The 72,089-nt window shown below is 33.9% G+C and overlaps 5 protein-coding genes and 1 long non-coding RNA gene across 7 annotated transcripts; 2 read left to right on the top strand and 4 right to left on the bottom strand.

Moving 5' to 3' along the window:
* Window positions 1–3,655: 3,655 nt before the first annotated feature.
* Window positions 3,656–6,232, bottom strand: LOC128041956 (uncharacterized). The gene is made up of 3 exons (XR_008197139.1): window positions 6,153–6,232; window positions 5,611–5,702; window positions 3,656–3,971 (listed from the first exon to the last, which is right to left on the bottom strand). It is a non-coding gene; the product is annotated as an uncharacterized LOC128041956 (long non-coding RNA).
* Window positions 6,233–9,845: 3,613 nt separating this feature from the next.
* On the bottom strand, window positions 9,846–12,395 carry LOC105774331 (uncharacterized). The gene is made up of 4 exons (XM_012596791.2): window positions 12,120–12,395; window positions 11,954–12,041; window positions 10,349–10,501; window positions 9,846–10,126 (listed from the first exon to the last, which is right to left on the bottom strand). The coding sequence occupies exons 1-4, from the start codon at window positions 12,250–12,252 to the stop codon at window positions 10,093–10,095; spliced, it is 408 nt and encodes a 135-aa protein (XP_012452245.1). The 5' UTR covers window positions 12,253–12,395; the 3' UTR covers window positions 9,846–10,092.
* An 18,150-nt stretch (window positions 12,396–30,545) lies between these two features.
* Window positions 30,546–43,212, top strand: LOC105772767 (uncharacterized). Its single transcript, XM_052632661.1, has 20 exons — window positions 30,546–30,575; window positions 31,273–32,611; window positions 35,112–35,197; window positions 35,323–35,712; window positions 35,808–35,891; window positions 36,022–36,405; window positions 37,694–37,754; window positions 39,078–39,207; window positions 39,354–39,487; window positions 39,585–39,827; window positions 39,931–40,175; window positions 40,261–40,479; window positions 40,570–40,791; window positions 40,879–40,932; window positions 41,020–41,085; window positions 41,211–41,351; window positions 41,433–41,486; window positions 41,586–41,645; window positions 41,760–42,155; window positions 42,276–43,212. Exons 1-20 carry the CDS (start codon window positions 30,546–30,548, stop codon window positions 42,441–42,443), a joined length of 4,506 nt encoding a protein of 1,501 aa, XP_052488621.1. The 3' UTR covers window positions 42,444–43,212.
* A 2,265-nt stretch (window positions 43,213–45,477) lies between these two features.
* Window positions 45,478–50,216, top strand: LOC105773875 (putative MYST-like histone acetyltransferase 1). The gene is made up of 9 exons (XM_012596051.2): window positions 45,478–45,825; window positions 45,984–46,072; window positions 46,173–46,235; window positions 46,358–46,567; window positions 47,070–47,138; window positions 47,903–48,064; window positions 48,414–48,507; window positions 48,957–49,099; window positions 49,730–50,216. Exons 1-9 carry the CDS (start codon window positions 45,528–45,530, stop codon window positions 49,931–49,933), a joined length of 1,332 nt encoding a protein of 443 aa, XP_012451505.1. The 5' UTR covers window positions 45,478–45,527; the 3' UTR covers window positions 49,934–50,216.
* Window positions 50,217–52,473: 2,257 nt separating this feature from the next.
* LOC105774798 (uncharacterized) lies at window positions 52,474–53,088 on the bottom strand. Its single transcript, XM_012597372.2, has one exon. It carries the CDS (start codon window positions 53,086–53,088, stop codon window positions 52,474–52,476), a length of 615 nt encoding a protein of 204 aa, XP_012452826.1.
* An 8,766-nt stretch (window positions 53,089–61,854) lies between these two features.
* Window positions 61,855–66,376, bottom strand: LOC105773760 (vacuolar protein sorting-associated protein 9A). Of its 2 annotated transcripts, XR_008196934.1 has the most exons (6): window positions 66,109–66,376; window positions 65,658–65,805; window positions 65,364–65,534; window positions 63,309–63,488; window positions 62,119–63,210; window positions 61,855–62,022 (listed from the first exon to the last, which is right to left on the bottom strand). XR_008196934.1 is itself a non-coding variant. In XM_012595860.2 (5 exons), exons 1-5 carry the CDS (start codon window positions 66,198–66,200, stop codon window positions 62,401–62,403), a joined length of 1,401 nt encoding a protein of 466 aa, XP_012451314.1. In that variant the 5' UTR covers window positions 66,201–66,376; the 3' UTR covers window positions 61,855–62,400. The 2 variants fall into 2 exon arrangements, 1 of the variants encoding a protein (XP_012451314.1); XM_012595860.2 differs by having other exon boundaries at window positions 61,855–63,210.
* Between the last annotated feature and the right edge of the window lie 5,713 nt (window positions 66,377–72,089).

Below are 72,089 nucleotides of genomic sequence, written 5' to 3'. Positions count from 1 at the left end.
CAAGGAATAATATCTTGATAAGCCCTTTGAAACAGTCGATAAGTCTTCTGAAGCAATCCTCCAAATTAACTAATAATCAATGGGGGTTGAGGAACAATCCATATCCGATTAGACTAGCTCATGGTCAACCATCATCCATTCGATCAATAAGATAGAAAAAAAAACAAAGCTTCACATATCCAAATAACCGACTGATGTCGCTCATGATCACGTTTTGTAAAAGATGCCGAAACGACTGTTTGACTGGACCACGACCTTAACCAATAACCCATTCAAACAGCTCATAGAACAGAGGCAGGTAATAGCAGGTTCCAAAGTTTGTTCGAACAAGATATGGAGCAATCAAATGTTCCAATAAATGTAAAAAAAAACTCCAAGAATTTAATATATAATGTGACGATGAACGTTACATTTATATGCTTTTTGTCACAGAATAAATGTTCCAACAAATGTAAAAAAAAACTCCAAGAATTAAAGATAATGTGACGATGAACATTATATTTATATGCTTTTTGTCACAGAATGTATATGGATGAATTTCTTGTTACTGAATGGCATTTTTCTAGTTGAGAAAATCCCACTTTTGAAAGAAGAATATTGTTGGATTGGATGGAAAAGATAATCCAAGATGAAGTTTCATATATAATTGATACACCGTAGTTTGATATGCACATTTGTTGTTCTTTCACACACATTTTAGCATGTTTTAAATGGAATTGAGTCATTTTAATGTCAACTTATGTTTTGAGGTGTTTAATTAGTTTAAGTGTGTTTTTGAGTTGATTTAAATGTTTTTCATTTTATTTTGTGTCTTTGATAGTTTTTGACGTTTAAACAAAATTATGTAAGTTGTATAGTACAATCACTTCGGTATGATCCTCGAAATATTTCCGTATTTTATTGTAAAAAAACTATATTACAATTTGACTACAATTTGACTTGTACACTTGCAGTAAAACCTCGCTTTATTTTCATATCTATTATTTTGCTTATTTTGGCATTCGCACACCAGTGGTCAGGTTGTTGACACCATTGTTGGGGATTGTAATAGTGTAAATGTCTTGTTAAGTTAATTGTTTTAAAAAACAATTTAGTTGAAAGACAAGTGAATTAGATAATGTTTTTATTTCATTGTATCAGTATTTCCTTTTTATGTTTTTGCTTTTATTTACCTTGTTGAGGATTTAACTTAATCATTTATAATAATGGATATAGGTGGTCAAGTGAGCAATACGATTATGACGTGTAGTCGAGTTCGACAAATGGAACTTCGACAATCAATTGGAGCTACGATGATTATTATGGGGAACATGAATATTCACACGAATATTCTTGTGATCAATATGGTTGCCAAAAATATGGATCTAAAATTTTGTCCAAGCCCGACCATATTTGTAAATTGCTAACACAAGCTTATTTTAAGCTCGCTCATATTATTTTTTCAAATTTTAAAAATATATTTACATTTTTTTAATTTAATACTTGATAATTTTATATATTTTTATTTATTAAAATTTCATATCTAGTCAACTTAGCACTTTTTTATGTTTAAATTATAGTAGTATTCTATATTACTATAAATTTGGTTTTTATATGTTATAAATTATATAATATATAAAAATAACATTATACAAACTTAAATAACGGGTTGGGTTGAGCCCAAAATAGACCTAATATTTTTGCACAAACCCTCTCAAATTTCAGACGGGCCTTCAAGTTTGGGTGAATAGCCCAACTCATGAACAAGTCTAACTTGGAGCTCCTTAATTACACGATTCAATTCTTAGGGGAGGGTGAGAGTTGGACTAATTACATTGACAATTACACTCAAATCCAATTACCCCATAGATTTTCAAACACACATTCATGAATTAAGTTTAATATGTTGTTTTTATACAATAATAATATTTTAATTTTTGGGTATATATATTTTATTTTTAAAATATTATTGAAGGGGTCAATTCTTTCAAGAGAAGTTTTTGAAGTGACATCCGTTGGGCAACTAATTGATACCAACCAATCAAAGGTATGTGCCATGAACGGTTGCTCGATAGGCCTAGTTCACAGATCCAGGAGTGCATTGGTCGGTGGACCTACAAAGCTTAAGAGAGAGGTAACAATATAGGGAATATATATAATAGAGCTCACCTGCACAAGGGATGACTTGAACAACCAACCTGAGGCTTATAAGGCACTTACTTGCACAGCCATGATACCAATTGAGCTATGAGTTGAGGTGGGGTTGATTCCTGTAGGAGAATTCTTCAAAGTTTTGTCTGTTGAGCAATCGATTGATCCCCCAACAACCAAATGTACTATCCTCTGGTGAGGATTTTGTCTCCCATACTCTACTGAGAGTCAGCGTACCATAAACAGTTACTTGATGGGCTTGGTTCATAGAGCCAGGAGCCCCTCGTTTGCTGGACCTGTAAAGCTCAAAAGAAAGGTGTAAGTATAAGGCATGTAATAATTATGGAGCTTGCATGGGACTAATGTGGTACCATGGTTGCAGCTAAGCCCCTTATAAGCCTTAGGTTGGTGATTCAAGTTCCTATACACCCAGGTGAGATCCATAATTATTACACACCCTATACTGACACATTTCCCTTAAGCTTTGCAATTCCACTAATCGAGACTTGGGATGGCAAAAAAAAAACTTAAAATCAATGGGTTTTGAGTTGATCTGACCCAACCCAATAGGGTCAAGGTTTTTTAAATCAAGTTTCGAGTTGGGGTCAAGCTCGGGTTTAGCGTGAAATCGCCCTGCCCAGAGATATTGACAGAATTACCCTCATTTGTATTTAATATTAATTAGGTTAAAAAATCCTTAAAAGTTAGGTTAAATTCTTCTATTAGTCCTTGCACTTTGCAAAAGTTATGGATTTAGTCCTTGTACTTTAATTTGGTCACTTTTAGTCTCTATACTTTTCAAATTTTAAAATTCCAATCCTCACCAAATAGTAATGTTAAATTCATTAAGTTAAGTTTTGTTATTTCCAAAATCTAATCGCCAAACATATTCATATGTGTAATGCTATGCTAGCTTATTATTTCCACTTATTACTCACTAAAAGTTCAATTAATGGATTAATGACTATTATTTGCGTCAAGATTGAAATTTCAAAATTTGTTTGCTTAGAATGATCAAATTGAAAATATGGACTAATCTACATTTGTATGTATGGTACAAGACTAGCAATTGAATTTAAACAAACAAATTTAACAAGTATTGATTGGGTCAGACTAAAATTTTAAATTTTGAAATGTACAGGACTAAAATTGACCAATCTTAAAAGTACAAATATTGAAATTGATCAAATTAAAGTATAATGACTAAATCCATAACTTTTACAAAGTACAGGATTTACAACATAATTTAACCTAAAATTTATCACTACCAACATCATTTTATCATCTTTACTCCTATTTCGCACTAGTTTCTTTTCCTTTCTTTTAATTTATTTTCCAAGTCTTCCTTTCTTTTTTGTTCTTTATTTTTTTCTTTTGTGATGTAATATATATTTTTTACCTAGTCATCTTTGGCATGGTCTTTGATGTAAATCATAATAGCTCAAAAAAGTAAACCATGAACACATCAAATTCAATGTTGAACAAAAAAGAAGAAGAAAAAAAACACATCAAATTCAATGGAATGTGATGCCAAAAACAAGTCTTTAATTTAATAATCATTGTAACACCCCTAACCCATATCCGTCGTCGAATTAGGGTTACGAGGCATTACCGAACTGACACAACCATTTTTTTTTTAAAAACCAAACCGATCACAAACATAGAAATTAAACCATATTCACATGGCTAATTATTTTATACAATCCAAATTTAACCAAAATCATACTCAAACCTATACATGCCATAAGATCAAGTTCAAACTGTTAACAAAATACCAAAAGAAGTCGATAGTGTGATAGGCTATGCTGACGATCCCCGAGCTCGTAACGTGTCTCCAAAATCTATAAACAAATAAACAAAAAAACAATCAAAGTAAGCTTCTATAGCTCAGTAAGTTTATAGCATATCCAAAATACATATAAACGATCATTTGTATTATCATTATATACCTAAAAATCAAGTTATATACATCATCATTAATCGCATATATAAATTCCAAATATACTTATCATTGCATTTCATTGAATGCATGTTTATGATCTTTCATATACATATGTCAATAGCAAATAATTATACTTATCAACCACATGTGCGAATGCACATATATATATATATATATATACTTTAGTTCACATATGCCGAACGCATAGATATATATACTCACCAGACACAAAGATTCGAGCTTTTATATGCTCATAAAAAATATAGCAACAGATGTTCATATATTAATCCGATATAAATAACCAAATCATATACATATATATATTCAATGTATACAATCACTTAATTAAAACAAATTCAATGGCACATAGCCCGCTAGACTTATAGCCTGATTCAGATCACCAACACGTAGCCTGCTAGGTTTATAACCTGATTCAGATCACCGGCACATAGCCTGCTAGACTTAAAGTCTGAAAAATTCACTGGCATTAAGCCTGCTAGGCGCTTAGCCTGAAAATCTCAATTTCACAGATACAAGGATGATTTCTCGTATATTTCTTAATAGCAACACACATTCATAACATTTATATATAATTCACAATCTCAACTCTATCCCAAGAAAATTTGTAGTCCATGTTCGAATCATACAAGCATTTAAAATTTATACTTTTAATTCAATGCAAATCTTAAACATATATATACATATACATTCAACCATGTATATCAATATATAATTCCATACCTAATTTCAATACAAGACATTATACTGTACATATATATATATACATAACTATATATTCAACCTCACACATATGCATATATATAACATTCATACTCAACTAATTTTCAATACATATACTTTTAATTTTAGCTCATCAAATATACAATAGATGTACATTTATATATATATGTACATATTCGAACTTCATTTATGCATATATATATAACACTCATACTTAAAATTCATTACAAGAACATATACATATATGTAAGCATGCTTATTCAAATATAACATATACATATAAATTACAATTCACATATACATATCTATTCAAACTTCTCATACAATCATGAGTTACATAACTTTAAATAAATCCAAGAGTTTATACATATATATATACCTACATATATATATTCACACCATATATATATATATATATATATATATATTATACATTCCTTTGATTAAAATCAAGAATTTAAACCTATGCAACATTCATATTTTAACTAATTTCAATAACTTTTATATATATATATATATGTATATATATTCTAGCATTTTATATATATATATATATATATATATATATATATGCTTATTCAATATCAATTATACTCTTATACATTTCAACCTTTATTTCAACCCATAAATCTATACAAGATTATACTTGTATATTCGAACATGCTATATATGTAAATATCATCCATACTTCAAAATTTATTCAATCAATATACTTTTAATTATAGCTCAACACAAAATACAATTAGTATACATGTATAAATATTAACTTAATAAATTTTAATTGCTAATAGACTTACCTCGGATATCAACGGACACGATCGACTATTCGATTACTTTCGTTTTTCCCCGATCCAAATCCGCTCTCTTTGTTTCTTGATCTATATTTAACCTTTTTATTCATCAAAATATTCAATTAAGTCCAAAAATACATAAATGGGAAAATTACTATTTTGCCCCTAACATTTTACACTTTTTGCAATTTAGTCCTTTTTGCACAAAACACAAAATATACAAAATTTGCCCACACTAAGCTAGGGCCGAATGTTCCTTGTCTTCATACAAGTCCACTCATTTCATTTATTTCACATTTTAGTCTCTAAAAATATTATTTTTACAATTTCACCCTATTTACTCAATTTCACCAAAAATTCCAATACAAAACATATTAATCTAAAACATATCTTTCATTATTCATTATCAAACATCACAAAACACAATTATTCATCAATGGCATAGCTCAAAATATTCATCAAAATCAAAAATTCAAGCATGGGTCGGATAGTACTCGAAGCAACGATCTCAAAAACATAAAAATTATCAAAAACCAACCAAAACATACCTTGAATTTGAGCTTCCAAGTGACCGAATGTTCCTAAATTTTTTTCCTATTTCTTTTCTTTGAGTTTCGGCAATCACAAAGATGAACATGGCTTTCTTTTAGTTAAATTTTAGCATATAATAATTTATTAACCTTTTACTAAAATAACCCTAAAAATAAACAAACAAAACAATATAATTTAAGGTCAGTTTTGACCATTACCTTCCACTATCCTTTAAAATAGACTAATTGCCCTTTAAGGACCTCATATTAAAAAGCCATTATCAAATAAACACTTTACACATTAATATGCAAATTTCACATTTTATGCAGTTAGATACTTTTGTTAAATTAAACACACAAACAATAAAATTAATTCACGAAATTTTCACAACATCAAATTTATATATAATAAACACGAAAAATAATATTAAAATATTTTTTGACTCGGATTTGTGGTCCCGAAACCACTATTCCGATTAGAGTCAAACCGGGTTGTTACAATCATAATTTCGAAAAAAAAAGTTTGAACTAGGATTGGGTTGGACTAAGGTCAAATGTAAAATTAATTTTTGAGTTTGGGGTAGATTTTTTTTTAAATCGAGTTCGGGGTGGACAAAAATTCGATCCATCCCGCCTTGTTGCCATCAATAATCAAGACGCTCCCAACTTTATGAACTAGGCCTACCGAGCAACCATACACGACATGCTAACTCTTTGTAGAGTATAGGAGCAACATGTTGGTTCTTAATAGAGTACGAGAGAAAACCCCTAAACCAATGAACAATACCTTCAATTGTTGGGGGGAGTCTACTACTTAGCAAATAACACTTCGAGGACTTCTCCAGGAGGAGTCAACTCTCCTCGGTAGACATTCATACTCACATTTTATTATTTGATACATTTTTTATTAATGTGTTTTAGATATTTTATAATTTTTTATGAAATTTTAATTTTTTTTGTATTTTTTTTTGAAATTTTATCTTTTTTTATAGTTTTAGTTTTTTATAATTATATGTTTGATTTTTTCAGAATAAGAACCACATTAATAGAATGTGTAAACGTTAAGGACAAAATTTTATTGATTTTTATATTTATGACCAAGTTGATGAATGTGTAAATATCGATATCTAAATTTATTATTATGTAAATTAAAAAGAACATATCTACATTTTGTTGAGAGTAACTAAAATATTTAATGCCATTAGCATTATTGACGAAATTGAAACTTTTTTTAGTTAGATGGCTAAAACAAAAGTATGCTAATAATTGGATAAGGAAGAGTATAATTTACGCAATAAATATCTAAAAATTTATGATTTTTATTAGATAATAATGAATTTCATATTTATAAATATTTAATCTTTTATAACACATTATTTTTAAAATCTAATTTTTCTAAAATCCAAACGCATGCTTAAAAATTATGCATTGATTGTTGCGTCTGCATTTATTAAGGGTCAGGATATTCGTATAAGTTCGAAAAATAAGTTTAAGCAAAAAAATTAGGTCCATTTTAAATATGAGCTAAACTTAGGCTCAAACATTCAAGGCGCAAGCTCAATCCGAGAGTACCATATTTTAAGTTTGTATCATATTATATTAAATAAAAATAAAGTGATAATAATTTATACTACTATAAAATAAACTTTAAAATGGTTTAAGTTCGTATATATAAAAATTTAATAAATAAAAATATATAAAATATTAAATTAAAATTAATATAAATATAAATATTTTTTTAAAAATTATGTTATTGAAGGACCTAAAATGAGCTTGGATCAATTAGTTAAAAATATGAGCAGGTTTTGATAAAATTGAACCTATATTTCGAATTGAATCAAAGTTTAAAATGTGTTAATATTAAATTTTAACCTGATCCAATCCAACCACAAAAAAATCTTTCTATTGAAGGAAGAAAATTGTTGGATTTGATGGAAATGATAATCCATGAACGAAGTTTCCATGAATAATTCTTTTATGGTGATCCATTTGAATAAAACATCGTTCTTGTAAGGGATGATGTTAGTGTTAACCCATGCATTGGCTGCATCTTGGCTCACCGCCAAGCTCTCTATGTCCTCGGTTCTCGGGCCAATCGCCACAGATATTCCTGATTCCCTTGATGCTTCAAGCACTTGAGGGAAAGGCTCATATATCCTGATATTATCAATTTGGCATGTTTTGTAAAGATTAATTACATCATTTGGAGATGGAAGATTAGTTCCATTTAAACCATAACAAACACCAATATCTCGACCATCTGCAACATTAACATATCAGTTAACATCAGTAATAATTTAAAATTTTTATATAAAATATTTTTCAAAAACACAATTCAAGAGTTATTAGTTGTTTTCTTATTTACTTGAAATTTTAATTTATTTTAAAAATATTTATATTAAAATTTAAAACTTTATTGAATAATATCTGAATTCCATAAAAATTTGATTTTATCAAAATAAATTTAAAAACTCAAAATCAAAATTAGTATTAAAAACTAACAACCAATCCATTAAATATTAATGTGCCTAAACCTAGATGCTGTTGGTCGTTAGTGATTTGGTAACTTCGTATTAACCTATTTGAATTATGCTTTTCTCATTAATTTTAATATATCCTTCTATATTATCACCTTTCACTCAATTTTTAATATATCTTTCTATATTTCAAGACTCTAATTAGAGTCTACCCTTATTCCATATTGTTGAATATTATTCTTCAATAAAACTCAAACACACTATGGTAATTTTGCAAGATAGCACTTCACGTTCAAATCTCCAATTAACATCTTCGCTATGCAATCCAAAGTGACCCGACGTCAAAACTAACCTAACCCAAAATAATCCAAAATTTTAGAACTCAAATAGACCCGACCCGAAATCAACTCGACTTGTCCAACCGACAAGTCTAGTAAGCATTGTTTGATAAGACTGATGAAAATAGTATAAAGGAATCTGCAATAACAATGATGGCAACTGAACAACTGAGCTAAAACTCAATTTGTAATTTAAAAGAAATTGGTACTCCAATACTTAACTGTTGATAAAACTTAAACCATTATTGAGAGAAAAGAGATTGACGTGATGAACACAAGAAAATTGGTATTGTTGAATGAGAGGGGTGCTGATGTGTTATACCTGCACTTACTAGAGTCTATACCCGTAGAAGCAGGGGTCGAAAAAAGGCCTAGTATGTTTGGTAGGAGTTTTTTTTTTTCACATGTTTTAACACATAAATTAGCAACAAATTAACTGCAATTACTAAATTTTAACCAAAGATCTTATTTTTACAAGAGTTTTACTCCTAATTTCAAGTTCAAATTTATACTAATTATTCTTTATTTCATATGTACTACATAAGTTTTTCTAGTAACCAAACGTGTCATATGTTAATTATTTATTATGTATTGAATATCTCTAGCAGTTTACTAACAGTTATTATGTGTCATTTGGTATTAGAAAGAAGGGGAAAAGGGAGTGTACCTTGGGTATCATGTATTCCAGTACCATTGGTGTGTTGTAAGACTTATGTAATGTGTTGTTGGCAGTAAAGATTATTGGATTGGGTTCTATGTTTCATTTGGTGCTTGTGTTTTAAGGATTTACAGGTTAAGGCTGGGAAAGAGTTTTAGGTTTCCTACCAAGGGGCAATGGACATAGATGAATAGGCCCTGCATATAATTACTGAAAAAAGAAAACATAAGAAAGTAGGTGCTGTCAATGGGCAGGTAACTGAAATTAGACTAAATCGCCATCACAAATTTCAAAAGAGCAGTATGAATCGTACCTTCATACTCACCACAACACAGTGACACACTACAATACAAGATTTACAAACGTGAATAACTTTCTTTCCAATTTAAGTACCAGTTGAGTTGATACATGCACGGGGTGTTGCCTTACTCGTGGTTCCAACTTCCAGGTTCCCAAGTTTAGGCGCCAGATTTGAGGGATTAATATTACTCAGAATGAGAAGTCCAATATATCAACCCACTGCAGTGGAAAATTTGAATTAACGAATTTACTGAGTTGATGGCACAACATTTAACACATAAAGAATGTGTTAAGATGACGTTGGCAGTTTATGTATGCATCGCTATTTGTTTGTATCATTCTCATATGGGGCACATTCCTCGTCAAGTTGGAAAAATTATACAAAGTAGCCTAACATGACATGGATGATTGTTGCAATTCAAGACCTGGAAAAAGATTTACCTTATTAAGACAAACACGCACTGTAAGACACCTGCAGTACCGGTCCACACTGAAGGACCAGATTTCACCAGAGAATCTTGTATCAATAAGCCTACTGAAGCAGCCAATGAAACAAAGGATACCACATAAGCAACGAAAAGCCAGAGCTTCAACCTGTTGCAATGAAGGATTAGTATCCATCAACCAGAATTAGCAATGACAGGAGTAGTGTAACTCCCATAAAAAGAGTCCAGCATTATAACACAGAACAACAGATACTGATTATCTCATTCCATCTCAAGCAATTAGAAATTTGCCACATAAACAATCTCAATATCAGCAATTGACACAATTATCTCAAACCAAGCATGTAGAAGTCAACCATGGAAATCAAAAGCTTAAATACAATTAGTAATTCCCCGCAGCTTTAATTCATACAAAGCCAAATCCTTGTGCTGAATTTCAAATTCCAGTCACATACTATGAAACTGTCGCACACAGGTAGCAAAGGCAGATCAAGGTAATTAAATTCCACTAAACACAAGGGTGAACTTCGCAAATCATGTTCAATGCATATGAATATCCCATATCTATGATATACGGACTCGGGTACGAGTGTTGAATACGGGCATGTGTCCTACATAGATGTGATAAATTCTTTTTGAGTTTTTCTAAGTGTTCAGAAGTCCTAGGAAGGTCACCCCATAATCATATCCAGATATGCATTGGACAGGGCGTTAAACCCAGATCCTTGAAAAAAAATGAAGAGTAGAAGTAACATAGGCCCATATACCATCCCACTTTTGGACAATAGCAACAATACAAGGAACAGAATATGCTTACATTTTACAGCCCACCATTTTAAATGGTTAAGCAAAATGATTGTCAAGCTTTCTTTTAACAAAGCATATCGCAACTTTGCTCACAACAATGGAACAGGAATGAAAAGAAAGGAGACTTCAAAAAGCTTAAGGGCATTTACTGTGTCTCAAGAAAATTCAGTAGTGACTTGTACTGAATAAACTAGTTCAGGTAACTGGGTAGTTTCTATGGTTGATAGAACTAAAAGGAAAGAAGAATGGTTTTCCCAAAGCCCATCCTAAGACTGAAATGAAAACATAAAGCACAAAATATATCAAGACATGTTTCATGAGAACAAAAAGACTATTTAAATTTTATATCATCCTTGTTAAGCAAATGGATCATAAACTGCAGAGAACACCTCTCACATTATCTTTATCCCATCTGTTTTCTTGTATTTTGATCCTGATAAAGTAAAATAAAACTTCCAACTCTTCAAATTACAACGAAAACTTGTAACTTAGAGTATATTTCAGTTTTAGGATTTTCAATAACAAAAATTTGTTCAATCAGCTAACATGTATAAAAAATTCAATTTAACCTGAAAAGATCAAACTCAAATTAACATCAGTTAGGAATAGTAAAACCCTAAGTAATTACTTAAATTTCCAAACAACGGCAAAATGACTACGATTTTAGCAAAATTAAATATAGCAAGAAGCATAACCAAACTATAAAAAGCAGATCAACCACAAATTCGATCAGAAAAAGAAAATCAACAAAAAAAATCAACTAACTGAAAGAAATTGAGAAAAATTAGCTAACCTCCATTCCCCATCGTCATAAGGAGAGTAATCAATGTCGTCTTTTTTAACACAATTGAACATCACAGCCGCTAAAGATGCAAATATTCCTAAAAATAAAAAGAAATAACCAGCCACAAAACATGGATAAAAAATATATGGAAAAAAAAAAAGAAATTATGGTATACCAGGTAGATAGTGGACGAAAGAGACATTGACGGAGCTACAAACGACGGCGTCAACCCAAAACCACCAGCCGGTACCGAACACGGCGCCCGCGACGCCAGGACCAAAGATCGCCCACAGCTCCCCTAAATCCATTTGATTATAGTTAAACTAACAAATTAGTAAGGATGAAATAACGACTCAATTTCCTCTCACTTATTTTAATTTAAACCCTCTCTCTTGTCAACGAAGCATTCGCAGCAAGCCAAAGGCTGAAGCTTTCGATTTTTTCATATACTGTTCAATTTTTATATGAGTTTTACTGTTTTTTTTAGTTTGGATTATTTTATTTTAGTTTTTTCTTTATATTTGATTGATTTTATTTTTAGTTATTGGAAAATATTTATCTAATTTTACTATAATTATATTATATTTATATTTGTAAACTTTAAAAAAATCTTCTTTAAATACAACCGATTTTAAGTTATTATTTTCCTTTTTTTTCACTCCTCCATTAGTTTTGATTTTTAGAGTATTTTTAATATAACAAATTATTAATAATTAAATTATATTTTTAATACCCTGATCAAATTTGCAATAATCAATTTGATTATCTTTAAACTATTTTTTAGTGTTATAAAAAGGGCAATTTACCAAAAAAAGTCGTTTTTTTTCAAAATTTACCAAAATGGGCCGATTTTTTTATTATTTACCGGAATGGTCCATTTTTCGGGAAATAGCGTCCACGTCAGCGCGATGTCAGGGTACGTGTCAGGACATCGCGTCCTTAAAGGCGCGATTTCCTTTCACGTCAGCAGGTCGCGCTGACGTGGACGCGATGTCCTGACACGTAGCGCGTTCCGGGGGACGCGATTTTGACGTTTTTTCACGTTTGGTTTTTTTGGCTTTTAGGGTTTAGGGTTCAAGCTTTTTAGGGTTTTAGGTCCCGGAATAAATTATTTCGAGTTGACGTTTCTGAGCAAATAGTATAAAATCGCTTCTATCAGGATGCTATTTGAGAAGAATTTGTGAAATCGCGCCCTCGTGGACGCGATTTTGCTACAGTAGGTCATGTAAGAAATATTTTTTTTGACGTTTCTAAGCAAATAGTATAAAATCGCTTCTACCAGGATGCTATTTGAGAAGAAATTGTGAAATCGTGCCCCCGTGGACGCGATTTTGCTACAGTTGGTCATGTAAGAAATAATTTTTTTTTGATGTTTCTGAGCAAATAGTATAAAATCGCTTCTACCAGGATGCTATTTGAGAAGAAATTGTAAAATCGCACCCTCGTGGACGCGATTTTGCTACAGTAGCAAGTTTGGGTTGAGGCTATAAATTAGGCAGAAAATGTTCTTAGAATGCATAAGTCACAGCAGAAACAATTTAGAGAGGCTAAGAAAGTTAGAGTTTCAAAATGAGTGAACGTATTAGTGTTGTTATTTACTACGATGGTGAGGTTTGCCACACCGAGAATGGTGTTGTTTTTTGCCGAGAATACGGTGCATGCATCGTCATTTAACCGTAACATAGATTTGACAGAACTTCGTAAAAGAATTAGGCGTAAAATCTTCGGAACGACGCCAATGAAAGTTCTGTCAATCACGTATCGATTTTGTTCTTGTGTTGATCCGGTGACATATGACTCGTTCGACATAAAAGGTGCTCGTAGCTCAGAGGTAATGGTGCAGACTCATCTTGCTAGTGGAGCATCTTATATTGAGTTATATGTACAATTTATGTCTCCAACTGATGTACCTCCGACCGGTGTTCGAGATGTATACACGACCCCTAGCCGACACTCGGTTAGCGGGTTACAAAATACGGAACAGCCCATGTTCGGTAGCGGTGTCGAATGCACATCCCCCGCAAGACACTCTGTCGGTGGATGGGACATGTACGTCGGTGGCTCGACGTTTGATGCTGGAAATACGTACTGGGGAACTGCATCAAGTTCTAGTGGATGTCAATCTACATCTAATTGAGGACGTTATCAAATGCCCAGAAAAAGGGATGACGTACTACCTACGACGTCAACCGGTGAGGGGACGTCGTACACTGCAGATGATTGTGGGTTAGAAGATGACTCCGATGTGGATCCACCTCGAGAGCCCGGCGAATGGTGCGAAGTGGGATTATTTTACAACCGAGCCTATTCCAACGAAGGTGAAGATCTTTGAAAGGAGTTCAGATGATGAAAAAAATCCACGATTCAGAGCATAATCACCTCCAGCCCACATACATAATGTCGATCTGTTAGCAGATGATGCGTTAGAGTTTCTAGATCTACCACACCGGTTGCGCGATCGTACAAGTTCGGGGGTAGATTTCGGTGAACTTGAAGTTGGTAATCAGTTTACCAACAAGGATAGTTTTATTGGTGCTTTGAAACAGCATAGCATCAAAAACGGCGTTAATTACCACGTTGTTAAATCAAAATCTGATAAGTTTGAGGCGAAGTGTGTGGTGCAAGATGGCACATGTTCATGGAAAATCGTCGCCTCGTTAAGGAATAGGATAGGGTTGTGGGAGATAAAAAAGTACAAAGGTCCACATACATGTGCTGTAGGTACAGTATTTAATGTATCTGAATAATAATTTTATTTTGCAATGTTGTATTATTTAATGTACTCCCTCTGTAGGTGTTTCACAAGATCATCCCAAAATGGATTCGGCTATGTTAGCTAGCTTGATACTGCCCACGATAAAAGCAGATCCTAGGACTTCAGTGCCGGTGATAATTGCCAATATCCATAGCCAAATGGGGTACACGCCCTCTTACCGCAAGGCTTGGATAGCTAAGCAAAAGACGTTAGAGAAGATGCATAGTGGGTGGGACGCCTCATATAATGAAATATGGCAGTGGTGTTAGGTGCTAGAGAGATACGTCCCAGGTGCCATCACAGACCTTGAAACGGAACATGCGTACTACAACGGCTGATTGCTACGTGGATGTCAAATGTTCAAACGCCTATTTTAGACCTTTAAGCAATACCGAGACGTATTTTCATATTGCAAGTCGTTGGTACAAATTGACGGTACATTCATGTTCGGTAAGTATACTCATCGGCTATTGGTTGCAGTGGCACAGGACGGCGGTGGGAGAATTCTTCCAATTGCATTTGCAATAACACTGGGGGAGTCGTCTGATGACTGAGATTTCTTTCTCTCTAGGTTAAGGAGGCATGTGCGCCCCAACCTGATATCTGTGTTATTTCAGATCGGGCGCAGTATACTAGCCGCATTTGATCGAGAGGAAGCTTGTGGCGTAAGACACACCATAGATATTGCCTAAGACACGTTGCTTCGAACTACTACAGGAAATATCCATCTAAGAGCGAACGACGACAAGTGACCAACATGGGTATTTAGTCTATAATTGTATTATTTCGTTTGTCAATTTGAATTAGTTTTATTGGTAGAAGTGGTATAAAAGATTCGCTATGATCTTATATTGACAGGGTATGAAATAAATAAAGATCATTTTTACGAGATGTTGGCAATTTTACGATCCCAAAAAGGAGAAGGGGCGGACTACCTTTGTAACATACGTTTTGAACAGTGGGCACAAGCATACGACGGAGGCTTACGATATGGCCATATGACGTCGAACCTGGCAGAATGCATAAATTCTGTTCTTAAAGGAACGCGCCATCTACTGATAACATCAGTTGTGCGGGAGACATATTTCCGTTTGGCGGCGCTATTTCCAAAGCGAGCAGCAACTTATGCAGGACAGATGCAGGGTGGCCATATATGGTGCAGTAAGGTAGTTCAAGAAATTAACAAGGCGAAGGCAAGGACAAACATCATGCACACAGTGTGTCACGATCGAGACAATTTATGGTTTCACGTGACGGAGTTTGACAGACCGCACCAAGGTGTTGTTGGCGGACAATATCGTGTACACTTGCGAAACATGACTTGTGACTGTGGGAAGTTTGATGCACTTTGTTATCCATGCGCTCATGTTATTGCAGCTTGTCAGAAACTCCGTCTGGATCCAATGAGTTATGTGGACGAAGTGTACAAATTAGAAAACATGTACAACGTATGGAAACACATTTTCCCACCGGTCCCAGATGAACGTAAGTGCCCGCCGGTATCTCTTGCTCCTTTTAAGCTATTGCCGGATAGAGAATTGCGTCACAAACCAAAGGGTCGACCTTGCTCCACTAGAATACGGAACATTATGGATATCCGAGAAACAGCCAGTCAACAGAAGTTGTGCGGATGGTGTAAGAACCCAGGCCACACAAGTCGATCATGCCCTAATAGCAATAGTTGAATGTAATTTTAGAAAAAAATATATTTTATTCAATTATTAATTGATAATTGTATTAATTTTTAGTAAAATTATCAAATTAGTTTAATTTCTTAATTGTTAGTACCAGTTAAAACATTTTACCAAATCTAACATTATGTAAAATTATGTAAAATTATTAAGTCCAAAAATTGTGTTAATGGTTAGTAAAATTATCAAATTATATAAAATTAGGTTAGGGTTAGGGCTTTTAATTAAATTAGGTTAGGGTTAGGGTTTTAATTAAATTAGGTTAGGGTTAGGGTTTTTAATTAAATTAGGTTAGAAGCGGTGGGTTTTAATTAAATTAGGTTAGGGTTAGGGTTTTAATTAAATTATGTTAGGTTTTTAATTAAATTAGGTTTTTATAACATCAAATATAACTTCTATTTTATTATATCAAATAATATCAAAATAACTCGAAAAAAATTTTATGCCTATTATATCAAATAAATTTCTATTTTATTACATCAAATAATATCAAAATAACTCGAAAAAATTTCTATGCGTATTACATCAAATAAAATTCTATTTTATTACATCAAATAATAAATTTAAATACGGTAATCAATGTCTATGCCCGAGGGATTCGGTTCCACATGGCGGTCGTCGACGGTTAAGCGCTGAATTCATCCTTCCTCTAGATTTCGGCGGCGGTTGTTCTTCCTCCGGTGGTGATTGTGGTTCTTCCGATTCGGCATCTGGTTGTCGGACTTGGAACGATGATCCACCTTCAAAGAATAGTGTATGTGGAGGTGTTTGCATCATGAACGGCGACGATGTTTGAAAGCCATACGTTGGTGGCGATTGGTAAAAAGGAGAGCTCCCTGACGGCCCCCCTTGCGATCCCTCCTGCGCCGCTGGCCTAGATATCGGCGGTCTGCTCGGCATAACAGGAAATTGAGCTAAACCAGGCATTTGGCTCCAACCTGCCATAAGATTCGGAAAAGGATACATGTAAGGGTTAGGGTACATATAAGGGCTAGGAAACACAACTGGATTCATAGGGAAAGGCGGTTGCGTGGGTATCATCTGTTGAATTGCTGCGTCAGGTGACTGCGTCGGTGCTCTCATTGGGGACGGTGATTGCATGGCCGCTGATGATGAGCTGGGTGACTGTTGGGGCCTCGTTGAGGGGCTGCCTTCGTAGTCTTTTCGTATTCGATCTAGAGGCCCGCGCCTTTCCCTTCCGACACGTATTTACCGCTGCCTCTCCTCTGGCGTAAGTAAATACGGCTTGCCATAGATCCTAAATCATGGCATGTATTCTGGAACGCGCACTAACTCCGGAACGATGATTTGTTCTCGAGTAGGTAGATATTCATGTCGATTTTCCTACATTTTCGTGTACTCTGACCAATATCTAGGCGAATCCGTACCTAATAGCCGAAGGTCGATTTTGTGGTGATCGTTAAACACCTCAGGGTCCGCAGGAATCGGTTGTCTACATCCAAACTGTCGTAGCACTCTGTCTGTCTGGTGGGGTCCATGGTTGCATAGTTAATCAACATCACTTTCGCGTGCCAAGCATTCGGATTTTGTAAAAACTCTTCCGGGATTACTGCCCGAATTGCCGGATCCTCGTATGGTGTCTATTGAAACTATCCATACATGATAGAAATATTAGTTATATACATAATACTAAATACTAAATACTAAATATCAATCGACTAGTAAATGTATGGAAATATCTATTTGCAATAATACTTACTTTTGCTTCCGACCGTTGCTCCAATAGAAGCTGTATATCTTCAAGTTCAGACGGTAATCCACGATAACTTGCCGAATGGTTCCACCTAATTAAATAAATTTTTAGCATACTTTTATTTTTTAAAAATCTACATAATAATTCCAAAATATAAGATAAAATTTACCTCGTTACGAGTGGGAATGTATATGGGTGGTTCACTCGATGACGTAGAAATGGAAAGCGAAACTGTGCCCATGATTGCAGTAGTGACAGGGAACCTCTGATGTTTGCTCTCCTCGGTCGCGTCGCCCCGCACATCTCCCGATATAATGTTGCCAAGACGGCAGACCCCCAACTAAATTCACCGGCTCCTCTAAAATCAACGAGTTTTAGCAGCCACCTTAAATGTACACGGCTCCGTGACATGTCGGGCATCAGATAACCTCCAATTATTTGAATAATGTATGATCGAGCATATCAGATTCTTTCAATTTCGGTTAAATTTTCATTCGGCTCGGAGAAGGTGGCACGTAACCAGCCCATCTCGACCTTACCTCCATCTATTTTATCCGGAATAGCGTCCAAAAGCTCGTAGCACACCGCCTCTCAATTGCTAGATTGGGCTGACCCAGTGACTGGGTGCCCGTCCATCGGCAATCCCAATTACAGATGGACATCTTCTAGAGTGATAGTGCACTCTCCACATGGAAGATGGAATGTGTGCGTCTCGGGTCTCCATCTCTCGATCAACGCACTGATCAGTTTTGGGTCCAACTTGCATCCCCGGCCTACCATCGCCACGTGCCAAAAACCAGCTTCCCGCAGGTAGTTCTCTACTAACGGTGATGGAGGAGCATGCATATTCCGGATATTGCATTCCAATAACCGATCTTCAGACTTTTATAACAAATAATAAATTAATAATTATCTTAAAATACATAAATAAAAAAATCTTAAATAATATTTAAAAATTAAATTTAATACTTACCATTTTCATTTGCTCTACCGATATGTGATTCCTATCAAGACGAATCAATGATCCGGCCATTGATGAAAATATAAAAAAATTTAAAATTATTTTAAAAAATGAAATTGAGGGGAAATTGAAATTAAATATGGATTTGAGAGAATTTTGGAAGGAAATTGGGAGAATTTTGGAAGGAAATTTGGAAGGAAATTGAGAGGATTAGAGAGGAAATATTATATAGGATTTGTTTGTGAAAAAAAAAGGGGTGGGGGGTATTTATAATTTTTTTTACTATTTGGGAGGGCAACGGTCAAATTTTTAACCGTTGGGGTACTGTTCACGCGCGGAGGACATCGCGTCCACGTCAGCGCGACCTGCTAACGTGGACGCGATGTCCTGACACGTACCCTGACATCGCGCTAACGTGGACGCGATTTCCCGGAAAATAGACCATTTCGGTAAATAATCAAAAAATCGGCCCATTTCGGTAAATTTTGAAAAAAAACGGCTTTTATTGGTAATTTCCCCTTATAAAAATTCAAAAACAAAATTTTAAATTGGTTTGAACTTTTACGAACGCTTTTTTAGCAATATCAAACTATCATACCAAAACCTAATTTTTATAAGATCAATATTAGAAGAAGTTGTGACTACTAGTATTTTCAAGTCGAGAGATACACGTGTTTGTATATTTATGCAACATAAGTCTTAATGTTTTGGCCTATGTAAATATGAAGTATATACTTAATTATATTACGAAGTTATAAGAGACACCATTTATTTCATTTTGAAATCGAGAATAGATACTTGTAAATAGATTTATTCATGAGTCAAGTTATTTGTATATGCTCGAAGGCCCATCCAAAATTTTAAAGTGTTTGGATAAAAATGTTAGGTCCGAAAAATAAGTTTGGACAAAAAAATTAGGCTCGTTTAAAATACAGGTTGGGCTTGGATCTTAAATATTCAAGGCTTGAGCTTGGCCCAGCCCGTTTTTAAGTTTATAATATTTTATATTATGCTATTTTTATATATCATGTAATTTAGAACATATTAAAAAAATAAACATATACAAATTATATAATACTAATCTAATGTAAACATTAATATAATGTTAAGATGACTATATAAAAAGTTTCAATAAATAAAAAATTATTAAATTATTAAATATTAAAACAATATAATATAGATATTTAAAAAAATTAAAAAATATATGGGCGAGCCTAAAATAGGTTTAGATTAGCCTTTTATAAATATGGATGGATTTGAACAAGATTTTAAGTTCATATTTTGAGTCGGTCAAGTTAGACAAATATAAAATGTATTAATATTATATTTACGCTCGACCCAAATATGACTCGACCTGACTCATAATCGTCTCTACTTGCAAACCCAATATCATATAAAATTTATCTAAATACGGAATGCTTTAGATAAAATTCCCTTTCCCCTATTTGTGCCCCCAATAGTTTATTGCCACCTGGATTATTTATTATTTACTAACGGGAAAAAGGTTTCCGTTAACCATGTCAAGTGGTTTTTTTTATTTGTATATTACAAAATAAAAAAAAACTTAAATGGTATATCAAACAGATTATGTACTGAAATGGTACATCCAAGCAAGTGGAAGGTGGTGCATAGGCGGCACCACCCTAAAAATCTGACATGTTTGACTGCAAATATATATATATAAATTGGAAATGCCATCTAAATAGGCGGCGCTAAAAGGAATATGGGTCAATTACGACCCGTATACGACCAAAACCCGACCCACCCAAGCCTACTGCTGACCTACTGTTATTGATGGGACAGGACGACTAGTGAAGCCTCAAAGAAAGGCGGCACACCCACTGGTCATGCCCATTTCATAGGCGGCATCGGGTTGGTGATGCCAACCTCATAGGCGGCACACCTCTGACTCTTGCACCGGTGGCAACGATGGGACAGGACTATGCTCATGACTTGTGTTTTGGGGACCATTATAAGGTCCCCAGTGTCTCATTTTGGCCAGAAGGAAAAAGAAATTTGAATAGGAGAATAATAAAAAGAAGAGAGCGGGAAGGGGAAAAAGAAAGAAAAAAAGAGAACTGAATAGAGAGAGGGAAGGAGAAAGAGAAGGAAAAAATAAATAGAAATTATATTTTTAATTTTATTTTTGTAATGTATTATTTGGTTAAAAAGAGCTATTAAGGTATGTTTGTATTTATTTTATATTTTTATTCATTCATAAGTTATTTTTAATGTTTATTGAAGTAAAAAAGCCTATTTATGTTATGTATAAAGAATGTCTTATTTTCTATGTAATTCATTTGTCGTGTGGGGAGTACACTGTCACTCTAGAGGATGTTGCATTGCAGCTTGGGCTCCCAATCGACGGGAGTGCCATAACGGGCATAAGTACGATACCTGAGCCTGTTGCCCTTTGTTATAGCCTACTAGGAGTCAATGATGCTGAGTCCAAATTTACGGGTTTGAGATTTTCATAGCTGAAAGCCAATTTTGAGCATTTATCAATTAATGCCACTGAGTAGGAGGTGATGTGCCCAGCTCCAGCGTATATTATGCATATTATAGAGGGTGCACTGATGTCGGATGTGAACAACAAAAGGGTTCATTTGATGTATTTACCTCTATTAACTGATTTGCAGAATGTTCGCTCGTATGGTTGGGGTTCCGCAGTTCTGACTATGTTGTATCGTGAGCTTTTTCGGACGACAAAACCTGATGCCTTAGACATAGGCGGATGCCTCATGTTGCTGCAATTATGGGCTTTTTGATGTCATTCTTAGCATCGGGTAGGCACCAAGCATACGTATTTCCACTGGTAAACAGGTGATAAAATTTTACTTGTTATAGTAATTAATTGACATTTTTTTTTCTAATGATACTATTCTAACAATACTATTCTAACATGTAATTTGTTTTTGTAGATGGAGTAGCAGTCCGGGTATTGGGAGGTCATACACTGTCCTGATATTTCGTCTGATGATTGAACAACTTGTAGGGGAAGAAGTAAGTTATTTCAATATTCGTGACATGGAATTACTTTGTATATCCTACTCGAACCGTGTTAAATTTTAACCATGTTATTAATCGTGCAGTTCATCTGGATACCATATTGGAAATCAAAAATTACGACTGTTATACCCTCATCTGCCCACATTCATTCACACCTGTGGTGTATTAACGCACAAATTATCAATTTCTAAACAGCCGAGTGGTATAACGGGGATCGAGTACTCCAGCAGTTTGGTTGCATCCAGTATATCCCGGCTCCGCCAATGCAGTTGGGGAAGATCTATGGGATTAACAAGAGAGTAAAACATTGAAATAATTAGGGGTTGTGCACTAGAAATATATTACATCCTGGGATAATTGGATGGCGCGGAGACCTCAGATGAATATTTATTTCGATTTGCAACCATCGTTAGAGTACATACAATGGTACTCTAGTACGGGAAAACCATATTTACTTGGTGGGTAGTCGATTAGAGTTCCCCTTGCACATGCATCGACTTAGGGCATATGAGCCAGAGCTCGAGCAGTCGCATACACATTACGGGGATAGTTCTTATCATCAGAAGTTGCAGGTCAATGACTATTTCTCGAGCTCGTCAGGACACAGACATTATTCCAGGTTTGATATCTCAAGTCTAGTACCACAGCAGTACAACACTCATCCTAGCCCGTATCTACCGCATTACTCACTCTTTTCGGGTTGTATCCACCGCAATACAGCACTCTTCCTGGCTCAAGTTCATCGATAGCGTTCGGGGCATATGATTTTTCTTATGTATTTCTCACACTCCCACTTGCGACTGAAGAGAATGTTGATCGCCGTGATCACCCATGTAACAACTCGTTTTCAGTGAAATTGAAATAGTAGTTTCGGGACCACAAATTCGAGTTCGAAAGGAAAATTATTTTAATAATATTACATGGTCTGCATTATGATAGGGATGTCGTATGAAAATTTCGTTAAGAAAATTTTACTGCTTACATGTTTAATTGATAAAATGACCAAATCGTATAAAATAGAAAAGTTGAGTTCTAGTAGCTATAAGTATCAAATAGCTATGGAATTCAAAATTAGAGGTCCTTATATGATAAATAGACCATTAAGAGGATTTAATAGATAAGTATGATGATTCAACCATGGAAAATTGATTAAAAAAAGGATTAAATTGGAAAGTAAAAATAATAAAAGATTATAAGTAATTAAGTAATGAAAAATATCATCATATTATCATCTTTCCCAAATCATTTTACATGGAAACCCTGGTTAGAAAAGCTTGAAGGTAGCAAGCTTATTTGGCTCAAATAGGTGAGTATTCAAGTCCCGTTTTTAGTAATTTTTATGCTTCTGAGATCGTAAAAGCTTAATTTAACTATTTCAGGGATTAATTTGCAAAGTTATTAAGGTATTAAAGTTTTTCCATGGATGAGTATGCATGAATTTTAAAGTTTTATGGTAGAAAAAGAAAGGTTATTGATAGATAAATAACTTTTGTAAAGTGAATTTTGATGAAATTGTGATCTAGGGACTAAATTGTAAAGATGTAAAATTCATAGAAAAATTCTAAATTTTATGAATTACATGGGCTGCAAATGTTACATATAAAAATCGGTTACGCTTGGAATAAGGATTAAACTGCATGAATTTTATTTTCCGAACCTAGGGATAAAATCGTAATTAATTAAAAGTATATGGACAAAATGATATTTTTGGCTAAGATGTGAAATGGACTGAATTGATTATGAATTGATGTTAAATTCATTTGTATAGATCCGGATAGATAAAAAAATAGAGTTAGATCATGGAAAAGAAAAAGTGTCGGATTAGTAGATTTTGAGTACACGAACGATTGTAGAGGTAAGTTCATGTAACTAAATTGAGAATTTATATGTGTTAAATTGAATTGTATGTATGTGATTGTATTATTGTCATGTATATGAAAATATTCACATATCCGATAGTGACCGATAAATATAAAGTTCCATTTGAATAGATGAAATTCAATTGGAAGCAGGGTTCCCGAATTGGTTGTGGTCCTCCATATGTTATGGACACACCACAGTTCGAAAGAGCATCCCATTATAAGTCCTCTCGAGCTTCCCGCTATATGGTTCCTGCGAGCTTCCCGTTAATAGCTCTTTGGAGCATCCCGATTGGATGTGATTCTACATATGTTGTAGATACACTACAGCTCTTATGAGCGTTCTGATATATGGCTCTTCGTGAGCTTCCTGATTAAAGGCCCTTTGTGAGCTTCCTGATTAATGGCTCTCTGGAGCTTCCCGATATGGCTCGCTTGAACTTCTCGATATATGGCTATCTAGAGCTTCCTGATTAATGGCTCTTTAGAGCTACCCGTTATTGGCTAGCATGAGCTTCCTGATATGGCTCTTACGAGCTTCCCATTATACAGCCTGGATAAGCTTCCCGTTATATGGTTCACACGAGCTTCCTGTTATATGGCTCGAGAGAGGGCTTCTTGATTATATACTTTAACGAGCACTCTCGAATATGAATTGAAGTATTACAGATTCATACACTTTGAGTGTATTACTGTGTATCCATCGATATTTGAAATGATTCAACGGACAAAGTTCTGATATAAGTTAAGATGAATTCTGAATGAGATGTTACCTGTACACACCTGAAAACACGGGGAAATTTAATATTTGATAAGCTCATCCCTGACTATTTTGATATTCTTACGAAATACATGACTAACATGTTGATTGAAGTTGAGTGTTTAGGCTATTAGCCAAATTTCTTGGATGCATTTTTGTATGTTTACCTTAAATGTAAATGAATAGTAAGTTTATTATTATATGAACATACTAAGCATTAAATGTTTACTCTGTTTTATTTTTCTTTGTTCTATAGTAATTCAGAAGCTCGTTGGGTTGGAAGCTTGGTGGAGATATCATCACACTATCCACCAGCTCATATTGGATATTTAATAAATCAACTTTGGTTATAATGGCATGTATAGGTTAACTTGGCCAATGTTGGCATATAAATGTTTTGGATGTAAATAGCCACTGGAATGACTTGTGATGAATGTGTTTTGATATATATATGAGATAATGTCATGCATAAGACTTGATATTGGCTTGATTTGGATGTATTGTATTGAGTTGAGAATATATTTAAGTGTTTATGTAAGTGGAAGGTAAATTTGGGTGAGGATTAAGGCTTAGAAATGACATTATTTTGACTACACGGGTAGAGACACGGGCGTGTGTCTCAGCCGTGTTTGACATACGGCTTAGCACATGGGCGTGTGTTTTGGCCGTGTGTCCCCTGCATCTTAAAAATTTTAAAACAAAATACTAAAAAATGATCATACGGCCTGGCACATAGGCGTGTGGCTTGGCCGTGTGACCATTGCACCTATTTAATGCAAATTTTCATATTCACATGGCCTAGCACATGTACGTGTGGCTTGGCCGTGTGACCCAAGTTAAAGAGTTACACGGGTATGTACACGGGTTGGGACACTACCGTGTGCCCTATTTCAAATATGCACATGGCCTAAGATACGGGCGTGTCTCTTGGTCATGTTGGCCGTGTGACCATTGCACCTATTTAATGCAAATTTTCATATTCACATGGCCTAGCACATGTACGTGTGGCTTGGCCGTGTGACCCAAGTTAAAGAGTTACACGGGTATGTACACGGGTTGGGACACTACCATGTGCCCTATTTCAAATATGCACATGGCCTAAGATACGGGCGTGTCTCTTGGCCATGTGAACCACATGACCTAACCACATGGGCATTAAAAATCACTTTATTTTTACACCGAATTTATTCTAACACTTTTTTTTTTTTGAAATTTCAACTGAGATTAATAAAATAAAATAGCCAAATAGGCTAGTAGTCCAGAATTAGCAAACTTACAGCAAAACTAAGAAAAGAAACATCACAGGCCTTTAACGAAATGGCCCAAACACTCAAAAGTAATCAAATAAATTTAACCCAGCTGGCCTTCTTTAATTTTTCCGTTTCCCATCACCGGTACAGCCTTTTATAATAGCAGATTTCCCATATCTTTTTACCTTCTGCTACTCCACCCAAAAGTCGCCTCTTTTCTCTCAATCTTGAAATATTGGGCTCACCCTTACTCCTGCTCGTCGAATGGTAGTCGGCTTCTCCTTTCCTTAATGCTTCTGTTGCAACCGCATGAGCATAAAAATTTTCTGTTCTAGAGATAAAACTAAAACCGATACTGTTAAAACTAGTTTTAATCTCTTGAATATCATTGATGATTGCTCTGATGACCGATCTGTCTTGTTCTGAACTTTGGCACTTTTTGATGATCGTTTTTGAATCACCTAATATTTGTAAATCCTTAAACCCCATAGACTTTCCTAACTCTAAGGCTTGTAACCTTGCATGTGCCTCTGCCGCGAATGGAGTTGCTATGTTGGTATGAATAACTGATTTTGAGACCAAAATCTCCCCTCCCTCGCCTCGAACAATCAATCCCGAAGTAGATCTTGCATGTTGCTGATCAAAGGCCGCATCAAAGTAGACTGATATGCTCATTCTACTCACTTCAGTTCTTGAATCTCCATTTCCAGCCAAGATAAGTTTATTTTCCTCCACTCCTCTTAGTTTGGAAATAAAGTCTGAAATTTTAAAAGAGATGTATTTGCTTGTTGATTGTCTATTTTCATAAACAAATATGTTCCTGCTTGTCCAGATGATCCAAAGCCCGTAACAAAAAAGACGACACTGTTCATTTGATCCACGACAGAAAACCCATGTAAGCCAGTTCCAAAAAGTATATTCAGTATTATTGAGAATCCACGATAACTGTATGAGTCTCCAAACTTCTTTTGTTGTAGGACATCCGCGAAAAATATGGTTACAATCCTCCTCTTCCAGATTGCATCGGGGACATCGAGCATCTGCAACTGTTCTTTTGATCTTTAGATTAGCAAAATTAGGAATATAACTCCAAGAGATTCCCCATATTGTAATTTTAATTTTCGAGGGGATTTGTAAATTCCATAATTTTTTGTAAAAAGCTTTAGCCTCGGTCTGTAAATTAATAGGATTTTGAATACCCTAATGTAATAGTTTGTAGGCACTTCGAACCGAAAAATTACCAGAAGGCTCGCCTCTCTAGACTTGGAAATCTTCACTTGCTGACATTGCCAATGGAATCTGCAAAATCTTCTTAGCACCTTCCGCATTGAAGGTATTAGAAATTATATCATCTTTCCACTTTCTGTTTACTGAATCAATCAAATCCGAAACTAATGTAAAATCCCCATTTCTCTGATGATTTTGCAATCTATCTTCTTCGCTGCCCGAAATCCAGAGGTCCTCCCAAACAGAAATACGATCCCCTTTGCCAACCCTTCAGCACAGACCTTTTTCCAGAATACCTTTTGCCGACCAGATACTCTTCCAGGTAAGCGAAGGTAAATTACCTAATTGAGCATTTAGAAAACACGTATTCAGATAGTACTTAGCTTTCAACACTCGGGCTAATAAAGAATCTGGAAAATTAATAAGACGCCAACCCTGTTTAGCTAATAATGCAATATTAAATTTATCAAGTTTTCTAAAGCCAAGGCCCCCTGCTTCTTTCAAAACACACACATCCTTCCACGTACACCAATGAATACATTTCCTTCCCCGATTTTCCCCCCACTAGAATCTGGCTATTATTCCTTCCAGTTCGTTACATAGAGATTTAAGAAGTAGAAAACACGCCATAGAATAGGTTGGAATGGATTGTAAAACTGCCTTAATAAAAACCTCTTTTCCACCCTGAGAAAGATACTTAACACTCAAATGGTCTATTCTTTGTTTTAATCCGTCCTTCAAATTTTGAAAAGCTACTTTCTTTCCTCTACCCACTAAATTTGGAAGTCCTAAATACCTTTCTGAATTATTTGAGCTTCAAACCCCAATCATCTGAGTAATTACCCTCCTTTCATCCTCCTGCGTATTTGTACTGAAAAAATTGAGGATTTATTATAATTAACACATTGACCCGAATTTAGCTCATATTCCTTTAAGATATTCTTCAATTCAGCAGCTCCTCTCTCTGTAGCTTCTCCAAACAGAATACAATCATCCGTAAAATAACAAATGTGAAATCTGCGGACCATTTCTACTCACCTTCACTCCTCGAAATGAGTTTCCTTCCGTTTCTTGCCTTAGGAGACTAGAAAGTCTTTCTCCACAAAACAAAAATAAAAATGGGCTCAAAGGATCTCCTTGTCTAAGACCTCTAGACGGAAAAAATCTTTCTCCAATGACACCATTAAAAACCACTAAATATGATACTATTGAAACACATTTCATCAACATGTCAACCCACTCCGTATCGAACCCTAATTTCTTCATTATTTTTTCAACAAAGCCTCATTCCACCCTATAATATGCCTTACTCATATCTAATTTCACTGCCATAAGCCCTTTTTTCCCTAACCTTTTATTCTTCAAGGAATGAAGAACTTCATAGGCTAATAGAACATTATCGCTAATAAGTCTCCCAGGAACAAAAACACTTTGAGCTAAATCAATACATCTATTCATCACAAGCCGGAGACAATTCGCGATAACTTTGGCCACCAATTTATAAAGCACATTACATAAACTAATTGGACTGAAATTGGTAATATTCAAAGGATTTGAAATTTTAGGAATTAAAATTATATTCGTTTTATTAATTTTACTGACATCCATACCTCCATTCAGTAGATTAAGGCAAAACGATGTAACTTCTTCTCTGATAAATGACCCGCACTTTTGATAGAAAAGAGCCGGAAATCCATCCTCCCCTGGTGCTTTTGTTGGGCCTAATTCAGCCAGTGCCTCACGTATCTCTTGTTTTGTATACCTTGCCTTCAATTTCAGATTATCCTCATTAAAGATGCATTGCTTAATTCCCGCCAAAATTCTATCATTATTCCCCATTCTCCCAGCCGAGAATAACTTAAGGAAATACATTCTGGTAATATCCTCCATTTCTGAAAAGTCTTCTGTTTCCTCACCATCTTCTGATTGCATTAAAAATCACATAAACTAAAATATTTCAAATACACAAAAATGGAAAGCTTAAAATAAGCCACGAGTCTTTATATTGTAAATTTGGAATTTAGTCTTTATACTTTTACTTTTAAGCATTTAGTTTCTCTACTTTTCATAATTCAAATTCGTGTCTAATTGTTAACATTATTAAAATTATTTTTTGTCTAAATCCATGTTTATTACAACATTATTCTTTTAGTTACATTGCTATTATGTGAGTAATTTTTATTTCAAAATTTCATACTAATAAAATTAGAAAAAATTAGCAAGATTAATAATTGAACTAAATTGAAATTTGAAAAATCAAGAGATTAAATTTCTAAAAATAAAATATAGGGATTAAATTTGAAATTTGTAAAGATTATAAGGACTAATGACATATTTTAATCAAATTAAAATGTTACTCTTGAATTTAATTAATAAAAAGGGCAAATTACCAATAAAAGCCGTTTTTTTCAAAATTTACCGAAATGGGCTGATTTTTTTGATTATTTACCGGAATGGGCCATTTTTCGCGAAATCGCGTCCACGTCAGCGTGATGTCAGGGTACGTGTCAGGACATCGCGTCCACGTCAGCGCGATGTCCTTACGTGGACACAAATCGCGCCTACTAGGACGCGATTTGCTGACATGGATGAACAGTTTATGTTTTTAAGCTTCGAAAACTTTGAAAGGCCATAACTTTTCGCTCGGTTGTCCCATTGAGACGATTTTTTTTTTGATTTCAAATAAATTTTCAAGATCTACACACTAGAAAACAGCTGAAGGCGGTTTGCCGAAGTTTTCATCGAAAAAGATCCTTTTTTGCCCCTAAATTTCGATTTTTTCGGTTTAAAATTGAATTTTGAAACATTCAAATCATTATTTTCCTTATTTATTTGAAGTAAACACCGGATATTTTTTTACAGAATTGTCTTATATCATCCTGTTATAGGTATAAGTCAGCTCATTCCACTTTTGAGAAGTTCCCTAAAATTTTCCATTTTATTCAATTTAGTCCCTAAAACCTAAATAGTCATATTTTCAAATCTAAGCTTCATTTTTCAATTCAAATTCAATTTCATCCTTCCATAACATTCAAATATTCTTAAATACAAAATTTCATGCTAATTTTGAAATAATTACACTTTAGTCCCTATACTCAGAATTAACAAATTATACTTTACAAATTTGTCCCTATTCATCTCAGAAGCGTTTGTCGTGTAGATCTCGAAAAGTTATTCGAAATAAAAAAATCGTCTCAATTGGACAACCGAGCCAAAAGTTATGGCCTTTCAAAGTTTTTCAAGCTAAAAAACATAAACTGTTCATGCCATGTCAGTAAATCGCGTCCTCTAGGGCGTGATTTCCATCCACGTTAGCAAGTCGCGCTGACGTGGACGTGATTTTCTGGCACGTACCCTGACATCGCGCTGACGTGGATGCGATTTCGTGGAAAATGGATCATTCCGGTAAATAATTAAATAGTTAGCCTATTTCGGTAAATTTTGAAAAAAAGGGCTTTTATTGGTAAATTACCCTAATAAAAACATATTTTGGTGCATCGGTTTAAAAACTAATTTAATAATTTTTAAAACAAATAATTCAATCCATCTACACGTAGGATACCTTAGAATTTTTCCAAAGCTGGAAAACACGTCAGCGCTGACTAGGAAAACAAAAAGAAATACAGGCCAGATAATAATATCTACACACACACGCAAGGGGGTTGTATCTCATCCTTTCAAACCAATATCCACATACCACGTGGTAAAATCAGGTGAGTACACGAAAATATGTATTGCGTCACCCACATCCTATCTAAACCCCAATTAAAACGAACCGTCCTCTCCTCCTTGCCCGCATAAAACGCGAATCTCTCTCTTATTATTTATTACCATAATAACATTTCCTTATCTTCCTATTTCTATTTCTATTTCTATTTCGCTCTCTTCCAAAGTTCCCAAAAAGAAACGAAGAACAACGCACACTTTGAAGCGGATCTGAAAGCTGAACCACAATATACTGAAAACCCTACTCTTTATTTACTTTCCTTTTTTGATTCTTCTGTTTCTTTTGCATGCAAAAGACTGGTAGTGGAGCTTGATTTTTAGGGTTAGGGTTTTGTGTTTACGAGGGGGCGGAGATAGGGTTAAGATTAGGGTTTAGGATAGGACTACGGTTCGACGGTTATGGGATGCGAAGGGCGCGTTGGGGATTTGGGGAGCCCTATGCCACTGGCATAAGAAGATGATGGGTAGGAGTGCGGACGGAGGTTGCGGCACTGAGGAGAGGCCTTGCCGCCCAATTTCTAGTGTTTCCGGTCGGAGTCCGGCGCGGAAACCTGAGAATGCGTTGAAGCGATTGTCATTTGATGATGTCGGTGTCGATTTCTTTTCTCAGGCGGGTAAAGTTCTTTCTGAACGTTCCCATTTTGATATACCTGAAGGTGGCTCCGTTTCCGAGTTGAGTGTGCCTACGCTGCCTAGTGGATTGGCAAGTTTGTTAAAGCAGGCTGATAGTAGGAAGAAGCATAAGAAGTCGCATTCTGGAGCGGACAAGAAGTCTTCGAAACAAAAGGAAAAGAAGCAAGGTGGAAGCATTTGGGTTGAAACAAAAGAGTATTTTAGGGACTTGGCATTACAGGATATTGACGCTTTGTTTAAGATTACACCGTCTAGCTCTTTAGCTGCTAGGAAGAAGTGTTTTATTATACCGTATGTTGGCGATGAGCCGAGGGTGAATTTGAATTTGGATGCCGACGTGCGCGAGAAGGCAAGCGTGAGTTGTGGAGAGCATTTAAATGTTAGGAATGAAAATGGCGGTGTTGGAATAGAAGAGGAGAAGATGGTGGTCGAGGAGGAGGCTGAGCAGTTAATGGAAATTGATATTGTGGAAACGCAAGCTGAGTTTTCAGATAAGGAAGAAAGAGGATGTTCTGTTTCAGATTCATCTAGTGGCTTAGGGTGGCTTTTAGGGTCTAGGAGTAGGAGATTGACATCAGAGCGGCCTTCTAAGAAGAGGAAGCTCCTTGGAGATGATGACGGGCTGAAGAAGGTATTAGTCGCGTGTCAATGTGATGGGAATTCATCTTTATGTCATTTTTGTTGCACTGATGATACCAGAAAAGAATCGAACAGATTGGTTGTTTGCTGTTCTTGTAAGGTTGCTGTTCATCAAAAGTGTTATGGTGTCCAAAATGACGTTGATAGTTCTTGGTTATGTTCTTGGTGTAAACAGAAAAATGATAGCAATGATGCCGGGAAACCCTGTGCACTTTGTCCAAAGCTGGGCGGTGCTTTAAAGCCCATCCAAAAGAGTGATGAAAATAGTGGGTCTGTGGAATTTGCTCACATGTTTTGTTCGATCTGGATGCCTGAGGTTTATGTAGAAGACTTGACAAAGATGGAACCAATTATTAATGTGGGAGAAGTAAAGGGAACTAGAAAGAAATTAGTCTGTAATGTGTGCAGGGTGAAGTATGGTGCTTGTGTCCCATGCAGTCATGGTATGTTTGTTGCTACCTTTTCTTTTAGATCACATTTCTTCTCTTTTTCTGGTTGGTGCACAACGAGAACGTCCTTTTATTCAAATCTTTGGTTACTTTTGACATCCATTAGTATAGACATTTGCAATTGTAAAACATGTTCTTTGAAGTGCTTCCTATCAAGCATGATGGCTTAAATAAAAGAAGAATTTTTTTGCCATGGTATCACCTAAGTAGATGCTTCTTGTTATTAGAAAATGCCTTTGTTTCCTTTATTTACTGTTTATACAAATAATTTCCGCATGCTCTCTTTTCCCGTATTTTAACAGAAATTGATATAGTGTGTTTGAAACACAGTAAGTTGGATGATTCAAATTAAAGAGCCTATCTAAAACATTTGCCCTTTCTGTTAAGGGTGAATGATTGCTTTGCTGCCTTTTGTGCTAGATTCATCTCACTTTTTCATCCCCTGGCGACTTCTTCTGGTTCCATATTTTGATGCAGCAATTTGTTCCACAGTTATGAAATAGTCTCATCATTTAATTGTATCAAAGTATCTGCATGATGAATTTCTGCTAGAGAGAAGATATACTTGTCTACAACATTTGTTGCTTTTTCATTGTCAGGAATATTATCAGTGGCAGTTGGAAAATAAACTTAGATATTTCTCATAAAAAGAGTGGGTGTGAGGCTAGATGTTTAATTTTGAGGTTGTAATGTTTTGCTTACAAACAAGAAAAATGGTAACTTAAGGCCTTGTGGTGCGAGACTTGTTTAGTAGCTGTGGTATTTAAATATCCAGCTTTCTGGCTTTCCATGCTTCTTGGCAGCTTTTGGTTTATTGTTTACACCCATGTGGTATAGAATTTGGTAAAGCTTGATTAGAATCGCTGTTTCTGGAATCCTTATTTATAGAAAGTTTGCGTTCCTTTTTGTGTTTTGAATGTGGGGAGACAGATAAGCCACTTATTGGATGTGCAATTGCAGAATTTATTCTCATATAACGTGAATTACTTGGAATGGAGCTTCTAGAAGTAGGATGTTTGATGGAAAATATTCACCAACTTCTTTGGGTATTATCTTCCATTGTTAATTTTGTAACTCTTCCCCTCTTCCTGTAAAGTATTGTTTGGTTTGAGTAGTTTTTGAGAGTACTATGAAGAAGGAAGCAATGTAATTTGGCATTCCGCCTTGGACATATGAGGAAGAAAGATGCAAGAAAGAGAATGAAACAAACATGATGAGGATTGGAGAAAATTCGAAGGTTAAGAAGAAACAATAGATAAAATATTTAAAAGTTGAGTTAAAAGTTGAAAATTCAATCATGCAACTACTTTCACCTTGTTTCTTTGGTCAACTACTTTGTCTTTTTCTTTTGCTGGTTTGGTTTATTTTGTTTCATTTTTACATATTTTAGATCAATTAGGATACTTGGGCATCAGTTTATCTACTTTTATTGGCCAACAAGTTGCTTGATTATTTGTAGGATTTTACTTTCTTTTAAATACTCAGAACCAAAACATTAATAATACATGTTCCTTTCATAAAAATGTCAAATAATGGAAGGGTAATTTGGATGAATTCCTCTGTTCTGCCTGTATCCTCATTGCAGATCCTTTATAACCATATCACTCTATCCGGGATTCCAAATAGTTGACATTTCAGACACATACATACCCTTAGGAACTGCTTATGCTGATATTTTGAGGTTTTTTCTGAAGATCTTTTGGTTTGTTTACACGGGATCGGAAGGGTATCACCAAATCTATACACGACCCTGAGCTAGTTAAGAAGTGTAATGTTTATGATCTCAAAACTTCCACCGTTGTTTGTGGGTTCTTGCCCCTGAAATCTGCTTTGGTGCCTTGAATTCCCGTTGACAGTTGCTTTTCTCTGGGGTATAATAACTGTTGTCAGGGATTTAAGGAACTGAAGGGTGGGTAGTATTTGATAAATTCCCTCATTCTGGTTTGAGTCCAATCATTATATTTTTGTTTTCTGTTGGAAGCTGAAACTGATGCTTCTGAGTTTCAAAGGGACTGTACTGAGGTCACGGATTAATTTTCCTTATTGTAGAGCTGCTGCAAGAACTCCCTGAAGGAAAGCATGCTTATGCTTTTCCGGATTGCAATGTGTTTTTACGTTATTAAGTGTCATGTAAACATTAGATTTACATGGTATATTTACCTCCCATGTCCTTAATATCTGTTTTTCTTTTTGTTTTGTTATACTAATCATGTATGTATCCCGCAGCATAGTTAATGGTTTATCAAGTAATGCAGTTCTGAGAAAAAACTAAAATGATCTTGAAGTAAACAATCACCTAGATTTTATCTTTCATGATGTTGAGCACCTAGCTGCAATTGAACAATTTTTGCTAACTTAATTAGTGTGCCACTTTAAGGCTGAAATATTTGCTGTCCTTTCATGTTTGTTTTCTGTTGTTTATTAATCCTCTATTTTGAACATGTATATAATGCTTTGACTTGTGATGGATGCTTTTTTTGGGTGTTTTTTTCAGGCACTTGCAGAAACTCATTCCATCCTCTATGTGCAAGAGAAGCTGGGCATAGAATGGAAGTTTGGGCAAGATACGGGTGTGATAATGTAATTCTTTTTTTTTTTCCCTTCTTTTTTGTGGAGTTGTTTTGCTATTATTGATTAGCAGTGACTTTGCTCTTATTTTAGGTTTTCTCATCATAAATCTTCAGCTATTCTTAGTGTTTTTACAGATCGAGATGCGGGCATTTTGTTCTAAGCATTCAGAAATCCGGAATAACAGCAGTTCCCCACAGCTTGGAGAACTTTGTGCAGCTGCTAATGACTTTTCTATAGCCAACCAGTTCTCTCCAACATCTATGGAAAAATCTCAAAATTTAAAAATTGGCCATAAAGATGAAGACAAAATTACAGTGGACATACGTGATCCAGATGACAACTCTGATAAATCTGGTGATGGTGAATTGCAAGAGATAGGCTTCTTTGATACCAGATTAGATGCCCGAGTTTTGTCAGAATACGGTGACTTGCAGCAACTTGTTGATATGGGGCTGCTGGAGAGGAGCAATATAAATGATCATGACCCATCTGACCCCCATAATTTTGCACTGGTTTTGAAGAAGGTAGCTAGTCCAGTACGCAAAGGATTTGTAGTTTTTTTCTCAATGTTTGGAAAGCCACAGATTATTATGTGACTCACAATCTACAATTTATGCAGCTGATTGCCCGAGGAAAAGTCAATGTAAAAGATTTAGCATTGGAGATTGGACTGTCGGATGACTCTTTGAGTGCTTCATTAGATGTAATAATACCTACAATCATGTGCTTCCTTATCCCCAAATTGTTTTTTGCAAATCAGTTTTAGCTATCATTTTGTGCTTTTATCTTCCTTTAATTTTCTTTAATGTTACTTTTGGTCTTTCTTTCTTCAGGGTGATAGCTTGACACCCGACTTGCAAGGCAAATTAATTAAATGGCTCAAATATCATGCTTATATGGGCTCTTCCCCCAAAAAGTTAAAAGTTAAGATAAAGCCTTTGATGTCATCCAAGGATGAGACTGGAGCAACTGATGGTTATGACGATATAATGGACTTTATGTCTGATATACCAAATCCTGTTGCTGTTAAGTCTGTGCCTCCTCGGAGAAGAACCAAGAGCAATGCGAGGATTTTGAGGGACAATGAAGTAATATGCTCATCAGATGAAATTATTAATGACAATGGTTTAGTGATGGATAAAGTTATGGTTGATAGACTCGCCAAGGAAGAAATATATGATTTAAGTGAAGCATCCATTCTCGATGCCATTGGAAAGGTTAGATATCAATTTTTAATATTAGCTTCAAGGTCTTTTGACAAGTTAACTTTTAATCCTTTTAATTGATTATAATGTTAGAATTGTCTTTGAACCAACATTTACATCTTATGTTTTCTTATTGTTGCTAATAATTGCTCGGTGTATTAATTCCATGGGTTTTTCTTCATGATTGGTATCTTTTTCTCATTTACTATGTACATTGGTTGCTGACTAGTAGCATTTTAGGTGCGTTTTTCTTTTAGAGCCCATTTTCTGTGCTGTTGGGCTGTTTCCATTTAACTAGATATTTTTAGTCATTGACATTGATTATACTTCAAACAACTTTTGTGCATATTGCTTTATGCTTATGCATCCTTTCTCTTTTTTATTTATTTTGTTTGTTTGTTTGGAGGTTGGGGGGGGGGGATAAGTTTTATGGAGTTGGTTTAGATGAGGGTGCAGAAGGGATACTTTGTTTTTGTTTTAGTCGTCTGGTTTATTTTAGCTCCTCCCCTTGTAACATAGAGCCCCTTCTCTTCCTATTGCTTTGACTTAGAATTTGTTTAGTGTTTAGATATTCCCTTTATGTATGATATGATCTCCCCAATCAAATTTGTCCTAATTGTGTCTTCCATTGTATGGATGGACGTTGTAGTCTATAGTATGATTCTAGAAAGTTGCTTGCTGGTGCTGCTTTTGAGTAGATACGTTCCTGCTTACAAATCTATTCTGCTCCCTGTGATTCCTTTTTGTCCATCAATTTGAGTTTTAGAGAGAGTTGGTCTGCCCCACCTGTTAAAGTGCAATAGTTGTGAAAGTGAAGAGTTTCCTTGTGATGTATAAAACTATTATTTTAATCTATTATATTAATATGAACATTGAATGGTGAATTACAGAGGATATACTTTGAGAAAATTTTATGTTTTATTTCATCTTAAGTGAAGCTGATGCTTACTTTTTCTTTTTATTGCAACTGTTTTTTTTCCTTTTAAGATGTGTTCATGTAATAATGATGTGCACTTTGTTTCTTTTAATGAATCAAAAAGTGCAAAAAAGAACTTGAAATGTTTAAGATAGTGCCCAAGTGCTTTAATTTCTCACTGATTTCTTCTTTCAATGTCTCAAGGTTTTATAGAAGAAACTGCTTTGGAAATACTATGTTTATGCGCCTTTATCTAGTCATGTGTTCCTTTTATATCTGCTTTTATAGGTTTTATTTTATTTTATGCCCTTTCCTTATTTAGTTCCTCTCTTACCTTTTGTTTTCTTTTGCTTAAGTGGGTATTTTTTTTTTCCATTTGTGTAGAATTCAGCCAAGCCTGATGATTCCCTGGACTCCTCAGACAGGCATTTGCCTGCATCTGAAGGTACTTATTTTTGAATTATTTTCTGTTATGTATGTAATACCCTTTGTCAAAATCATATTCTTGATCTGGTTCACAATTGTGGGTTAAGTAATGCACTCTCGTTCAAAGTGCTGGTATTTTGATATTTCAATCCTTTTCATGTATACTCTTGCATTTGTTCTTTCATTCTCTCTATTTTAATTCCAAGGGGGCCTTGTCTTTCAAATTTTTGGTTTGCAAGGAACATACTTGTAGGAAAATTGATTAATTTTCTTTTTCCTTTTTCGGTGCTTTTGCTGCTAAAGTTCATGATGAGTTCCAAGAGAGAGAGTTTATGTGTCTAAGCTGTTTATAGTGGCCAAAAGTTTTCCTTTTTCTTTTACTTTATGTCAGTCAAAGTGGGTTTACATGTTTCTGATTTTTATGTTGAAGTAGCGTATTATTAGCTTGCTTTATGAAATATTTACTTCTGTCCTGCATATGTTGCCAAAAGCTAGGCAGATGAAAGTCTATTTTCTAGATTTGTACTTGTTTGTCTGTGAAATGCTTGGTTTTGTACTTTTGCTGTACTGTTTCGGGTTCTGATTTTCTTGATCTGGTATGTTCAGATTTTATTTTGGTTGCCATGCTACTTTATTCTAGAGATATGGCTTTCCTTGTAAATTTCTTTCTTGGTGATTTGGTTTAAGCTGATTGTTACACGGTTGGCTTCATATGCCATGATCAGTGTAAATAGACCATTGTTATTATTGTCGTGGTGTTCATGCATTATGCAGAACAGATTCACATGTTAAGGCTGGTAAGTCAATGAGTTGTTAGATAACTAACATTAAGGCTAGATCTTAGCATTTCTTATAGTCCTAACTTTTAGTTGAAGTATGACTCTGACATCACTTTGGAAGGATAAATTACAAAACGTTCTTGTAATAACTAACATTAAGGCTAGATCTTAGCATTTCTTATAGTCTTAGCATTTGTTCTTGCATGTTTATAAATATCCTCCCAAGGATTTTGTAAGACTATACACTTTCTAGTTTCTCCCTTAATTTGTTTTAAAAATAGTCGTTTACCTCCTGAAATTAGGAAGTAATATTTGACATTTGCCCTGAAGGTGAAACAAGTTCATGTTTTCAGAAATGTGGGGCAATTATAATTAGGCAATATGGTCAAAGGATTGTTTGTACAATATGAAATACCTTTGCCAGCATCTCCTCTTCTTTTTGCCCCGAAGTTTCTGTTATTATGTTGTTTTCTTCTAATGGGCATAGTGTATCAAATAATTTCTTGTCTCTAATGATTTTGATATAGTTTGCATCTCTAACTTAAAATTTTATGATTGAACAGGAAATTCACCTGATCTCTTAAATGATGGCTTCTATGAAAGGAGTCGATCAGAGATGCCAGCAACTCCTGAGAAGATTACAGTAGCAACTTCAGAACAAGAAAGTTCCATTTTCCCAATTGTGAATCTCATGTAAGCTTTGTGAAAAGACATTTGTTAAATCTATAGGCTATAGGTCTCTCTCTCTTAATTGAATTGATGTTTGTTTATCGTTTACAGGAGCTTTTCTTCTATCTTGATGAGATATTTTCTTATTCTTTGATAATTTTGTATTGCAGAAGTGAAGAGTTTTCTAATTTTTATATCCACCCCTATATACGCAAGAAATTTCTTCAGATGCACGATAAATTTATTTGTAACAACAGGGTAGGCAAGTTTGAAGACGGAATGAACACATTAAATGAGTTGGATGGTGAGTTTTGTGTCATTAGTTAGTCTGCAGTTTCTTCTTTCTTTGTGCTAGTTGTTTTGGACACGTGACTCAGGTCTGACTAGCTGCACTTTGCCAGGTAAAAGGGTGAGAGATCGCTCTTGCTTGGTGGCAGCTTCTACCGACAGTGTTTATTCTAGTCATGGAAGTGAACATACCAAGTGCAATGAGAAGAGTAGTACACCTGATGATTTAGATTTTTCTATTAAGGCTAGGAAATTGAGATCTCTCAAATTGTCTCCAAAGGATGAAGTGGAAGGGGAAATTATATATTATCAGGATAGATTAATGCGCAACATAATTACTAGAAATTGTGTTACAGGTATTCACATTTTCCGCTAGTGTTCTTTTGTGTGTATGTTTGTGCTGTTTCACGCTGATTTATAACAATAGAACCTGTATTTTGTACGATGTTCTCCTTGCAGATAATCTGGTTTCTAGAGTTGCTAAAAGTCTACCGGTTGAGGTTGAAGCTGCAAGGGAACAAAGATGGGATGCTGTGCTTGCTAATCAATATCTTTATGATCTAAGAGAAGCAAAGAAGCAGGGCCGTAAAGAGAGAAGGCATAAGGAGGCACAAGCTGTATTGGCTGCTGCAACTGCTGCTGCAGCTGCTTCTTCCAGAAATTCACTATCAAGGAAAGATGGTGAAGATTCTAGTCAGCAAGAGGTTATTCTCATGATCTTTTTTCTTTCTATGAAATTTTCTCATACCTCCAGATAAGCATGCTATTTTACTTTATTTACCTTTGTAGAATATATTGAAGCTGAATGCTTGTGTTGGGAGAGCTGGCATTAGCTTGCTGCAAAGATCAAAAGATGCTTGGGATGCTGTTCCACGAATTTCATCTGAGAAGTACTCTGATATCGTTCAGTCGGTGTCAGATTTTTCTAAAGAACATCCTAGGTCATGTGACATCTGCAGACGGTCTGAGACAGTACTAAATCCTATTTTAGTCTGTTCTGGATGCAAGGTTTTCTAGCTTGGAACCATTATTTTTTCTTTCCTAAATGGAAATTCTCTTCATCTGTTAGGGTTTTTGAGTTAGTTCTTCTGCTTACAGGTTGCTGTTCACTTGGATTGCTATCGCAGTGTTAAGGAACCTTTGGGTCCTTGGTGTTGTGAATTATGTGAAGAATTGTTCTCATCAAGATCCTTCGAAGCTACATCTCTAAATTTTTGGGAGATATCTTATCCTGCTGTTCATTGTGGTTTATGTGGTGGTACTACCGGTGCTTTTAGGAAATCTGTGGATGGCCAGTGGCTACATGCTTTCTGTGCTGAGGTGATTTTTCCTTGCCCCTTGGTCATTAACATTTCATCTCTTATTCAATCAAATGAAATGAAGTAAACTTTTCCTACTATTTTGTAGTGGGTTCTTGAGTCAACATTCAGAAGGGGACAAGTAAATCCTGTAGAAGGAATGGTATGTATGCATGTTAGGGCATTAGGTACTTACTAATTTGAGAGTTTAATAGATCTTATTTAAATTTATATGGAAATGGAATATCAGGAGAAGGCTTCAAGGGGGGTTGACATTTGTTGTATATGCCATCGAAAGCATGGTGCATGCATAAAGGTGAGTTTTGTGGACATTTTCTTTCTTCTTTCTGAAAAGATATTTGTTTTTTGTACTTGGTATTTTCTACAAGTTGTTGCCTAAGATACTTTGTAGCTAAGCAGGTGTGGTTTTGTTCTTTGCAGTGTAGTTATAATCACTGTCAGACCACTTTTCATCCCTCCTGTGCTAGAACCGCAGGCTTCTGTATGAATGTTATGCTTGCTGGTGGCAAATTCCAGCGCAATGCTTTTTGTGAAAAGCACAGTGTGGAACAGAGAGCAAAGGTCTAAATTTGACTTTTGTATAAAATTGTTGAATCGGTAGTTTTTGTTTATTTTTCCTTATCTGTTGAGCAATTTCTGTAGGCTGAAACTCAGAAGCATGGAGTTGAAGAGTTGAAAAACGTGAAGCAAATTCGGGTAAGGGCATTCTTGTTTAGTTTTAGTTTTTTGCCTTGCACTACTTTTGGTGTTACAACTTACATTATTGTATGAATCTGTGTGGATTCTCCTCTACAGGTTAAACTGGAGAGGTTACGCCTTCTTTGTGATAGAATCATCAAACGTGAAAAATTGAAGGTAGTTGTTAGAAATGGTAAAGCTATTTTCTTGTTTTGCTGATGTGATTGCTGCTTAGAGGGGGCTTTCTATTTGTACGTCTAAATATGAGAATGTGATTATGAATGTTTGCAGCGGGAGTTGGTTGTTTGCTCGCATGAAATACTTGCACGCAAAAGAGATCATGTTACTCGTTCACTGCTTTTTCATAGTCCTTTTCATCCAGATGTTAGCTCAGAATCTGCAACAACTTCCCTCAAAGGTCACACAGATGGTTACAGATCATGCAGTGAATCGATGAGATCAGATGATATAACTGTAGACAGTACTCTTTCAGTTAAACACCAAATAAAGATTCCTGTGTCCGTGGAAAATGATCAAAGGACTGATGATAGTTCCACATCACAGAGCCTTTTTGTCCCAAAGCCAATGGATAGGGTTCGATTCTCTGGGAAGCAGATCCCTCATAGATATTCGCTTGCATCTCGTGACAGTTTAGATAATGCTGAAAGGAACTTAAAACTAAGGAAGGTATGGTTCTTTCTTTCTTTCCTTTTTTTGGAGTCGTTATTTGTTTCTCTCGCACGTGTGTGTACACACACACAACCTAAAAGGAATCTCGGCTGATGGTTGCCTTGTGGTGAATCTCAGCCAATTGAAACATTTGAAAAGGAGTTGGTAATGACATCAGATGAAGCATCGATGAAGAATTCACGGTTACCAAAAGGATATTGTTACGTACCCGTTGATTGTCTTCCTAAGGAGAAGCAGCACGCACAGGATGCTTGTTCTGATGGACAATTGGAGCACAATGGATAAGGCTGAGTCAATACCTGGATGTTTCGATTGCCTATGATGAGTGATGACCATCTATGCCACTTTATAACTGCATTCCACGCAGGTGACTTGCTTATCAGATTATGAAGGCGGTAACTAAGGCGGCAAAATCAGTGCTGAGATGTTGAGTGGGGGAGCTGCATTGTGTGGTTGGTGATGGGGGTGGATACGAGGAGTTCTGGCTTCAGTTTTGTATATTCACAAACAGTTATAATCGTACAGTGGATGAGCGTTCATTCCATCATATCATGTTTTGGCAAGTCTTCAAGGTCAGGGTCTTAGGGATTGAGGATCGCAGATTGGTGATTTGTTTATTGTACCTCTTTTTAATACGGCGAAGGTACGTATTGCCCACAATGCGTGCTGTGTATAGGTATTCAGATATGTATTTAATGTCAACCTGCAAAGAAAATGGTGCCCAACTTGAGATCCATACAGGGATATGCCGATTCTTTCCTTTGGTTTATGATTATTTTCATCTGCTCTTGGTTTGTCGTCTTTAGCTGATCAGTGTTAAGGTAAAATCTAATAAAACCAAAATTTACAAGTACAAAATTTATATATATATATTTTTTCAGAACCAGAGGTGGAATTGTGCTGTTCCTTTAGAGTTGATATGAAATTGTTTATGTTAACTAATGATAAATGGTAATTTGTGTATTCTTGTTTATGTTAGGGTTTTTTGTTATTATCGTAGTTAAAGACTAATGATATTATATGTACAAATAATGGACATGTTATAATTATTTTATATGTATGTGTGTATGTGTGTATGTTTTCTTATCATGTTTGAAATTTTTCCCTTGTATACTATAATCATGTCGAATCTCTTGAAATTATATTAGTCTCTATTTTCAAATCTTCCAACCCTGCGTGGATATCTACTTTTATGTTGTTTGATCAAACTGTGTGGCGACTTTTTTCTATTTAAGTTTGTTTACTGATATTAAACTTTTCTCGTTTAGTGTCGGACGCCAATTTAATTAGTTAATGACGAAGATCTTTACTAAATAAGTTATATTATTTTAAAAGTTTTTTGTCATTTTATATTTTCTCATAAAATAGAAATATAAATATAAAATTTGAACTAAAGTTTTTATGATTATTTTACTATTTAATCAAAATTTTAACATTTGAATGTCATTATTATATAAATTTTGTTTTCCATCCATTACATGTTTGTAATCATTTAGTCTATTTGATAAACGGGAGCCTTCTTTTACATATGTGGAGTAATGTTTTCTTTAAGGAGTTTAAATAGTTAGCTTTTATGGTTGTATTTAAGTAAAGGGTAAACAATATTCGTGGTTACTCTAAAGTAGAGTCCGTTTTATTTTGATTATTTAATTTTTTTGTAATTTAGTCGTTTTAAAGAAGATAATTATGCGGATTAGTCATTGCGGTTAAATTTTTGTTTTCTTTTAATGGTTTATTGATGTGGCGTATTAGCATAGTGAATGATTGATACATGTCAAAATTTTTTATGACTTTTGACTAACGTTTAGATACTTCATTATATTTAGTTAAAACTTTTTCCTCTAAAACATCTATAGATGTCTTTAAATTTAAGTCAAAAGTTAATAAAAAATTACATATCAGTCACTAAATAGGTTGATATGTCACGTCAAGATTCCATTAAAAGAAAATAAAATTTTATATATAATTAAGTCACATAATTCTCTTATTTAAAGTGATTAGATTAAAATTTATTTTAAAATAATTAAAATAAGATAAGACTATTTTAAAGTAATTATAGAGCATTTAACGGTGAATATCAAGTTATGTTAAATGTAAATGTTTAGATTTTCTAAATTACTTGGATGAATTAGCACAAGAATGATTTTTTTTAATGTACAATTTTTTCCTCGATTTAAAAATAGATTGAATCTATAGCACACCTTTTAAATAGTATTTTATACTTTTTGGAATGTGTCAAGTCAATAGCAAATTGGTACACTAGTGTCATATTATTTTTCGTCACGACATGGGGTAAACCTGTTAACGGAATGATTTTATAGGTATCAAATTGAGAATAAAAAAAATCATAAGTATCACTTTGAGGAATGAGTTATGGTTCAGGAACTAAACTACATATTACCCCCAACATGGGATCATGTTACATATTGTGTAAATGTTGAAAGTTAAATTTTATTAGAATCAAGACTAAATTGATGTAATTTGTAAATGTTAAAGGTCAAAGTTATTATGTTAATTTTAAAAGTTGTCACTTTGTTAGCCGATTCGTGATTAAAAATATAAAATCGAATAGTTGAGTGATTATTTTGTAACTTTTCATGATTGGATAGTCACTATTTTATAACTTTTATAGTTGAGTGATAAAAAATTTTACTAATCATCGGTGATAAAAATTTCACATAGTGACGACAAACAAGTAAAAGGAAATTAAAAATAGAGTTAATTGCAATGGACATATTTAAATTATAATTTTATTTTAAATTGATTTTCAAATTTGAAAAATTTTAGTTACATTTTCAAACTATCAATGTTATTGCTAATAAGGATCTTTTAGTATTGAAATCGTTAATTTAACCATTAAATGACACGTAAAATTTTACATGACATAATTTAAAATGAAAAATTTAAAGAAAAGTAAAATATTATCTCATAAATTTTAAAAATTAAAACTAAAAATAAAGTAAAACCTCATGAAAGTGAATAATAGTTTCGTAAAAGCGTTGAAAACCTCAAAACTAAGATTTTATAAGATCTATTTTTCTTTAAATTTTTATTTTAAATTATGTCACATAAGATTTGAAATCTTATTTAACAATTAAGTTAATTATTTTAGTAATGTAAGGACCTTATTGATATAACATTGATACCTTGATGTTGTAATTAGAATGTTTTAATGTTTGAGGACCAATTTAAAATGAGGGTCATAATTTGGGGATGTTCTGTGCAATTAACTCACATAAAGGTCAAGTACGGATTAAGGTGAAGATAGAAGAATATATAAAGCCTGTGGGCCAAAGCCCAAAAGATTGATCATCTTCCATCTTTTACCATCCAAATCTCCAGCCCACTCCAATTCTGAAAACTCTTCCAATGGGTTCCATTGACACGCCGACAATTACAGAGAACGGTTCGACCCAGTTACAAGCCGCCGCTCCTTCCGGCGGCGACCACAAGCCTCCGGCCTCAGCTAACGGAGCGCAAGTGGAGGTGTCGCCGGAGCCTGAGGCAACGAAAAAGAGGAGGTCGAGTATGCTACCGCTGGAGGTGGGTACTCGCGTGATGTGCCGCTGGAGGGACGGCAAATATCATCCTGTCAAAGTTATCGAACGCCGTAAGATGCCCTACGCTGTGCCCTATGATTACGAATACTACGTTCATTACACCGAATGTAAGTTCTCTTTTCTCCTTTAGATTTAGGGTTTTAATTAACTTTTTCATTTTTTAGGGTTTTTCAAATTTTAGTTAAATTTTAGAATTATTATGCTAGAAATGTTAGAAAATTAAGTTTTTTTTTCCATAACCATGAGAGTGATATTGAAATTATAGTTAATAGGAGGCTTGATGAATGGGTGAAGCTTGAACAGCTTGATCTTGATTCTGTCGAAACTGTTGTCGATGAAAAGGTTGAAGACAAGGTAGATATCCCTTTCTAATGCAAATTCTACATTTCATTTCCCTCACTCGTTATCTTTGAGGGTGTGTTCATTTGAATAAATTTGCCAATGAGGTTTTCAGGTAACAAGCTTAAAAATGACACGCCACCAGAAGCGGAAGATTGATGAGACGCATGTAGAAGTAGTGAGTATATGTAAAACTTTCAGTTACTCGTGTCAAAGATGGGGGCATGTGATGGTTGTAAATTTGGTTGCTCTTTGTATTTCTGTAAATCTATAATAGTCTGCTCTGTTGTTTTCTAATAGGGCCATGAGGAGCTCGATGCTGCTAGCTTGCGTGAACATGAGGAATTCACAAAGGTGAAAAATATAGCGACCATAGAACTTGGAAGATATGAAATTGAGACGTGGTACTTCTCGCCCTTTCCGCCAGAATATAATGATTCGCTGAAGTTGTACTTTTGTGAGTTTTGCCTCAACTTCATGAAGCGCAAAGAGCAACTTCAGAGGCATATGGTGAGCATTCCCTTAGTATGGCAATACTTTTCCTCCTGCTGTACTTTATGTTGGAATACATTTAGAATTTTAATTGTCCTCCATTTACCAGTTCCTTTCTAGCTTTCTAAGCACCTAGTCTAATGCAACTTTGAATGTCTCTGCAGTGTAATTGCTTATATAGAAAGTTTTAATTGTCGCCTATGTATCTGTTTGTCTATGGCCATTGTGTTTTATGTTCAAGATATGGTGCCAATAGTCTTTTTCTCTTTATATCTTGAAGTAACATCTTAATTTGCACGTCTCTGTGGTGTACTTGCTTATATAGAAGGTTTTATTTATGCCTGCATTTATATTATGGGTTCTCTACTCTCTTTATCATCTCTGGGATAGATGGAATGTGTTATAGATGTTAGATATTGCTCAGTTGAAAGAAAAAAAATGTCTTTGTTGACGTGCAATTGCCTTAAGCCACAAACAGGGCCGAGATAATATTAACTCTGGTTTTATGATTAATGTGTAGAGAAAGTGTGATCTGAAGCATCCCCCTGGTGACGAAATATATAGAAGTGGTACTCTGTCAATGTTTGAGGTATGCTGTTGATGAGCCTTTAGTGCTGCTACTTTCTTGCTGCCTCAAAGAAAAAGAAAAGGGTCTTTCTTGGTGCATTTTAAGTAAATCCATATGGTTCTGGTTTTCTTCACTTCTACCCCATTGTTTTCATTGTCGAACTCTTGGAAATTCATGACACGGTTGAAAAAGCTGAGAAAAAATTACCAGAAAGAGAGAAGGAGAGAGAGAGAAGAGAGCATGAGAAAGCTAAGAGAGAGTGAGAAAACCAATTCCAAATTTCATAACCACCTCCATTGCCTGATTGGTGGCTAAAAAGGAGAAAAAGGGATTATTAACAGCTGTCATAACTAAGCTTAAAAGTCACCGTTTCATTAAACTGTCCCTCTACCCTGACAACCCGACCCCCAAAACGCACGGTATTATTTTAAAGAGTCCAAAATGCAGCGTTTACAACAAAAATAAAAACAAACTGAAATGAACAGAAATTTAAACAGACCGTTGTTGACCGAAGCTCGACTTTCATTTTGGTCCATAACAATTAAATTTTCAAAACTATTTGATTGTCCATGAATCAAATAATCATGAAATCTTCTTGAAGAATGCTTAACTTTGAAAAGTAGAGTATGCTTTGAGTTCTAGTTTTTCCTCTTTTGGCTTATAATTGTTCAAATATTTGTCACCGCCCCCCCCCCCTTTTTTTTCTAGCTCCCATGCTATGTTTTCCTGCTACATAATTACAGTTGTTAATTTTCATGTTCGTTTGCTCAAATATTTTGTAACAGGTTGATGGCAAAAAGAATAAAGTTTATGGGCAGAATCTTTGTTATTTGGCAAAGTTATTCCTTGACCACAAGACCCTTTATTATGATGTTGATCTGTTTCTGTTTTATGTTTTATGTGAATGTGATGATCGAGGTTGCCATATGGTTGGATACTTTTCTAAGGTAACTTCTAGTGCATTTTTGTTACTTGATGCAGTGGAGGTTTATAACTAGTGTCTATATGTTTGTGGTCATTCTGATAATTTGTAATTGGAATTTAGTAATGTGGCATGGAGTGGATACAACAATTCTTGCCTTTGTAGCCTCAAATTATGAGCTTTCAAGTAGTAGAATTTATTGTTTATATGTGTGTATTTGGGGCTTTCAATTGCTTATTCATTTCATAGCATGTCTGCTAAAATTTTCTGTTGTTACCGATCATTTTTTGTCATTTCATTCTTACTTGTGTTTTTGACTGTACTTCCTAACACAAACAAATATCTTAGTTAGTAGTTTGTGTCTGATCATGCAGGAAAAGCATTCTGAGGAATCATATAATTTGGCATGTATCCTTACCCTTCCTCCGTATCAAAGGAAAGGCTATGGAAAGTTTTTGATCGCCTTTTGTAAGCTCCCTGCCCCTCTTGATATTTGATTTTCTTTTTCAAGGCTTATTTCATTAATGGATCAGAATAAGTGAGCTATTTATATGTTTGAATGAAAGAGAGACGGGGACAGATAGCACCAAATGATGATGATTATTCATTCGGCATTAAATGAGAATGTACCATTATCCTACTAGTTAGACTCTCAATATAACTCCAAGTTGGTTGTCTGGAATTGTTTTCAAGTTAGTTTACTAGAATCATGAGCTGCTGCAAATTTATAACATTTTCATGGAGTAAACTTAATTTCTATCTTCTAATTTCTTAAATTTTATTGCTTCATGCTAGTTGCGTAGTCTTGAATATAAATGATGTTATACTTGATTTTGTTGTTTTGTACTTTGCATTTGATCCCATCGGCATTTTATAATTCAACTTTATTGCTTATTTTGTCTCTGTTATGGACCCAGCATATGAACTTTCGAAGAAAGAAGGTAAAGTTGGTACACCTGAAAGACCACTATCCGATCTAGGGCTCTTGAGCTACAGGGGGTACTGGACGAGGGTTCTTTTAGACATCTTGAAAAAGCATAAGGGAAATATTTCCATCAAGGTATCACTACATGAAGCTGTATTAAAAATGTAGTGGGCTGTGTTCTATGCAATTCCCCTCTTCTTTGTCCTAATGGAAATTTATGTTCTTGCTTGGGGGGTGGTCAATGCCTACACTGTGAAATGCAGTGAGACTCAGCGCCATCAATTTAGATTAATTTGGAATGGCAAGACTTGCTTAATTAGATATCAATTAAATAGTATTGGGAGCTTTTGGGGCTGAGAATAAAATGTTCATTTGGTTCATTCTGACATCAAAAAATTGAACCAGAGTATGATTCAGTCAAGCTTGAGTAGCTTGTGATTAGGGTTGCTTGCTTTCACCTCAGATTGATGGCAACAGATGAGGCACTAACCTAGAAACTAAAAGTTGGTATATTATCTTCCACATAGAAATAAGAGAAAAAAAATTGAAAATGATGTTAAGGAGCATGCCTGATTCGATAGGTTTGATGCTGCTTCTGATAAACTGTTTATTCTTGTTTGTTATATTGATGTCTCTGAATAGCTGTATCTATTAATGCGATTTCTCCTAGAATATTGATTCATGCATGTTGTACAAAATTCATTGCATTGTGGTGTCACTGAATTCTTAAATACTAATTTTCTACATGAATCTAATTTTCTGCAGGAGCTCAGCGACATGACAGCTATAAAAGCAGAGGATATATTGACCACCCTGCAGAGTCTAGAACTGATTCAGTACAGGAAAGGTCAACATGTTATCTGTGCAGACCCCAAGGTCTTGGATCGCCATCTAAAAGCAGCTGGCCGTGGTGGTCTTGAGGTTGATGTTAGCAAATTAATCTGGACACCATATAAAGAACAGAGTTAATGATGCTACTCATATAAAGAACAGGTTCGAATTACACTAACGAGTTTGTCTACTTAGTAGCTGTTTAGTTAGGAATTTGTAGCTACTTGTGTTTTATGTATAAAGCTGAGGTCTTAGATTATGAGATTAGAAACTCAAACTTAGATCAACTCAAGAGCCATTTACATTCTAGATGTACTTATTGCCATCACACCATCACCTGTGTCATCTGAGATATGTCGGGACAAGCTAACCTGTATATGTTTTATTACACCGTGAGTTACAATATAACGACTTTCGTCTCTCTCTCTCTCTCTCTTATGTTTGACATTTGATTTGAGTTCCACCTGTGTTTGAATGGAAGTTGTTGCTCGCAACCTTATTGCTTCTGAATGGGTTTTATAATCATATTTCATGTCCTACTTTTCTCTACCCTTGGTTTGGTAGTGTTGTTGGAAACATAGTGGAGGAGATAAATGGTGACAATCTTTGAGAGTTTTCTCTACCGTTAGTTGGTTGGTTATCTTTAGATGATTGTCATTTAATCTACCTTTCACCGTCTTGTCCCCATTTATGTTTGTCTATTAGATTTGACAATTGATGCCAAGGAAGGTAGTATATCTTTTATAAATCATATATAAAATTATACGTTGGATATGGGTGTATATATATGTATTTTTAAATCATATAGAAAAATCATATTTCATTTCCATCTTTATGCAAGCTTCCATATTTGATGCTTTGTTTTTGTTTCTGGGGCTCTAAGCAAGCTTCAACAATGGAAAGGGGTTGATGTTAGGCATCCTAGTACTAGCATAGGGGGGTTAATGCTAAATTATTTTATCTGTTAAAAGTCACTGCTGACCACAGTTTTATTCCCTTTCTCTTGGCCATTAACTTTACTGTTTGATGTCTGCCTAATGATACAGGCGGCTCTCTTTACAACCATCACCTTCAATAACAGTTCTTCATTATATTTTATTACTGTATATATATATTACATTTGTATATTTTATTAAATAAAAATAATCTTTAATAAATAAAAATACATTTGTATATTTTATTAAAGGCTTATTATATCATTAGATATCGATTTAACTAATTTTTTAATGTTTAATTTGAGTTTTTGAGTTGATACACATTTTAGTATCCTAATAACAATGTTGATTTTTTAGTAGAATCAATTTTTATCAATTCAATCATAATCTCAAAAATTAAATGAATTTTTAATTATCACTAATTTTCTTTCTTTCTTTTTTTGGTATACTTAATGTCTGTTTTACGCCCATGTTTGGGGTTCGTGGTTACTTCTTTCGCCAATATTATCTAAGTCCACACTCAACCACTTATTGGTTATCACTAAATTTATTTTAATAACAAAATCAAAATTACAAAGATGCAAACTTAGTTATATCAACAATTAATACAAGGTGGACCTTAAGACCTAAAAGATTAAGACCATTACAAACTCATGTTCTGGCTTTTACAGAAAGAGCAAGGAACCACTACAATATTTGTTCACATTTACCAATGTTAAATGAAACTGGTTAATTCGGTTTTTTATACATAATCAACCTATTGATCAACATTCAGAAATAATTGATCCATCGGCTTTGGTTTTAACCAATTTAATCAAATCCACTTGATTTTGGTCAAATTAATAATTTTCTTGTTTAGAATAAATCATATGTTCATTATATATTATAAATATTTAAAATAAATTGAAAATAATGTATAATAAGTGAATTCTCCGCTTTGATTATAAATTTCAATAAATAATAAGCAACCAACTTAATCATTTTGGTTGAGCTTTTGACTCAACATCAACAAAACTTAATAGATTTCAATTGAATTTTGCTCACGTTAATAATAGCAATTTATAAACATTAACATAGTATTATTGATTTAGTTATAATTTTAGCATTAAGTTCATGTCTGTTATATAGTTCATAGAGATTAGTTTTTTTAATCGATACGCACGACTCTCTTAACAATATCATTTTTAAGATACGGATAGGGATAGAAGCTTTAATTCTTTCAACCCGTTAACATGTGAAACAATGTATGTTTGTTTTCAAGTTACTGTAGTTCCACTGTTGACAAATCAATTTCTATTTCACACTGTCATACCTTCTCTATCTTATTCACCAGCCAAAAAGAAAACCCCCGGAACTGTCATCCTTTAGAAGTCATTAGCCCTTCCCAAATAAATGATTTTTAATGGGTGCCAAAAATTATCTGAAAATAGAACCTTGATCTGACACCCCCTTATCTGTTCATTTTGTCACCCTCAGTATCCAACCGGCAGCAATAATCTTTGTGGTGACCATGTAGGGTCTGTCTATCATTAACTTTTTTAAGATTAAAATATCCTTAAAATTTCTTTCAAATTTTTATCAACAATCCCATTACCTTCACCATAATTTCATGTCTCTTAACACAAGTGGAACACAAACATTAATCATCAAAATTTGAACTCCTCTTTTTTTTCTTTTTTCTTTTTTGAAGAACAAATCATATACATTACCTAGTACATTGTATGGATCTGTTTTTTTTTTCCATCAAACAGTGGTTGGTTCTTGATGTCTGTTAAGTTGAATCTGTTGAAGCTGTAATCTTTCCAGTGCAACCCCACGTGATCTCCTCTGCCAAAGTGTAGTATCGGATCCATCTCTTTCATCACCTTGTTTCGGCCCTTTTTTTATTACAGGCAAAGGTGGATCCATGGTTTCAATGTTGATTGTACAAGAATTCTCTTTCCCATCATCACCCTTAGGCTTGCTTGTCCCATTTATCAACACTTGTTTTCTTCTACAACCGGTGGTGGCGGCGGTCGTGGAGGTAGCTGGGCTGCCAGTTAAATTCTTACCAGAAAACAGCTTCTTAAGCTTGAAATATTTGACAGTACTACTATTGAAGCTGCTGCTGCTGCTGTTCTTGGGGGTGACAGTACTGAGCTTGTAAGAAACAGGGAACCCAACAATCTTGTTGTTCCTCTTCACTTGTCCCATGCAACTGATCTTTGGTGACAATGGATCTTCAGACAAGGAAGCCGACCTGTCAACAACTTTCCATTTGGGGAGAACCACATCTTTAATGGAAGGTTTAGAACACAACAATGGCAAAAACATTCCTTTACTATTAATCTGCTGCTGCTGATGGTATCTGTTTCCCATCTATTTTGAAAAGAAAGAAAAAAATGGGAGATGGTGAGATGAATGGAGACGAAGAAGAAAAAAGGGAGGGGTTATAAAAGGGGCAGTGGTTGAGTTTTTTGTACCAAAAAGTCTCTTTTGTAGGCAAAGTGATATTGATTTTGAGATTGTCAAATATATGAACAAAGTATTGTACTTATTTATGATGTGGGAAGGTTTAGGGTTACATGTTATTATTATACCATTGATTTTGGTTGTCTTACTGTTCAAACATTGGTAATTAAGAAACTAAGAAGAAGACAAAATAGAAGTGAGTTACTTCTTACCTTTTGTTGATGACTTCCATGTCATCTAATGACTACCGCTGAATTTGGGGGGTTTTTTCTTTTTTTTTTTCTAACATATTTTTTATATATAAAAATATTAGTTCTTTTACACCCAATTCTGATCGTATCAATTATTTTTGATGTGATAGTTTCTCCCAACTCAAAGATAAGAGGATAATGTGCTTCAACACACTCGAATCCACATTCTCTTACATTGACAACAACATTCATATGAATCGAGCTAAAACCTAATCGGTCAAAAATAATGAAGTTTGATATTTTTGAGTGGGTTATTATATATATGTATGAAATTGAAGTAAAGAGTATGAGTAGACAACATATAGGCGTGAACAGGAGCAACATTATTTTGGTTTTCTTGGAGACTGCTAAGCATGCTGTAAACTAAAGAAAAGTAACTGACTGTTCACAATTATTTTAGGCCCCCAAACTTTAAATCCCAATATTTTTTTCTTCTTCTTGAAGGAAAAAAAAACACACACACACACCCCAATTCACCAAATAGATTCCACCAATTTTTCACCCTACTGATTGTAAATCATAGGCTGACCCCCCTTTCGGGTCCCTTTGTGTTACCCATTTTCATTTGAAGTTGAGAGCCCATATGTAAGGTTAGTCTTCTTTTAGTTTTAATCAGTGTTAACTTCATTTATCATAAGAATACATAAATTGATGGTTTGGGTATTATATTCAACATTTTAAAACTATAGGTACTACATTAGATATTTTATGAAAGTACATGTACTAAATATGAGATTATCCCATTTTGAGGTTTTAAGGACTAACATATAAATAAAAATATAAATTCACAACAAAGTTGGCTTTAGCCGGTAACACATTAATTACTTAATTCAATTATAAAATAAAGCTAAAATACAAATTTTATATGACAATTAAAAATATGCCAATTATGTCAATCAAAATGCACAACATTAATTATATGAGAAGTCACACACTATAAATATAAATAAGATATTTGCACAATGGAAGAAATTCAATGCAAAATTCTTTATTGGTAGAATTTTCTTTCCTTTTAGTGTTATTTTAAGTCTTCTTTTTTTTGTATTTTAATTATTTTTACTATTTTATTCATTTTTGTATTTTTAATTTAGAGAAAATATTGAGTAAATCATCTTTCGCGTTACTCCTAATAAACTAAAATAAATATTTCGATATGTTCTACATTAAATATTATATTGTTAAACTAATTTTGTTTTACAATTTTGACTATAAATGTGAGATTACAAAGTCTCCAACATCCTAGCGAGTAATCGTGAGTGGTAGTGGTGCTGACCTTTAAAATGATATAAACGGTTATAATGATAAAATTATATTTTTTCTATCGTAAAAATTACGATTTAATTTCGACCCTAATTTTTTTTTTTTTTGATTTTACTACTGCCAACAATAAAGTAGTAATCCCTTGGTATTGATCCAAAGATAAAGTGTTTTTTCTTAAAGCATGGCCAAATGAAAGAGGAATTTTTTTTTACTTATTTTAAATGGTCTACCATATTTTTAATTATAGAAATAGCCCTTTCAATTTGTTTTATAAATAAATCAAAAAATTATTTAAAACTTTTATATAATAAGCCCATAAACATTTAAAAAAAGGTTATGTTTTAAATTCATCACTAATTTTATAAAAGCATAAATAATTTCACAATAAATTATTTATAATTCATATTCTTTAAATTTACTTAAAATCTACATTTACTAATTAATAATTAAAACTAGCTTACAAAATATGCATAGAAATATGAATTAAGACAATCTACTACTATAATATTTATTTTTATTTTTTCCAAATAATATCATATATTTATTTGATAAATGTTTCAATTATTTGTAAGCATTTTCTTAGGTGAAGTTTTACATGTAAAAATAAAAATTGATATATAATTTTTAAAATTACTACTAAATTGAATATATTTAAAATATTCCACTAATTTTTATAAACTATAATTACAATTAAGTTATAAAACTAAAGTAAAACACAAATGGAATTAATATTACATGAAAAACGAGGGTACTTTAAAAACCTAATCACACCTTACAAATATCTAAATTAACTTTATTAAAATAATTTACCATTTTAATTAATTGAATTAAAATAAATTATAATAATTGAATTTAAATTTTGTTTTAATTAAAAATATTAAAATACGCTCAATTTTTTCCTCTGTTATTATTTATAATTAAAATTAAAAATACAAATATTAAATCCGTACATCACACGTGATAAAGTTAAACGTCGATAATGACAATTTAGAAAGATAGCAAAGCAATAAGAATAAAAAAATAATGATAATATAGAAGGATCGCAAAGCAATAAGAATAAAAAATAGTGACAATATAAAAAGATCGCAAAGCAATAAGAATAAAAAATAAAACACACAGATTTTACGTAGAAACCATTTTGGGAAAGAAATCACAAGCAGAAGAGAAGAAAATTCACTCATGTTAAAAATCGAGAATGATACAAGAGGAGTTCCAACTGCATCTATTTAAAAGTTGAAAAACCTTATTCTAATCAAAGTCAAATAAAAGAAGTGTAGTACTATACGGCCTTAAGCCGCACCACAGATCCCTAATTTTACAACTATATTATGTTGTTAAACGGATATTTAAATTACACAACTCTAATAACACAAAATAAGATTTCAAAATCATAATTATATTTTCAAAGGAGATAATATAAATAAAAGCAACCAAAATTGACTTTAATCAGGAGGTGAGGTAAAATGGTAGTCAAGGAGCTTGATCTATGTTCCTTACATCATCTCAAGATGTTTGTTTATTTTACATTTCATGTCAAACGTTGAATCTTTAGATTTATATATTTATTTTTCAAGGAAATAATTATAATAATATGTAATTTAAATTGAAAAAATATATAACACAATTGAATCAATGAGAGCAGGCAACATGTTTGTTGAATCTTGTGTTTATTTCGAGCTCCCTATATTTACATATTTCTTTTCAATCAATCCTATATTTTAATTTATATTATTTTAAAAATAGAACCATTTATTAAGCTTATAAACTAATTGTTAAATATATTATCACATATGTAATGATATATGGGTTTATTATTTATACATATTACTGCTTGTTCAAGATTAAAATTTTTAAAATATAAGGAATAGAAATGATCGACTAAATCTACAGCTTTATGTATAATACTTAACTAATAACATAATTTAACTGCTTACTATTTAAATTACAATTGGGATTTTAATATTCAAAATTAAAAAAAGGCTAAAATTAATTAATTTAAAAATATAAAATTGCATAGCAAAATTCCACCAATGAAAACAACAAACACCTAACGTCTTTTTTATCCCATCTTTACTCATATTTATATTTCAAATTATGTTTTTCTTTTTGGAAAAAAAATATTTTTATTTTAAAAAACCTGTCTGAAAAAACAAATATAAAAAAGAGGGAGATTTTATCTTTTCCGTTTAGGGTGGCTGACGGTTTCAAAATTATTATTTCTTAATTAATTTCTGTCAACCATGAAAATGGCGGCGGTTACGGAGAGACGGTGCCAGCACAGCCAAACATGTTTGAATATTTATCAACACCGTCGATCATAAAGGGCAAATGGAAGGCGTCGATTTACATCTGAATCTCATCATCAATTAAAAAATTGTGATGATGAACAGTGGAGCGTGGTGGAAACAGTAAAGGATGGTCTGAGTCCCAGATATGGGAGAGATGCTTACAGCTCAGCCGACAGCACCATGTGTTCCCGCATGTGCATGGCACGTGATTCTCTTGCCCTTTCGTTTTGGTATATCTTTGTCCCTAACCCTAACTATAACTACGATAATGTTAAAATACCATGACCATTATTATACGTTACAAAAGTTTTTTGAATTTATTCCTTATTTAATTCTTTTAAATATCAATTATGATTCATAAGTGATAATGAAATTTAAAATTTTTATTAATCAGATGAAAACTCTCTTATAATTATAAGGTATTCTAATTTTCTAGACACGTTTAATTATTATATCGTAATTCTTTGTATAATTTTTATAGTATAAATTGTAATTTTAAATTATATAATTTTAAATTCTAGGAAATACTAATTATTATGAAAATGATAAATTACCCAATTGATCACTCAATTTTTAAAACAAACCACTCGATTGACGGCATCAAAGTCCTTTAATCGATTTGCTCCATTTCGATTAATTAGACTATAAACATTTTAGATTATTTACTAATATAAGTTATCTTCTCGTATTATGATCCGACCTCGTAATATAATTTAATATTAATTAAACATTAGCTAATCGATAAATTAATATTTATTTACATTTTATTTTACATTCAAAATTACGATAATATTAATGTGAATCATAAAAGTTTGTTTAAACGAATTTATACGAAAAATTATAAATATAAGGGTCTGTTTGATTGCTAGTAAAATATTTTCCGTAAAATGATTTACGGAAAATGTTTTACTTTTCTTTAAAATGATTTATTGGAAAATATTTTCGGTGTTTGATTGAATCTGTAAAATATTTTCTCTTTGCTTGGCGATTTTTGAAAATATTTTTCAAAAAGTTGTTTTACATATATTAATATATATTAATAAATTTTATATTTTAAATTATTTTTACATATATTGCAATAATTTATTTATAATAATACTCAATTATTAAGCTACAATATTAATCGTTATAAATTGAAAAAAACAAATATCAAATAAATTATTTGTAATTGTGTTAAAAAAACAAGTATTGAATAATTAAAAAAACAAGTTATTGGAAAATCGATAAACAGAAGCAGTTTTCTACCGGAAATGAAGGAAGGAATGAAGGAGGCGATAGAGAGGAGAGCACGAAAAATGTCTTATGGAAATTGAAAGGGTAAGGCATTTTCCCTAAAATGTAACCTATTTTCCCTTGTTTTGGAGTTTATTTTCCAAGTGGAAAATGTTTTCCGCCAATTAAACGCTGGAAAAGTTGGAAATGATTTTCCGAAAAATCAATTCCGTCAATCAAACAGACCCTAAATGATGAATTAAACTACACAAGGAAGATGAGAGTGGCGGTTCACACAATGATACTGTGTAGAGAGCAATTTAGGGTGGTAATTTGGCAAGGTTTTGGCATAACAGAGGGAAATCTACTCTAATGGTGAAGGAGGGGATATATAGGCAAGTTAGGACACTCGTAGAATTGACACATGTTCGTTTGGGTCTTGTCCTAGTCTACTCCTTAAGCAGGATAAGATTGATGTATCTGGTGATAAAACTGCAACTAGACTTGTACAATTTGAACTCCCAGGTGTAGGAAACAACGATAGTGTGCTGCACGTGTGTTTTCTCGTTCATCAAAATTTTGGTTTTGCCATAAGAGTGCGCCTATAGTTGCCATTTTAGGGGAAAAAGGGATTGTTAGAACAAGATACTCTATCCACGTCTTCAACATCAGGTCTTAAAGCCTGACTTTCTCTTGTCAAGGCCTCCATCTCACCATGAGAAGCCTGAAGTTACTGTTGTTGGAAAGCCAGTTGTGGTTGGTAATCTGGGTACATATGACACCCTTGCCTTTATACGTTAAGTGGGGAGGCAGCTTCATTGTGCTGCCACTGGAACTGAGGAAGGTTTTGACTTGCTCTCAATTCTCTAATAACTTCAGTGTATTGATGAAGTTGTTCTTGATGTTGGTGGTATTATTGGTCGTACCTAAGTTGTTGCATCATTTGATCCTTTAAAGCCCTCATTTGCTCTTGTAATTCCATGAATTGTCGGGAAGAGAAATTGGAGCTATAATTCTGTTTGTTCTTTAGGAGTGGGGATTGAGTGTATGTTAGTCGATGGTGGGAATGATAGCTGGTTTGTATAAGTGTTGTATCTAGGCTACCGCAGTTGATGCTGACGGCATCAATTTTCATATGGATCACTGTAGGGATTGTATCAACGTGCACGTGCTGAGGATTGCTACTTTGGTCACTCTGAAAAGCCTACGTAAAAGTAATAGCAATGGAACCATGGTTCTTGGGGATGTTCTCATTAGGATGATATAAATCCTTCCACGCTTATCACCCTAAAATGTTGAGGCTAAAGCTAAGAAGGATGATGCAAGTGATGGTTCACACAGTGGTACAGTGCAAAGAGCCATTTATGGTGGTGATTTGGCAGAGTTTGATATAAGTGAGTGCGATACCCCTAATGCTGAAGGGGGAGTATATACAGACAAGGCTGATCACTACGTGCCGTGGGCCTTGACATGTGTTCATACAAGTCTTATCTTGGTTTGCTCTTTATATGACGTAATAGCATTTTAGCCAAATGATGATGGGATTAATATATCTAGCGATTAGGCTACGATTTGATTTGTGCAAACTTGATCAAGATACACATGCCGTCCATGCAAAAGGGAAGCTTGACATATGTCTTGATGAGGTAGAGTGAAGGTACTCCATGTGTAAAGCATATTATGTGTTAACGGGGATCATGTTTAGATAAGTATTGATTAATAATGGTTTAAAATGAATAAAGGAAAATATTTCCATTTTCTACCATAATATGTATATAATTTAAGTTTAAGCAACAAGACAATGGATGCTAAAATTTGACATGACATGTTTTTGTGTTTTTAAATTTACTTTAATATCTGTCCTCTTTCTCTGTCCTCAAATCAAACTACGGATCTTTTATTCATAAAAAAACTATGATTTATTATTATTAAAGTAAAAGAAAAACTGAAACGAGAGATGAAACTAGATTATGGGTTAGCTTAGGCTAGGCTAGGCTAGGCTTACAAGGGAAGGACATGCTTTGTCTTGTTCCTGAAAGACATGCTTTACGTGTGACCTAACATTTTCTCCTAATCCATGTGGGCATAAAGTTTATTTTCTTTTCTTTTGATTCAATGTGTCCATAAAGTAAATAAAGAAGTCTTGATAAAGAATAGACTTCTTCCTTTTCCTATACCCTCCATCCCTCTACCATGTCCCATGTATACCACAAAAAAGATAGCTCAAGATGCGTAGGGAAAGAGAAGCTTATCTGCCTGCCTAAACAGCCAAATTAAGATTGCTCAAAATATTACATAACTTTAATCATATTTGTTCTTTTTGACACAATATTTTAAACTATCCATAACACATCCTAACGCATAAATAAGAAGATAATACACTTTAATACACTTAAATTAATATTCTCTTATATTAACAACAATACTGATATTGAACTAATACTCAATCCACGTTACATAACTTAGTTTTAGTTTTACATTCATATATTTTTTAATAAAAAAGCAAAATAGGTAAAACTGAAGTTAGGTACAACGAATCCTATATTAATAGGGATTTGACATAGCTAGGTACTAGACCAACATACTCTGCAATAGATGGTTAATATCTTATGTGACCAGCAGCATTGCAGTGTCATCAAATTCATTAGATCTGTCTACATTTTACTCTTATTCAACTAATTCTACTTGCTTTAAATGTTTCACTAGATTCAATTATTTTAACAAATTAACCAATGAATTTGTAATATAATTATATTATCATACTAAAATTTTCTAATTAGTTATTAGACTCTTTCAATTTACTCAACATATATACATTAATTCAAAAAAAAATACAATCAAATTAAATAAAATTACTCGCATAAAAGGTTGGCAAAATTTTTAAACTGGGTGTAGCTTAGATTGTTTGATCAATAAACTGTTTTTTTTTTTTTGCAAAAGATAAAATATGAGCTAGAAAATGATATCTATAATTGTAAAAGTTCTTTTATCTTTATATGTTACCCTAAGCTCGAGAATGAAAACACGAAGACAAGTGACAAATGCCAATATATATATAATATTAATTCAGAAGCTAAAAAAGATTCAAATTCTACTCGCATGCATCCAATATTGAACCAAATGCGTTAATGAAAAAAATCAATCCAATGAATTTTCCAAAATCCTGCTTAATATTCTTGAACAAAAGTGAATTTGACAATAAAAAATTCCCATGTGGGTTGAACTCCATTGAAAACCCAAATTCAATCAGACTCTGACTCATTTTCTAATTATATAATATATTATGTAATTTGCATCACATACTCTAATAATACATACCCTATAATTATATATAATACTATAAGATAAACATTAAAAGATATGCTAAATTGTTTATATTTAAAATTTTAATTAATGAAAAAGCATCTTAAATATTAAATTAAAAAATTACATAATTGCTCTGTTTAAAAACTTAAAAATAACATGGATGAACTTAAAATAATTTGGGATTGTCAATTACAAATATAAGTGAGTTTAGACAAAATTTAAAAACCATATTTTAGACCAACCCCAACTTGAACAAATATGAAATGTGCTATGTACATGCATAGACTGCAATAGGAGCAGCCTGAACCATTAAAACTTCTTTGAGCAAAAAACAAAAACACCATGAACAATTCTAGTAAAGGCAAATAAAACAAAAAACAAAGTCAAATTATTAGTCGAGAATATATATATATATATATATATATATATAAAATAAACCAGGGATGTTCAATGTACCTAATCCTGGAGCCAATTATCGAAACGTGACATCATTGGTGTATAATTCAAAAGGTTGCCACACCTTGCTTCAAAACATAAGTGCCCACAGTTCACATGTTCCTACTTTTTAGAATGAACCAAACTCATGGTATACAAAAAGATAACACAAGAAAAAATCGTACCTATCATCATCATGTGTGCTGTAAACAAGGTTTGGCAATATTGAATCATCGGAGTTACTGCACAACTTGCATTTGCTGGGCATGATCACTTCACGAACCAAAAGCGAATTTCGCCACTGTCTCAGGTTCTCTCTCACTAGATGGCAAAATGGTTTTTTGAGTTCAAAGTTAAAATGATGGTCTGCCATTGCCTTCTAATTTGGAGTAATATGACATAATTCTGTTCAGCACATAAAGGGAGCAAAAGAACCATAGTGACTCAGTTACCGCAACAAACTTAGGCTATTGTTTAGAGGTGTCATCATGGCTGTATTCCGAGGATCCAACAGCCTCTTCCTTTAGTAAATCGGAGTTTGTATTTTCTTGATTAGAAGTTCTAGTTGGGCCATCCTCCTCCTTGTCAGTATTGCTTTGCAACCCAATATTTTGTGCTATTGCCCTATGATCTTGAGATTCCTTGACTGTTTCAACATGTTGCTGGGCTTGAGCTTGTGACTTAGACAAAGGAAAAGATGCAGAAGCACCATCTGATCCTTTCAAAAGGCAAACATACTTGAACACCAGTTGTTTATAGTTATTTAGCAGCTCTTCAACGTCTTTTACTGTCAAATCACCGGCATGAGCAAACATGTATGGGCACTCTTGAAACACTTTACTCACTTGATCCTCCTTCAGAAGTATAGTCGCCCCTCTATTCTCCAATTCTGAGATGGATGGAACTTTAGAGATTGATGACTGATCTTTACTTGAAGATTTTCCATCAGAAGATTTAGGCCTATTAGCATGGTCCTCCTTAAGAGTGTGATGTCTGGATTCAGTTGGTTCTCTCTGATCTTGTCCAGCAAGTTGGTTAATTTGACTGGACAGACCATCCAAATCTGTTGAAAGGCCTGACAGAAGAGCTCGAGCAAACTCCATGTTTTTCTCAAACTCGGTTTCCTCCAATGAAAGGGCTTTTGCATCGATATTTGAGATGAAAGCCGCAGCAGACAGCATGTTCGTAAAAAAGTAGGCTGCTTCAGAAACTAATCGAGACTGACGTCTATAACGTTGTATATACAATAAATTCGAGTGCAGCTGTGGAGGATTTGCCTACGTAACAGATTTCATGAGAATCATACATTATTTATTATTTCTTAACAGAGGGATGATGAACTATACAACCAAGCATCCATACACTACTGACTTACCTTTATGGTAACATAAATCAACACAGGAAGAAAATCATCAGCTCCAGGAGGATTCTCATTTGAAGCAATTGAAGCATTAAGCAATAAATTATTGATAACCTTGCAACAATTGAGGATACACACAAGCTTGTCTCTTGGAGCCTTGTACATATTAATTTTTTGCAACTCTTTCTGTGCAAGCTGCCAAATAAAGTACAGATTCAGGGGAGAGACTGAAAGGTGGAATAGCTATCATAACTGGGAATCCAAAATCCCAAGCATATCCACACACAAGCTTTATCGACCAAATTTTTTTCTGAAATAAATTAGAACCATAATCAAACTGCACTCAAGTGTTGAGACATTTGTTGCACACAATAAATAAATTTTCTTCAAACAACAAAAAGTAGAGGCAGTGAATATGGTATGATATATTGCTCAATAGTTACTTATCCAAAAAATAAATAAAGATATATTAGACCTCAATTTATGTGCATAACAAAGTCAGATAAATAAGATCATCAAATTAAAAAGGCAACAATAATTACAACTAGTTCAGACATTATAATGATGACAAGCTTGTTTCAGATGGAAAGCATTTGTAGATAATTTTGTTTTAGATGGAAAGCATTTGTAGATAATTTGCAATACTCAACTGCTTAAGACCAAGACTTTTCATTTAATGTAAACAGAATTCTACCTACATTACTATCAGCTTGTCTTGCTCATAAAATTAGCAGACCTAATTAGAGATGGGGAGAAAAACTTATTGACCAAATCCCCAAGTATTTTACACCCAAAACTACAGAAGACCAGTTGTTCCTTTGTGGAAAATATTTCTGAGAACGACATTCTCTAAAAGCAGCGAACAAGGACTGGAACTTCAGCTTTTAATTGGTGCATTACTTCAAAACAGTTTAGTCAATTCTCAGTACAGCAAAGATATTAGCCATAAGTTTATAACCAAAAGCTGGGGGTACAAGCACTGTATCAAATTGAGTTCAATGATCAAATGATTTCACTGCTGCTTAAGACAATATGAATAATTCGTAGAAAACTGAAAAATTATTAAGGCATTAAGCATGGAGCTCCTATAAAAAAGGAATATCTTATGTAATATGGAACAAATATGGAGGAAAAATAGACATAAAAAAAAAAAACAGATTTATATGGTTACAGAGCGTGCAGCTTCAAGCATCCACATGTGCATCAACGTTCATGGTAGATAGCCAAAATCTAGATCAGCTATGTTTAATAGGATGACAAAATGCATAAACTGCCATCTAAAAATAGATTGATGCAGCATTGTCTTGACATGTTAACAAGGCATAACTGCACAGGGCCTCCTAACATTAGAAAACCACATCACGAGTGCACATTCCTCATTCGGTCATGCCATGGGATGAGAACAATAAAAGTGAGTTCATATCAAATTTGGACTCCTATGCTACGCTCATAGTAAGGCACGGAAGAATCTACCACATAAGATGACCTCAATAGAAGTTCTCTATACAGCTCAAGCAGGGATGCATTGAGGAAAATAGATTCTCCACGAAGCAATATTCCTAACAAAGAAATTAACTTTCCTACCTAGCTAAGGATTTCTGCACTTTTATGGTCCATCTTTCTAGCCTCCCTTATATGAATTATAGACAGCATGACACCTATCAGCATTACATCCTTGGAAGCATCTAATAAAAATGTTACTACTTTTGTCTATTTCACCATGATGAATTGTGAGAATCCCTAGCAGCTTCTTATTAACTAGTTGTTATTCCTGATTTCTAGATAAAGTCATTGATTATTATCTTCAAGGAGGCAAACACCTTGTAATGTTTTTTTACTCCAGCCAAAGCCATAATCGTTTCACTATTTGCACAGAAGATATCCAAAAATATACTCTACCAAAGGTTTTTAAAAAAAGGTTAAAAGGGTTCTCACTTCTCAATAGAATAGAAAGCCAAACATGAAAAGGAAAGATATAGTTCACAGAGACAACATATGCCAAAGGTAAGCTAACTCCATACTCCCAAAAAAAAATAGGCAACCACTTGAAACAGAAATTTCCCAATTTACCAGCCATGATGTCTCATTCTGAAAGGCCGGCTTAATATCCAAGTTCTCAGGCCGAACGAATTGCTGAACAAGAGCCATCTTCTGAGAAAGTTGTTCATCAAGCTTTACATCATCTGGAAGTGAAGCAAACACACGGGTAAATAACTTTGTCATAACATACTTCTCCAATCCCTGTATTAGGAAAAGAAAAAAAAAAGTAAATACATCAACCCAAGGTGAATTTCTTTTATCCTTTTTATTTTTTTCCCTTAAAACAAATTACCTAATGCAAGATAATCAGTTAAAATGACTTACTTCACCAGCACTGTCCAACTCCTCCTCTGAACATCCAGCCCAAAGCGGATGAGCTCGAAAAGCAGCTTCCATGTTGGCAAAGAATGCCTGTACGGCCGCACTGTCCCTTTCGGGATCAGGAGCATTGTTGGAGAACGAAACTATGAAACTGTAATATGGCGACACGAACGAAACTCAGAAAGTCAAAACCCTGAAACGATTGCCTAAAATGGAACAACCCAATCCTTCTTAAATTAAGTTCGATTATCAATTAATTAGACAAAAAAAAAACAGCTTCCACATCGGGATTTTTACTTAATTTGAAGCAATCAACTAATAAATTTAAATCACCGACCAAAGAAATTTATAAACAATCAATAATCACTTCCGATTAGTCGCAAATCACGTTCAATCATAAGTCTACGCATAGATTTAAAGATGAACATTTAAAATGAGAAAGAGAGGGAGCGACCTTTTGATAGATTTCACGAAATCAGCAGCGGAAGGCTGGCGCATACGCTCTAGAAAATCTTGCAATCCTAAGAAAACGTCGGCGTTCTCCATTTACGGTAACCGCCGTCTGATTGTTTGACAGTCGCTTAGCTGACGTTGATTAGAGAGGAGACAGAGAGAGGGCTTTTTGCTTAGGGGAGAAGTCTTCTAGAATGAGAAGAATGCGTGATTGAAGGTTCAGACGCAGTTGCAGACAACCAAAAACACAAAAAAAAAAAAAAAAAAAAAAATGAAATTGGGCTCTGTTCTTTCGGGTCTCTCGTTAATATTTAATCTATACTAATATTTACCTTTCTCTCCATCGCACTCGAATTTATTAATTTATTAAAAATATATTTTTCGTAGGGTAAATATTAAATTTAGAGTAAATTCTCTCAACTTTATGGTGTTTTTATTTTGGTAAAATAAAATTCTTGCAATTTTGTCACCTAATTTTTAAGACGTTTTTATTTTAGTCACTCAAGCGTTAAATCTCTAATAAAAGTTAATTTAATTGGTTGCTTTTATTTTAGTCACCTAAAAGTATTTTCTTTTAAGTATTGACTGGGTAAAAAAATGGTAGAAACTAAAATAATACACAAAAATATCAAATTGTATTTGTTTATCTCATTACCGAAATTTTAAATGTCTTTTATAATACTAAAATTTTAATTTTCAAAATATCATAATAATTTTTAATAATTTTCTTAAGTTGATATTCAATTGATTAAGGGTCATTGATGGCATCAATAAAGTATGTTATCTTTCTCTTTTTTTTCAAGAATATGACCATACAAATCGAGGGAAAAAAATACCTTTCATAGACAATAAAAGACAAGCTCCATCAACACAACAAAGGCTTCAGTTTCAATATTAATAGAACATTATGGCACGTTGACAATTGATACTGTTACAACTCAAGTACAATATATATAGAGTGATAGTAAGCACTTAATACGATATGGAAATCAACTCCGAATGACTCAAAGCGGTGGGCAAAATCGGCAAAACCATCCCTAATTGCAAAAACAAGACTACATGCATAAGCAAGACTAAAACACGTATTATAAGAGCAGACAAAAACTCTAAAAGTGAATATTTATTGAACAATAGAAAACAAACAAAAAAAAACGTATAAAACTTAAACAACATGGGTGTAGGGCCCAAATTTTGCCTGGAGCCCAGTATGACCCAAACAAAACAAAAAAAAACCCAAACTAATTAGTAGCCCAAATACAATAGGCCCAAACAGCACCGGCAACCGACGGCCAGTACAGTGGCCGATGGCCGGACCCTTGACCGGTGCTTGGAGGAAGAGGGGTGGGTTGAGAGTGTATTTCAGTTTTTTTCTTTAGAAATGGAAGAGAATGATTTTTTTTGAAAAAACTTGGGCTTTTATACCCCATTAAACGGCGCTGTTTAGGGTTGGCTTCTGTCGAAACCGCTTTTTTGAAAACAAAAATTTTAGTTGTCGACTTAAAAAACAAAAATTGGAGTCACCACCGATCCTTTATTAAGGTGTGATCGGCTCACCTTAAAATGATTTTGGTCTACGAAATTTAAGAAAATGAGTTCGGGAGTCAGTTACGCACGAGGAAGGATTAGCACTCTCGTAACGCCCAAAATCGGTACCAAATTGATTCTCTAATGTCTAGGTGTCGAAAGTTTGAAAAGATTTTAAAAGGAAACTTTTTATCTCATGAATGCATCAAAATAATAAGACATTCTTATTTCAAAGAAATAAAACACTACACCCAGTGAGTTAGGGCACAATGTTTTTAAATCTTCAAAATACCCGAATATTGCCTTTTGCTTTTGAAAATTCTTATTTCGAGAAGTCAAAATATCAGGACCAGTAAGTTAGGACCCAACATTTTTGAACTCCCAAGAATAAGCTTTTATTTAAAATTTGCGAATTTAATGCAAAATAAATACTTGGCTTTCTAAATTCATCGAAAAAATGATCGCAATCCAGTAAGTTAGGGCACGATCTTTCTCGAGAATCATGAACGCCAAATATTTTAAAAATTTATAAAATGTGATGATTTTAATGGTTCGACGAAACCAAAATATATTTTCTTTAAAAAGTATAGTAAAAATGCTAATGTACCACATGAAAGCAATACTTTAATTTAAATTATATGTATATGTATTTTGAAAATCGTGAAAATAAAATAAAAGTATAAATGTATGGATATGTGTATATATTTACAAAATAAAAGAAATGTATAAGTATATATAAATATATAAAATATAATGTATATAAAAGCTAAAGAAAGATAAAATAATAAAAAGAATATATATAAAAACGTATGTATATCTATAGGCATATATATATGAATGTAGAAATTATGAAAATAAAGTAATATATAAAAAAGAAGCATGCGTATGGAAGTAATAATACTAATAATAATAATAGATAATAAATAATAGATAATACAATAATACAATAATAATAATGCAGTTTAATAAAAAAAAACCTAAAATCACAGATTAAGGATTAAAATGAAGAAAAACGGAATTTAAGGGCCCAAATCCGAAGATAGAAAGCACTAAGAGGGACCAAATCAAAACACGCGCGACAGGAGGGGGACCCAAAGGGAGATTTTCCCAAACCTCTCAAACGCTGTGCTTTAAAAGGATCAAAATGTAACAAAAATAAAACATGCGACCCAAATTTAAATGAAACAAAAAAAAGATTTAGACACGCTTTTAAAAAGAGAGGGACCAAACGCGCAAATAGACCATTAAAAATAAAACACGCGGATCCTGAGAATATACGACGTCGTTTTGAGGCCATTGAAGTTGGCCCCAAACGGCGTCGTTTCATAGCCCATATAAAAGCCAAATTTCCCTTAAAAAAATCCATTTTCCCTTTCTGTTTCAAAACAACAAGGAAAAAAATATCCTTTTCCTCTCAAGTAGGCCCAGAATCCGGCCTAACTCCGGCGAGGATTTCAGTGAGAGCTCTGGCACCGTCACTATCGTCGACCACCGCGCGCGGTGGCCGAAAATCCTAAAGTGACCCTTTTTTAAACCGTCTTAACCCCGGGGACTCCGATCTATCCTTAAAACTCGCTAAAAACCTTCAAAGATCGGAGGAAGACCGAAAAACCCTTCGGTTTCCTCTTCTCCGGCCGTCAGCAAGGTAAGTCTTTTCCTTTTTCTTTTTATTCTTTCACGTATATAGGAAGTAAAACGGAGAAAAACAATAAAAGAGAGAAAAAAACCTAGTCACCTTAAAAGAAACTAATCTTTTCTTTTATTTTTGTATTCTTTTTACACTGAAAAAAACCCGTTTTACAGATTTTCCCTCCTTTTTTACAAATTTTCTATGGCTTTAAATAACCGAAAATAATAATGCAAATCCCTTCTTTTTCGTTATTCTGATATTGTCATCGGTTGTTTGTTGCTGTAGGTTTAACATGCGCGACATGCGAGGGGCGGGGAGGAGCGGCGCACGTGGAGGAGGCTTGCTCCGATCCTTGCGGCTGCTGGAAAGGGAGGCTCCTAGGGTTTCTGTTTTTTGGTTAAGCTTTGGGCTAGGTTTAGTTTGGGTCAGGTGTTGGGCCATTCTAGGTTTAGTTGGGTCTGTTTATTGGTTTGGGCCCGGGCATTATTGGGTTTGTACAGCTTCAGTAGCCCTAAAACGGCGTCATTTTGGCCCTTACCCGAATTTCAACTCGACCCGCTCTAGGGGGATCCGCGTGTTTTTATGCAGAGGGGTAAATTGCGCTTTTAGCCCCTCCGCTTTTACAACGTGTCGTGGTGCAATCTGGTCCTTTTTTTAGTTTTTTTAATTTGGGTTGCAAATTTTGTTGGCGTTTCAATTTGGTCCTTGAACCATACGCTGACCCTGGGTTAAAACGCTGCGCATAAGGGGTGTAACACCCCTTACCCGAGACCATGGCCGGAGTCGAGCATGAGGCGTTACTTGACTTAACTTAAAAGTTCGGGGCATAAAAATTTACTTTCAAATTTAATTTCATCATTCATAATAAAGCTGTCCTCCTGTACAGCAGTCACTAAAATAATTATAATTCAAGCTACGAAACTCGAAATTTAGATCCGTAAATTTTACATAAAACTAGACTCATATATCTATTCACCATAAATTTTTCAGAATTTTTTTCTTTAGCCAATTAGTACAGTTTATTAGTTGAAGTCTCCCCTATTTCACTAATCGACTATCCTAACCACTCATCACTAAAATTTAATTATCTCTTATTAAAGGCTTCATATGGTGATTAAACTTATTTCTACTGAAAATAGACTCATTAAGGAGTCTATACATATAAATTATAACTCAAAATTCCTTCTGTACAATTTTTAATGAATTTCTAAAGTCAGAACAGGGGACTTCAAAAACATTCTTGCCCTGTTTCACTAAAATTCAAATATCTAAAAGTATATAATTCTTTTGCTTACTCCACTTCTTTCCTATGAAAGTAGACTCTTTCAGCTTTAATTTCATATCTCACTCAACTTCTAATTCTATTTCCACTATTTTGGTGATTTTTAAAAGTTACATCAATGCTGCTGTCCAAGAACTGCTCCATTGCAATTTTTAAAAAAAATTCAATATAACCCCTTTATAATTGTCTAACCTTCCCTGCAAATTTCAAATCACAACCAATTCCAGTATTTCATCTACTTCATTTAAATACTAATGAAGTTCAACCAATCAACCATTTCAAACTAAAAACATGTATATATTTCGATATCTAACATAACCATAACATTCAAATTTACTTTTACTTCAATTCCTATACATGCCATATAAATCCAAAAGTTGCTTAACATAAACTACGGAGTATATCGGGTAGTGTGATTCTTGATGTAGATCCGATCCTCCGAATGTATAAATACGTTAATCTACAAAACAATAAACACACACATCTAAGCTTATAGAAAAGCTTAGTAAGTTCATAGGCATAAAACATAAATCTTACCAAACACTTGTACACTTATACAATATACACCATTACTAAATTTACATCAACCACAATCTTTGGTGAGTTCCTTGGTATAAACTCACTACTACTTATTCTTTTACCATAATTCCTTTGGGCCCATTTGTCACTTACCATCCTTGATCAAAATTAAGGAGCAGTTCACGGAAAATTTGAGTACTTCACTTTCACTTTGCCATATGACCTCTTATCACTTGTCCTTGATCAGATAAGTGTAGCTAGGCTACCACTTATCACTTTACCACTTGATCAGATAAGTGTAGCTGAAGCTACCACTTATCACTTTATCACTTGATCAGATAAGTGTAGCCACTTATCACTTTGTTTCTTGATCAGATAAGTGTAACCACTTATCACTTTGTTTCTTGATCAGATAAGTGTAGCTAAAACTACCACTTATCACTTTGTCACTTGATCAGAAGTACTCAAATCCGACGTTCCACTTAATTTGATCATTTATTCGATTTTCACATTTTATTTTATTCTCATTTCAACAATAAATACATTTCACCATACATTGTATAATTCATGAAATTAACATTTAATCATTAAATTTCAGCCATATGAACTTACGGATCGATTTGCGAAATTTGTAAAAGTTCAGGGACTAATCGGCTACTTTTTCTTTTCCTCGACTTGTTTCAGGTTCTCGATCTAAAATGCAAATTTATTCATTCATCAGCATTTAATTCAATTCTAATTCATTTCACAATTTATGCCCTTTAATTTTCGAAGTTACACTTTTACCCCAAACTTTACAGTTTTTACAATTTGATCCCTACTCAATTAACCCCTCAATTGATCTAATTTTTCTCAATTAACACCTTTTCCAACTATTTTAGACTACTACATAGCCTTTCATACTCAAAACCGCAACACCAAACCTTAATTCCCAACTTTTTCACAATTAGGTCCCTAAAATCAATTTCTATCAAAATTACTTAATAAAATCATCATATAACAAAATTAAAGCTTCAATTTCATGTTT

This window comes from Gossypium raimondii, chromosome 6, assembly GCF_025698545.1.
Source record: "Gossypium raimondii isolate GPD5lz chromosome 6, ASM2569854v1, whole genome shotgun sequence".
Lineage (NCBI taxonomy): Eukaryota > Viridiplantae > Streptophyta > Magnoliopsida > Malvales > Malvaceae > Gossypium > Gossypium raimondii.
This window is presented reverse-complemented; position numbering and strand designations above follow the sequence as displayed.

Coding starts and splice junctions, on each gene's coding strand:
- LOC105774331 (XM_012596791.2), bottom strand. CDS start 12,252: ATGGATTTAGGGGAGCTGTGGGCGATCTTTGGTCCTGGCGTCGCGGGC. Junction 10,502..11,953: donor TATGACGATGGGGAATGGAG/GTTAGCTAATTT, acceptor TCATTGCAACAG/GTTGAAGCTCTGGCTTTTCG. Junction 10,127..10,348: donor TGCGTGTTTGTCTTAATAAG/GTAAATCTTTTT, acceptor TTTCCACTGCAG/TGGGTTGATATATTGGACTT.
- LOC105772767 (XM_052632661.1), top strand. CDS start 30,546: ATGCGATTTCGTGGAAAATGGATCATTCCG. Junction 37,755..39,077: donor GCATTTGCCTGCATCTGAAG/GTACTTATTTTT, acceptor ATGATTGAACAG/GAAATTCACCTGATCTCTTA. Junction 40,480..40,569: donor TAGTCTGTTCTGGATGCAAG/GTTTTCTAGCTT, acceptor TTCTGCTTACAG/GTTGCTGTTCACTTGGATTG.
- LOC105773875 (XM_012596051.2), top strand. CDS start 45,528: ATGGGTTCCATTGACACGCCGACAATTACAGAGAACGGTTCGACCCAG. Junction 46,236..46,357: donor ATGAGACGCATGTAGAAGTA/GTGAGTATATGT, acceptor GTTTTCTAATAG/GGCCATGAGGAGCTCGATGC. Junction 48,065..48,413: donor TGGTTGGATACTTTTCTAAG/GTAACTTCTAGT, acceptor CTGATCATGCAG/GAAAAGCATTCTGAGGAATC.
- LOC105774798 (XM_012597372.2), bottom strand. CDS start 53,088: ATGGGAAACAGATACCATCAGCAGCAGCAGATTAATAGTAAAGGAATG.
- LOC105773760 (XM_012595860.2), bottom strand. CDS start 66,200: ATGGAGAACGCCGACGTTTTCTTAGGATTGCAAGATTTTCTAGAGCGT. Junction 65,535..65,657: donor AGTTGGACAGTGCTGGTGAA/GTAAGTCATTTT, acceptor TTCCTAATACAG/GGATTGGAGAAGTATGTTAT. Junction 63,211..63,308: donor TGATTTATGTTACCATAAAG/GTAAGTCAGTAG, acceptor TCTGTTACGTAG/GCAAATCCTCCACAGCTGCA.